We start from the raw sequence: 72,089 nt of genomic DNA, 5'->3' as shown, positions 1-72,089 counted from the left end.
GTGAGAGACCATGAAAATCGATTTTGTTTGTCTTAAATGCTGCTTCAACGCTATGAAAGAAGATCAGTTTTGCATCGAATCATACCTTGCGAAGAAAAATGGATCCATTACGATAACCCGAAGCGTAAGAAATCGTACGTAAATAAATTATAAAACGTGAAAAAATGATTAACCAAAAAACTGGAAAAAAAAAGGTCTAGCAGATATAAGGATATCGGTGCTCTATCAGAAAAGCAACTCGTAAAGTTAAATTGTCTGATTATTTTGTGCGCAGTGCCAAAGCTAATGCTAGGTTGATGTCGTATAAAGTTCAGAAAGTTCCTCATCGCCTGCAGTAAAGAACTTAAAAAAAGAACGAGCGAAAAAATTGAGGTCAAATTTTATAAAAAATACATCTGTTGTGTAATGGATAATGAAACTTATGTACTAGCAGACTTTTGGCAACTTCCGGGTCAAGTTGGCTGAAGGACGAGGTATTTAATAGTAATAACTAGGGGGCGGATTTTCATGCATTTGTTATTGGAAAATATGCGCCTAAAATATGCTTCAAAAAAATCAAAATATAACCCAAAAATTTAAAAAAATATGCACTTATATTTTAGTGCAGAAACATAAAATAATTAACTATGATTCGCGCAATGTCCTAAAAATACACAAAAGTGTTTCCAGCAGTTAGGACTCTTTAAATTATACCAGCAATTTAATAGCTAAACTTTTAAAATTATAATTGTTCTTCTGAGAAAACGATGAATAAATATATTAATTAATTTTGGTATAAATGAATGTCAATATATTGATCTTGATGTAAAGTAGCATCCAACCTTAATTTTGATCTCATAACAACGCAGCAGTTAAGCAAATAGTAAATGTTTCCCTTATAGACAGTAATTGTCACTTCACTTCTGATCACTTGGCTGACTCCAATTTATATATTTTGGGTTTCCTTTGTCTTACTACTTTAAAATAAATAAAGAAGATAAATATGCAAAAAATTTCGGTTATCACCCTAAAGAATAGGAAAATCATTAGTGCAGAACAGTCTCCTATTACTGCTGGGAAATGACTGTAAGGAGCGGTAACTGTGTATGTGTGGAATTGCAATGAAAACCATTATGAATGTTTTTGATACATTTAATAAATTTTTGATACTTAGACAAAAATCTAAACTTTTTTGAAGCAAAATGTTTGAAATGATAATTGTCAATTGTTGATAGAGAAATGGGCGGCATGAAATAACCCCCCACGAAATAACACACCAAAAATAAAATGAAATAACCCCCAAAAATTTGGGGCCTTATTTCATATGCAATAAAACCCCAGTTTTGAAAATGAAATAAGACCCCAACGAAATGAAATAATTCCCCAAACAGAAATGAAATAACACCCCATTATTGTGGTCTTAATTTCAAAATTAATTCTTCTTCTTTACAACTTTTTTTGCACTGCGAAATTATCACGATCTTAACTCTGCGAAATTATCACTTCAACTGATATCACAATTTTTATGTGAATGGTAAATACAAGTTGTTAATATATCGGGACATAATTTACAGATTTTTCGTTTTCTTTATAATTTAAAAAATGAATTATCCCCCAAAATTTATATTGGGGATTTATTACATATTGATTTTTTGGGGTATTATTTCATATGAAATAATCCCCCAATTAAAAAAATTAAATAATCCCCCAAAAATAAAATGAAATAACATCCCAAAAATCGATGTTATTGCTCTCTGTGCTAATTTTTGGTGGGTTATTTCATTTTATTTTTGGGGGATTATTTCGTGGGTGGTTATTTCATGCCGCCAGAGAAATAAAGAACTTAATGCCAGTTTCTCGATGTCGAAAGAAGTAAGTCTATAACATTTAATGCTATTTCTATAACAAATTCGACAAACTACTTTTTGTCCAGCCAATATATTGCCCATTGTGGACAAAAATTATATTTTTATTAAAAACTTGGATAATTTAGAAGTAAAATATAACGAAATATGCATTAACCAGAGATCGAAAAAAACTCGCCCATATACCAAAAAACCAAAATTGTTATTTATATTTTTGTGATAAAAATAAATCTCTGAAAATAACAGTTATAAAATGATTTTTATTTAAATGGTTTGGAATGACCTTTATTCGTTTTTGTTGTTTTTGAATGGTTTGGTGTGAGATAAACAATACATTTCTTCTTGTTCTTAATAACTGTTACTTTTTCTTTTATTTATTGTATGTAAAATAACATATCATTAGTAATTTTTAACAAATAATGAAAGTAATATGATAAGTAGGAAGTAATGAAGTCTGAGTAACAGAAATGAGAATTTTTTTTAATTTGTTATTAATCTTTTGATATATTTTATATATTTAAGCGTTGATTTGCATCAAATGCATTTTTGCGATTTATTTTTCATGTTCGCAAATAAAAGTGACAAGCTGACCTTTACGAACAAAATAAATTATAAATCACTCATCCAGATTATTACCTAAAATGTTCTCGAATAAATCACTCTCTCAGTGATATATCACAAAAAATTATTTTTAAATGGCTGCGAATGAGAATTTACCATTGAAATGACAGTGAACCCGTTATTTTCGGTCTCTGCCACTAACAAATTAATGCCATTTTACAGCAAAATGTGCGATTCGTATAGATGGTTGCTCTACAGTGTATTTGGACGTTCGAGAAAAATCATGCATTTGCATATAAATCCGCCCCCTAGTAATAACTTATTAAGGTCCCCATTTGTAAGCGAGCGTAGTAATGTCTTATTAAACTCCCTATTTGTAAGCGTTTGTGGTAAGTACTTACCTCCAATGACATCATCGTGATAAAATAATAAATTAAATAGAAAATTATTAGCATTATAACTAATTACTTCTGCTGGTATGTTAAAAATTGTGTATAAATGTGAGAATTTTTATATTTTAAGTTTCTAATTAGGGATTTTGGGTTAATTTTTTAAAAATTAAGGCGGGAATAACAAACATTAACGGTAATCCTGGGTAAAAAGATGCTTTAAATAGAAAATACTATTCACTAAAAGTGGGTGAGAACAAAATAAATATGTATGCTGCATTAGAGAGAGGGTGTGTGGAAAAGAAAACTTTCTTATGTATTTACATGGTCTACCGCAAACATTTCAACCGCAAAACAACAACAACAAAAACCACAAATATTTTTGCTGTTGTTGCCAATACAATAATACACCAAGTGCAATGGGTAGTGGTAAAGCAGCCAGCAACTGCAATAGGAGCAGCTAAATAACAAAACCAACAACAACGACAACTTCCACTTTAGTGACAATTTTAAGTGCGATGACTACAAGACAGCGAAAACATTACACTTCCCAGCAAATGCACACATATCCATACACATATATTCACACTTATACTTTTACAATGATTCACACTATTCCAGGCTCAGCATGTGCCATACAGTGAGTGACAACAACTAGAACAAAAAGAAGAAGGAAGAAAAATAAAACAAAATAAAAGCAACTGTATAAACGACGAGTACCAAACACGTCTACGAGCAGAGTCGTAGTGCATGTAAACGAATAGAGAATAAAAGCTGACTGACTTAGTTTCTCATAAATGTTGATTATATTTTAGTCAACATGTTGCATTATTACAACAACAGCAACAATGACAACTGCGGCATCAACAACAAAAACAGCTCCATGATACATAATAGTTGTGTTTTTTTTATTTTTTTTTTTTTTGTAAACGATGCCATTGCAAATAACACTGAAGTGATAGTGACTGTCAACAACAACAAAAACAAAATGGTCAATTTGTGTGTATTAGTGCGGAAGGGCTTTTGTATGTGTATTTTATGCTTTAAAAAACATTTGACAAGCAGCTTTTTTTTAAGGAAGGAAGCAAGAAAATATTCTTAAATATCGTATTATAGTTTCAATTAAAAATAATTGGAATTTTTATTAGTTTTATATTGTGAACTAAGATTGGTTTAATATATCAAGTGGGTTTAAATTAAATTTTTTTTATAAAAGGCCAGTTAAATTACTATTCAAATAAAAACTGTTTAAGTTCATACCAATTGTATCGAACAATAAGGGACTATTAGAGAACCATCACCGAAAATTATCTATGAATAATTCATGTATTCATTTTTAAAATCTTAACCATATAGACAGACCGTTCAAATTTAATAATGTTTCGTTTGAAAAAACTATTTTCACAAGAAGAAGAAATTCTACTTTTTTTAAGAAAAAATACAGAAATTGGTACTTGGTGGCAGTTAGATAGATGTCATATGCTTTTTTCCCAAACTACAAGCGTTTCATACTATGTATCGCATTGTCATTGATTAAGTACAATTATGTAGTTTAGTTTATATAGAGCGCTTTAATTGCTTTTAACGCTTTCAAAACCAATTACATCATATTAGCGCTTCTTCATATTAGCCATTCTTTAAGCTTTGCGAATTTCACCTACAAAACGAACGACCTAATTTTTTTATCTCCAATTAATGTTCGAAAAATCCTACAATATAACACTTTTCAAATCTTTCCCTGTCACATTATGTCTCAAATTGAACAAAATTTTTATACAATTTTACAAAAATATCAATTATCTAGGATTGTTTTAAAATTAAATTTGTTTTTAAATTTATTAATGAAAAAAATGTATGTTAAAAAAATGTTTTTGGTGAAAAAAAAATTCGGGTTAAAAAATTATTTTCCCGATTTTGAAACATTGTAGGTCCGACTTACTATGGCGTTATAAACGTCATGGCAAGGGCTCGATGAAGAGTTTTTCCCTTTCGGCTTATAGTGTTTTCAAAGTTAAAACCTGGTTTTAACGTTAAAACCTTAATCAGCTGATTTTGCGTTCACACTATAAGTTTTACGGCCATTTTCACAATGTACGATTAAAAGTTAACGTGAACTTTAACCGCAAGTTAGGCTAATTTGAATTTCACAATGTACGATTAATTCTTAATTGACACTATTTAACAACAAAGTTGCTGTTAAATATAACCGAACAAATTTCGCCGGTTAGCATCTTAATTGTAAGAAATATAATAAAAGAACATGGAAAAACATTTATATTTTGTAATATTTATGATTTTTAAAAGTGTAAAGCGAAGATAAGGAAATTTTACACGGGGTGGTCTAGATACCACCGGATATTTCACTTACAAACCAAACAACAAATGTGCACTTTTCCTTGTTGGTTTTCAGTAATTATTGTTCAGTTTGTTTCTTCCTAAAAATGCGCAATACCTATTGTATTGTAAATTTTACAGTTAGGTACCTTAATAGTTTTGAGTTTTATACGTTTTTTTTATTATACAACTAATAAAACACAAATTATTATTTATTATGCCGTCTTTTTAGAAAATTTTTTATATTTCAATCTTTCATCACACTATTTTTCGTAAACAAATGTATGCATTATTGCCATACTTTCTACTGAATGCTTTGGTTAAGTAATCAAATGATGGTGAAACGTAAATCGGTAACCGTTCTTTAAATGGTCCCCGTTAAACAAACCGACAGTTAGTTAATTTCCCGGTTAAAATGAAATAATCGTACATTGTGAAAACGGCCGTTAATAAAACAGGTTTTAACATTTATTGGACAAACTGTACAACAGCTGTTTTTGTTTTTTTTTTCTCCCACATTTCTGTCCAAAAGCCTCTTTTTCTTTTATATTTTTTTATTGTTCCTCTTTAGTTTATTATTTAATTTTTTTAATTTTTACACTTTGTCAACAGCTTTCTTCGTTTTTATATTTGTTTTGTTTTCTTTTATCAGCTGTTTTCAACATTTGAATGTTGACCAATTCAAAAAGGTTTTAAGATGGTTTTAACATAATAATTTTGTATGGTTAAACCAGGTTTTAATAATGGTTTTAACGATAAAACCAACTGTTGCATTAAAACCACTCAGTGTGGAAACACTATTAGATTTACACTGTTTAGTTATTTCAGGACCTTTTTCTTTGAAGCACAATAATTTATTTGATTTTGATAAAAATCAAAATCAAATTATAGGGGTAAATATTGAAAACTCTCCCTAGTGATTCTACCTTCTACAATTATTGTATTATGGTATCAATCAATATTTATTGTATTTTTGAATAAACAGAACGAAAAGTGCTAAACTAAAAATAATAAAAAATATGAAAAAAGTTTCAAAGCAACATAATTCAGTCTGAAAATAATCAATTTTAAATTGAGAAATGTTGAATTTCCCTTCCTTGAAAAAAGTTTCATAATGAACTTATAATGCTTATGAACTTAAGAATTTTTTCGAAAGATATTTAAATAAGGATAGTTAATTCTAAATCATTCATTTGATTCTTTTGCTAGCCCGGACCCTTATTAAAATAACGTAACGTAAACTTTCCTGGTTATTTACGTTAAACTCTTACTATAATTGAAAAAAACATTTTATAAAACTACATAACAAAAACAACCACTTACCAAATATTCTACGTTAATATACGTAATGCTTCTCTTGCCCGACTATTGATGAAAATTGATGAGAAGATTCCAATATATCAGGAAATGAGGCATTTGAAACTCATTTCATTCGGCATCTTTGCGTTAACAACAGCTGCAGGTTTCATCCTTTAAATATTTAAAAGTTAAAAACAATTTTCCAGAATTGTTTGCTATCACTTTTTAATATTTTCTTCTAAATGCGTGCTAAGTGAAATGTATCCTTTGTGAGTTACCTACATACATACAAACCTATGTATGTAGTTATATATAGAATATGTGTCTCTGCGTTATTGACACCATGTCATTTTATCTACGTGACATTTAAGACTTTTTTTAAACTTTTTTTATGTTTAAACCACCATTAATAGAAAAAACTTGTTTCAACTTAAAACTTTATTCTCACTTTAAACTGTGGCATAATGCTGAGTACGAGCATAAGCACAACCCAGTACTTTTGGATTATTCGATGTTTTTTAAAAAAAAAAAAAAAAAACTCATCTAAAGTTGATGCATCGTTTTTATCCCTGGAGTTAGGTTTGTTTGTTGCAGCTGTTTTGTTTTGTTCTGTGCAGTTGTTTTTGCTTGTTGCAATTGTTGTTTAGCACATGTTTTACACTTCTTATTGTTTATCTCTTCTTTTTTTTAGATTTTTTATTTTATTTTCACCTTGTGTCAGATAATTGCTGTTGTCTGGCACTTAACACTATTTTTTATATATAAAACAAAAGCAAAAACAACAGTAACAAAATATGTATCACAAACAGTTATTAATGTGTTTGTGTTAGTGCTGCAAGCTATATTTTTTAAGCTGCAATCCATTCTCCATTTCCTCTGGGTAAACGTAACTGTAGTCGAGTACATGTACTTTACTTACTACTTCATATTAGGTTGATATGTATGTACATATGTGCATATGTATTAGGACTGTCATTCGAATAAATATTATTCGATTAAACGAAGAAAAATTGTTTTTACTTGAATGAATAAATATTTTAAATTTAGAATAAAAATTTATTCGTTTAAAAATTGTCGAATAATCGAGGACTGGAATAAATTTATTTTCAACTAGTAGACCGCCCCGGCTTCGCCCGTTAGCTTTCTTTTACTAATGTTAGTTCTTCACCTGCCTGTTCTTACATATTTATTTGCAAATAAAGTATCTAAATTTGTACTGCATACTTTAGGGAGCTTTTTTATTACAGTTGACTGGACTCAAAAAAAAAAATCCGAGTTTTACCCGGAATTTTTTAATTTTTTTTCTTTATAAACCGTCTCCTGAAAATTTCGAATCGAATAAAAAAAATCAGCCAAATCGCTCTAGCCGTTCTCACGTGATGCCATTACATACATGGACCATTTCATTTTTATATATGTAGATTAAATTTTTAAAAATAAATACCATTATCAATGTTTTAAAATAATTAATTCTTAAATAACAATTCCAAAATCAAAATAAATTGTATCTCTTCACTATAAATAATTCATAAGCTTAATTCCTTAGTACTTCGAATGTACATATTTATTCCATTGTGAATTCATTCTTTACAGAATTAATTCCTTGTTGAAACATTAAAATTGTCATGAATTCAAATCCATTACAAAATAGCTTTAACAAGTAGAAGAGCTATATTTGGCTGTGCCGAAACTCATATATGTATACCCTTCACTAAATTATACTTTAAAATAAAACATTCAAATATTTTTATTAAACAAAATTAAAAAAAAAAATTATCAACATTTTTGTTTTAATTTTTTTTTAATTTAAAAAAGAATTTATATACATATTTTTTAATTTATTAGTGAAAAAATTTTATGGGAAATTTTTTTTTTTTTGTGAAAAAATATTTTTCCCGTTTTTGACCCATTATAGGACCGGCTTATTATGGCGTTATATTGCAAGGTATAGTATTCCAGATATAGATAAAAGTCAAAAATCGAGGTTTTCCTTCCTTTTCCTTTTCTAGCTCTATTTTCGTGTCTAATTAAAAACCACACCAGTCGCGGGTTCGGGATACAGAATTCACAATTTTATTGAAAAATTCCATGTCGACGCTTAAATTTCTTCAACCATCCTTCACTGGCATTGAAACACTTATAAAGAAATTTGTCTATTCATCCAAAAGACGGTAATTTCCCTTTTTTGAGAAATAAAATAAAAAAAAATGAACAAAATCATACAAAAGTCGTGAAAATAGAGCCCGTTTTTCGTAAACTGTCGCGATTATAGAACCTGCAATGTTTAAAATTAAGCCATCGCGATAACCGAGCTTCCATTGTATCTCAGTCATTTGTGGGCAGATTTTCTCGATTTTAAATAGCAACCGAACCGGGTCTATTTCAGATATTTTGATGTATGAATCATGTCTGTAAGTTATTTGACAGCTACGAAAAGTTGAATGCAACATACAGACGGACATGGCTATATCGACTCCGCTATCTACGCACATATAACGATCCAGAATATATATACTTTGTGGGGTCGCAAAGGGTATACAAATGTATTGAATGATTAAAATGTTTCTTCAATTTACAAATCATTTTGTAAATGAGTAAAAAAATCAAAAAAAAAATCAAAACAAAACTGCAGAGAACATATTTTACTTCAATTTGTATTTGATTTGAATTAACAAAAATTTAATCATTCAAAGCTTAGAAAAATACACATAGAGCGGAAGTTAGAAAAAATCTCAAACTCAAAATATGATGTTGTTTATGTTTTCACATAGGTTTTTTTACATACATTCTCACCACTTAGGTTTTTGACAACTGAGTTCGGTCTTTAACAGGAGAATTTCCGATCTATGCCTATTTACCTACACAGAGAAAACAGATTCGTGATAGCAACCGAATATGTTGCCAGTCGGTTACACACATAGAATTTTTCGGTTCTATCAACAGAAAGTCAGTTGATAAAGAAGAATTTCGGTTGAAGCAACCAAACTTTTGTTACCCTTTCTAAAATTTTGTAGCCACAACTGTAAAATTCGGTCACTAAGGTAGAAACATTCGATTGGCAACAAATTCAGTTACTATCACGAATCTGTTTCCTCTGTGTATGATTCAAAAGTTGAATGAATTATGTTAGGAATTAATTCCATTATGAAACAATTCTGTTTAAATAAAAGACTTTGAATGAAGCTAAAGAATAATATGTTGGAAATGGTTTTAAGTAATGAATGGCTGGCAAATTTAATAAATTAATTAGAAATTCTGTAATTTACATTACTATATATTATTTAGTTTTGTTTTCAGGTTTTAAATATATTTCATTCAATTATTCGAATACATAATATTTTTTACACATTATTCGTTCGAATAATTTCTTTGTTTGGTCAAATATAAACTCGAATAATTGACAACCCTAATAACTTTAAGTGTACTAGTTCAACGAATGTTTGAATGTTTGTTTTTATGTATCTGTGTGTGTAGTTGTTGCACGCTTGGCTTATCATACATCTGAAAAATATCAAACAAACAAAAAGACAACATTGTTGCATGTTGAAAACAACTACTTTATAGTTGGCAATCTACACTAAACTAAGTACATTCTACAAACAATTTCTGAAAGGATAAAGGAAAATGTATTGAATTACTGATATTAAATATAGTGAATAGAAAGAATTGTGGTAATTTTTTTTTTTGTTTAAATCATTTTTTATCTTTGCTTAATATACACTACACTAAACTGAGGCAACATGTTGCAAAGTTTTGCGCTGTATTTGAAAAACTATGTCTACGATTAGCCTTAGAGGCACATCAGCAAACACCGAAAAACATAGTAATCGATTTTGTTACTTTACCAACTACGAGTATTATTTTCGTTTATCAATCCAAGCCTCAATGATTTACCGCTTAATTTTGCATATTGTTATGAAATTGCATTATAAATTTGAAATTAACGGACCGAGTTATTAAAATTTTATTTGTGAATCTATATAGGATTTTAAAATCCCGAGATTTCAATACCAAAAATCCCGGATTGTTGCGATTTACATCACAAAATTTCCCGTTTGACACACCACTATTTCTAACCGTGTATTATTTTTAAGTGATAAATCCAAAGGTATGGTAAAAAACCATCGTTATTTGTAAATGTCCGTGTTTTTATTTATTATAATCCTTGCTTTGTGTGGGTAGTTGTAGATATTAAGGTGTTTAAATCTGTATGTATATTTGAATTTTATCTGACTGTTCTGTTGTAATTGTGTTTTATTCATCTGATTTATAACAAACTTTGCACGAGTTACAGACAAACTTGCTTAATGTTACTGAGAAGTTTCTCGAAAACAATCTGTGATATTTTTGTGGGTGTTTGTGTGCGTTTTGTTTTAATTACAGCCACCACCTGAACATGGACACACAGATACACTTATTCGTCCTTACACACATTTTTGAAACACGTGATTACATGTGTCATCAAATGATTTCCACAAACCATAATAATTGTATTAATAACAATTATCATTAAACAGACAGTCACTAAAGTAAAATTAATGCAAAATGTACAAACTCTCGATCTCGATGTTGGTGTAAGGATTACAAGTGGAATGTCCTTAATTGTACTTTGGGTTTTCTCTTTTTTGCTCCAACATATACTTTTTATTTTTGGCCAAAAATATGAAAAATATGCTGTGATTGTAACTTGAATAAATTCCTTCTAAATTGTGTGTGTGTTTGTGATGAAAACTAATGGAGTTGGTTTTATGTTGGCAAAAAAGTTTAGAAATTTTAAACATAAAAACTAAAATATACAGAGTTATGGAAGTTATATGCGGTTTTGTTTAAATATTTAAATAGGAAGAGCTATTAGTGTTAAATGCTGTCACGTCTATAACTGATAAAATTGTTGTCAAGATAAAAAAACGATCAGCTATAGTCGCGATTTATTAATATTATTGCTTCGTTATGACAAAATTGTTAGTGCTTTTGTGCCAACAAAGCGTCATATGCGGGAAGTTTTGCTTTACTTCATTAAATAGAAAAATCGCTGAAGTACACCGATTTCAATGTGCGAGAGACGTTCCAAGAATTGGAGGCATTATTTCATGAATATTGTTGTAAAACTCAAAAAGAGCATACAAAATCATTGGGAACTACTAGATTCATCCAACTTTTTTGAAAATAGTAGTATTTCTGCAATTTTTAAAAATACTACTTTTTTAAAAAAGGAGTAAAAATATTTTTTTTTAAAAAAAGGAGTAGAAATACAACTTTTTTTAAAAAAGGAGTAGAAATACTACGATTTTAAAAAAAAAGGAGTAGAAATACTACTAAAAGGAGTATAAATACTATTTAAAAAAAGTAGACATACTTTTTTAAAAAAAAAAAATTAGTAGTATGTACTTTTTTAAAAAAGAGTAGAAATACTACTTTTTTTTAAAAAGGAGTAGAAATACTGCTTTTTTAAAAAAAAGGAGTAAAAATACTACTTTAAAAAAAAGGATTAGAAATACTACTTTAAAAATAAAGGAGTAGAAATACTACTTTTTTAAAAAAGGAGTAAAAGTACTACTTTTTAAAAAAAGGAGTATAAATAGTACATTTTTTAAAAAAAGAGTAGTAGAAACAATACTCTTTTTTTAAAAAAAAGGAGTATAAATACTACTAAAAGGACTATTTAAAAAAAGGAGTAGACATACTATTTTTAACAAAAAATTAGTAGTACTTTTTAAAAAAAGTGTAGAAATACTACTTTTTTTAAAAAAAAGGAGTAGAAATACTACTTTTTTTGGAATATTATCAATGAAAAAAATTGTATAAAAATTTTTTTTGGGTAAAAAAATTCGGGTTTTTTCCCGATTTTAAACCATCTTATACGTCGTTGCAAAGGTCTTTGAAATATCTATCATTAGATATTAGGGTATTCATTCGACTAATGATCGTTCGATTAATCGAATAATTTCTTACGAATAATTATTCGAACAATTTAAAAATGGCCATTTTCGAATAACGAATAATTCGAACAATTTTATGTAGAATAATCGATTAAAACGAATAAATGTTCATATATATTTAAATTTATTAAATTAATTAAAATTTTTCATAATTTCAAATTTAAATAAGTAATAATGACTCACAAAAATTGTATTGTTTATGAAATTGGACAAATAACTAAAGACAAAGAGACAAAGTGTTCCGATAGCTCCATCTATAAATATATAAATATTACTGCAAGAAGTTACAATTCTAAAAACAAATCTTTCAAAATGTTTAACTTAGGATTTGAACCAATGAAAATAAAAGATACGGAATAAAATATTTGTTATTTCGCGGGCGAAATATTAGAATAATCGCTATTAATAATCAAAATTGTAACTTAGATTAAAGTGGAGATGAATGTGATGGAGAATGTGATTTTGAAACGGTCGTCGAAAGTGATATTGAGGATGATATTTATAATGATTACATTGAAATCGATGAAGGCCATGATCTTAAAATATATTTAAGTGATGTTATTAACCGCGTACGTAAGTGTTCCAAAATTTTTAATAAATCGAATGATAAACACAAATATTGCAAACTAATGTTTTGTTGCAAGAAAAGCATGGAGTTCGTCTTATACATGATTTTGAATATCTTTGTCTAACATGGAAATAAACTTTTTGCGTATTTGTAAATGCGTCAATCATGCACTGCCTGACTTCAAATTAGCCACGTTCACTGACAATGATATCAAACTTTGGACAGATTCCTTTTATTGTGTAATTCCCCAAGACCACTTTAAGCAAAGATTCGGCAATGTTGATAGAGCTTGATTTATAATACAATTTGTTATAAATAATTTAGAAATAGTGATAAATTAATTTACTAAAGAATTAGTTACTCAATTTAAAACCCGAATTAATGAACGACATAAAAAAGTTCTTAATACGTTTATATTGTATTTGAATTCAGGATTATGTCCAACTAGCTCAAATTTTTTAAAGCATAGCTCCAAAACGGAAAAAGTGGTTTGCTAGTCTATTGTTTTGTAGATTGTTCGGGAGTTAATCTGATGAGAATATTTCTGTTAAAAATTTAATGATGGACTTTGTTTTCGAATGTTTTTTAACATTATCAATACTTGAATTGTTAACTTTAACGTTATTTTTTGGTTTTCTTTAACAAACAAATATTAAAAATCCGACATCAAAACTACATTCTTTACTTTTTTTAAAATTAAATTATTCGAATAATTCGATTAATTTTAAACGTGTGATCGAATTATTCGAACAAGTTAAAATCTCTTATTCGAATTATTCGTTTTATTCGAACAAGAGAAAAATCGAATAATTCGAACACCCTATTAGATATCCATATTGTTTATATTAATGACTTAGTAATCCAGATATACAGACCGTAAAACACGGCGGTGGATTCATCATGATATGGGGGTGTTTCTCTTCTTCTGGTGACGGTCCAGTATATTGGATAAAGAACAAAATATGTGCTCCGGACTACGCAAATATTCTGGAAAACGCATACGCCCATGTTCTGGAAAACGCAGCTTTTCAAATCGCTTACGGTTTGAAAAACGCAAAACGCATTTCAGCATGTTCTGAAAACCACGCGATTTACTATTGGTTTCAGTATACACTAGTGGTTTGAAAACGCCAAATTTCAGGCGTTTTCGTTTGTCAGAACGTATGTTTGGCGTTTTCAAATCGAAAACGCAATAATGCTTCCATTTGCTGAGGAAGAGATGCCCTTCAAATGGGAGTTTCAGCAGGACAATGATGCGAAGAAACTCCTCAAAATGGGCAAAAGACTGGTTTGCAGTCTACAAAGTACCTCTTACGCAATGGCCTTCACAATCACCGGACCTTAATCCAATGGAACACCATTGGGGAGTGCTCAAGAGGAAGCTAGAGGGTTTCAGTCCGAAAAATAAGGACGAATTATGGGAAAAGATCCAGGAAGAGTGATTGGACATTGACAAGGACGTTTGCAAAGAAATTGCTTGTTTGCAAAGAGATGCAATGAAGCTGTGAAAAACAAAGGTAGAGCAACAAAATTATAAAATAAAATAATTTTTTAACAAAAAATATTTTAATCCTTTACGCGTTTCTATTATTTTTTCCAAACTCAACTTGACTAAATTAATTAAAAAATTTAAAAAAAAAATCATTTCTATTGTTTTTTCCGACACTGTAGATACAAAATAGGTCAAAATTCGAGGTTATCCTGGTTTTTTCTTTATATCTCAGCCATTTGTGGGCCGATATTCTCGATTTTAAATAGCAACCAAGACAGGATATTTTAATATATGAATCATGTATGGAAGTAATTTGTGGGCTACGGTATGTTGATTTCAACCGATGTTTAATTACAGTAGGAATATTAAGGTTTTAAAACTTTTAATATAAATGTATGCCTTAAAATAAATATTTTTTAAATTTCATGTTAGTGGTGTCAAAATAATTTAAACGCAAACAAACCTACTAGTATTCCCAGTATTTATAATGAAATGAGTTTTTTAGTACCACCTACTAAAAAAAAGCTCTTAAGAAGCAAAAGCTTTTATTCAACTAAACTAAAACAAGTTTGTCCAAATTTATTAATATACATACTCATGAATATTATTGTTTATTTCTGAAATAAGAGAATAATTTGGCTATTAGGGCTTTCGAATTGACTGTTAAATTATTGATCAAACAAACTTGAAACAAACATTCCTTGAGACCAAAAAACCAAACAATTTACGAGCAACATTCCTTCACATAAAAACTATTTGTTTAGTTGTTAATAAAAAATTTAAAGAGATGAGTGTAAATAAAATATTTTTGCGCTTTTATCCACCAGGTAATGTACATTTAGTGTAATATATTAAACTGCCAGCAATTAAATTAGCTTTTTTAAATAAAATGTTCCAAGGTATTGCCTTAAATTATCAAACAAATAATGGAGAATATTTACAACACATTGACTTATTGGATTTGAATATAAAGTAAGTAGACTTATAGATAACAAATGAAATTATAGGTGGAGGTGGGTGTGTTGAAAAATTGAATTCCCACATGCATCCTCACAGTTGATTTGAATAATGAGAAACATGTCTGTTTTTGCGTTTCATGTTTACTCCAGTTCCAAACCATCTGATGTGGCACGTAGCATTTTATCTGGAGACCATAATAAAAGTCAACAACCACAACAACTAGCTGAGATGTGTGAGGAATTAACTAAACGGAAAACATTAGAGGCAAACTCAACTTTATCATCATCATCAGCATCAGCATCGACAACATCTGACATCCCAGTTGAGGCAAAAAACGCCAGCATTGCTGTTAATAATAAAAATGGAAATAATGACAATGACAATGAGAATGAGAATGTCAACAACATCTTAAGAAAGGCAATAGCTAAGCTGCAACGTAAAATGCAGGAACCAACAAAAAAGAAATTCTATCTGCACACGCGCCTAGAGACACACATCCTGCCACTTACCAATGTTGCCTTCGATAGAAGTGGTGAACATTGTCTAACCGGAAGCTATGACAGAACGTGTCGCATCATCAACACGCACAATGGCACCGAAGAACATGTGCTTGGGGACCATGACAATGTTGTCTTCTCAGTCGCATACAATTTTCCTAAATGGTAAAGTATCAACCCACACAGTCAGTCACTCACTCACACGGTACATTATTGCAAATGTACCAAATGTATCGTAACAGATAATACACTCTACTCTACTCACGTTAGGAAATTTCTATATCAATCAGTCAGTCTGTTAATGGAGTAGGAGAGTGTATTTATTTGTCAGTCTATCGTTTCATTTTTCATTGTGATAGTGAAAGTATGTCATTGTGCGAGATAAATAAAATAAATAAGACAAAAACATAACTGTTTATTTTTAAAGTGACGTATGTACATTAATTTTTCTTTAAAACGAGATATTTATCATGTAAACAAATAAACATTTTTATGAAATTGTTAAAGATTTTATGTAAAAAATTTATAACGCAATTGAAAACAGCAATAAATTTGAGTAGTATCTTTTGTTGTTTTCCATACAAATTTAAGAATTTTTTTTGGCGTTTTACGTAAACTATTGACTTTTATTATGGTCTCCACATAAAATGAATACCCTCCATCACAAATATTGGTAAATCACTGTACATTATTTATCATTCCGAATATAACACTGAGTAATATCGGGCTAGAACCCAATAAAGTATTTTTGATCCTTATGAAATTTTAAGGGGATTTAGCTATGTTTGTCTGTCTGTCTGTGTAAACACTATCATGTCCAAAAATTTATCAATTTTCTAAGACCCTTGGTATTAAAAATTAGCAAAGTCGGTTCAATAACATATAAGTTATGGACCAACATGTGCGACATCAAACAAAATGTTTTGAGGCCAAGAACTAATCCAGCCAATATCGGATACTCTGTTCCGAAGTGAAGCGTATCCCAGAGAGAGCATTCTGCATCTATCTAATAAAAATATTAGTAGATATCCCACTCGCATCCCAATAAGCGACCAAATAGATCTTAAAGGAAAAGACCTAAGCTTTATGTTGAGCAAAATAAAAAAAGGCCCATTTTGGAAAAAAATTTAGATTTTGCAAAAAAAGTCAAAAATTGTGTCTTGAGTTACAAAATAATTATTTTGATAGATATCCCAGTCGCATCCTACTAAGCGACCAAAAGCCTCTTAAATGAATAAACATCAGCTTTCTTTTGAGCAAAAAAATTAAAAAAGTTAGATTTTGCAACAAAAAAAAGTCAAAAACTGTATGTCTTGAGTTACAAAATATTCACCCCTATCGTGAAAAAATGTGAAATTTGTGTTCCCATGAAATATCCATTTCCCTCGAAGGGAAAATTGCTATCGTGATATTCCCCTAAACTTTTCATTCACAATAGTTGATTTTGTTCGTAACAGCTGTTTAATGTTTACAAAATTCCATCTAAAAATTTCACAACATGGGAATTTTTTCCCGTGAACAAAGTTTATGAACGAAAAATGGGAAAAGGGAAAATATTTCATGTGAAATATTGATTCGCGATAGGGGTGATTTATTTTGATAGATATGCCACTCGCATCCCACTAAGCGACCAAAAAGGTCTTCAAGATAAATATCTAAACTTTCTTTTGAGCAAAAAAAAAAATTGAAAAAGGGTCCATTTTGAAAAAAAAAAAAATTTCAACAAAGTTTTTGATTTTGGAAAGAAAGTAAAAAATTGTATGTTTTGAGTTACAAAACATTTATTTTGATAGATATCCAACTCGCATACCACTAAGCGACCAACTAGGTCTTCAAGGAAAATATCTAAGCTTTCTTTGGAGTAAAAAAGGGCCCATTTGGGAAAAAAGTTAAAAACGTTTTTGATTTCGGGAAAAAAAATAAAAATTTTTTTGATTTCGGGAAAAAAATAAAAAATTTTTTTTTCAAAAATTGAATAAATAGCTATCTAGACTGTTTGGGTCTCATTTCGCCATGAACAATAGGTAATAGGTTATATGTATGACAAAAAACACCTGCTTGGCGAAAATGTAAAATTTTGACCCCCTCTAACTCAGAGAGTTCTTGACCGATCTTGTTGAAAAATTGTGTCTGAATTACTATCAAATAGGACTAACCTTGGTGTAAATTTCATAAATTGAAAGACATTGATTTCAAAAGTTGGTTCACTTGACAAGAAATCCTCCATATATGAAAGTGAATGTGTGTTTGGATGATTGTTTGAATTTTTGTACTTTATAGGAGGCTAAACTGCTAAGAATTACTTTAGTACACCACGACTTTGTAATGGCACTTGACTTTCAGTAAAGAAATTAATGAACAATCTAATCGAGGTGACCATTATAACTGGGAAGTACTTCTAAAGGGACAGATGCCAAAAAACTCTGGATTTACATTTATAAAATCTTGAATCCGGGAATTTAAAAATCCACTGCTGTTTAGCATACCTAATAGGGAATGAATTTAATTTAGATTATTTTCTACTTACTCCTAATCAGACAATTTCTATCAATTACAGTGATCGTGTTGTTACTGGTTCCTTTGATACAACCGTCAAAATTTGGTGTGCCTCGTCGGGTTTATGCCGCAGCACCCTCATTGGCCATACCGCTGAAGTAGTAACGGCACAATTTCAACCAATTAATGGTGAAACCATATGTACATCGTCAATGGATGGCACCGCTCGACTCTTTCACATCGAATCAGCCCAAGAATTGCAGACATTGAGACATCATGGTGCCGAAGTTATTAATTGTCAATTTAGCAGGGATGGCAATCTATTGCTAACGGGTTCATTTGATAGAACAGCCTCCATATGGGATATTCGATCGAAATGGTAAACTTACAATTGTTATAATTGCTAATATACTAGAACTAATACACTTCTTATTTTTACAGTTTAGTTGCCCAGCTGCGTGGTCATACTGCAGAACTTAGTAATTGTTTGTGGAATTTTTCATGCGATTTAATTGCTACTGGTTCTTTGGACAGTACGGCTCGAGTTTGGGATGTTAGGAAGCCAACTGAATCATTATTTATTATTAAAGATCACACTGATGAAGTATTAGATGTAACATTTGATAGCACAGGTCGACGCTTGGCCACTGGTAGTAATGATTGCACGGCGCGTGTTTGGAGTTTGAGAGGTGATTTGGAATTGTTGTCGGTAATGATGGGTCATACAGAGGAGGTGTCAAAGGTATGGTTTATAGTGTAATTGGTAACAAGATTTTACTAAAGAAATCTCTGATAAGGCAAGGGGGATAATGTGTAATTCGATTTGAAGGAATCGAATATATATATATGGGGGATTTCATGTCAAGTGAACCAATTTTTAAAATTTCCGAAATCAAAAACTTCTTTTGACTTTTTTTTTCAAAATGGGCCCTTTTTTTCTTAAAAGAAAGCTTAGATATTTTTCTTGAAGACCTATTTGGTCGCTTAGTGGGATGCGAGTTCTATATCTATCAAAATTAATGTTTTGTAACTCAAAACATAGAGAATAGACATAGAGCGGAAACTCTCCTGTCAAAGACCTAACTCAGTTGTCAGAAACCTAAGTGGTGAGAATGTATTAGTATAAAAAACTATGTGAAAACAAAAACAACACTCGTAGGTGTAACTTTTTTGAGTAATTTTTTTGTATGAGTTTTTTTCTAGTTTCCACTCTATGTTTCTCTATGACTCAAAACATGGAATTTTTGACTTTTTTTGCAATATCAAAAACTTTGTTGACATTTGTTTTTCAAAATTGAGTTACAAAACATTTATTTTCATATCTGTATATCCCACTCGCATCCCACTAAGCGACTAAAACTCTCATAAAAGAATGGACCTAAGATTTCTTTTGATCGAAAAAAAAGTTTTAAAAAAAGGGCACATTTTGGAAAAAAAGTTAGATTTTGCAAAAAAAAGTCAAAAATAGCTCGTTTTGAGTTACAAAACATTTATTTTGATAGATATCGAACTCTCATCCCAGTAAGCGTCCAAATAGGTTTTCATGGAAAATATATAAGCTTTTTGAAAAAAAAAGTTTTTGATTTCGGAAAAAATATTAAAATTTTTTTATTTTTTTTAAATATTTTTTTTTCGAAAGATTGAAGAAATAGCTATCTAAACTATTTGGGACACATTTTGCTAAGAACAATAGGTAATAAGATACATGAATGAAAAAATCACATGATTGCCCAAAATGTCAAATTTTGAACCCCCTATAACTCAGAGAGTTCTTGGCCGATCTTGTTGAAAAATTGTATCTAAAACACTATCCAATAGGTCTAAACTTGGTGTAAATCGGAAGACATCGATTTTAAAAATTGGTTCACTTGACATGAAATCTCCCATGTGTATATAAAAACATAAAAATTTGCATTACAAAATAATCCCACTGTTCAATGTGATGAGCAACAGTTAGTTTTTAGTTGTGGTAAATGTTGCAAAGTGGGGGAATTGAAAAAAAAAATTAGAAATAAATATGAACTTCTAAAAGGATAGTCCGATTTTAATAAAAAAAGCATGGAAATCATACGAATTGATGCTAAGATAACCCGAAACGTAACAGATCGTATATGAAGTGAAGCACGGCCAACCAGCCGAACCGACACCAAAGCCAAATATCCATAGCGATAAGGTAATTCTCTGTATTTGGTTGGAGCAAAATGGTCATATATGTATATTATGAGCTGCTGAAAGCTGACCAGAACATCACAGGGAACCTGTACCGAATGCAACAGATTCGTTTGAAGCGAGAATTAACGGAAAAACGCCGAGAATATGATCCCTTTCACACTAGGCAATTTAGTTGCCCAAGTCTCTTGCCCAACAACAAAACAGCATGTCAATTTTTCTTCTCCTTAACCCGACATTACCTCTGGCATCTACAAAGACAAGAGACTTGAGCAACTAAATTCCCTAGTGTGAAAGGGGTCTATGCGTCTTTAGGTACGTTGAACCACCACAATGAGTGAAAATTTACCAAAAAAAAGGACGCCATTATTTTTATTTACGCAAAAACCTTCAGAAAAATTATGATATCCGCAAATTAAATTTTTTAAATTAACTCTAATGTACATATATTGAAATGCAAAAGTAAAAGAAATTGAGAGTTAAAAAAAAAAAAACAAAAAATTTTGATAAGTTACCCGGCCTATTAGATTAACAATTTATTTAGATTAAGAATATATTGGGGGCTGCTTTTAATTTTTTGAAAGCAGCATGCGATTAGAGAAAATTTTGCCTAAAGATTGAATTTACATAAAAAATAGGTCCACTTCGGGAAATTTTTAAGTGTTTCCAAAAATGTTACCTTTCAGAAAAATACTAAAAAATACTTAATTAAAAAAAATCAAAAAAATGGTAACAATTTGGATCCGCAATTAGTAAAAAATACAGACAAATATAACGATTTTAACGGCTGATTTAAAAGTAGCCTAATGCTTTCAAATAACAGTGCTGTAATAACAAACTGTAACATATCTGTGGGCATTATTAACATCAAAAGCTTTCAGTTGACCATTGATCGTAAGTTGGCAACGCTGTTTGCTGCGACCGTATATTCGAATTCGAATATTCAGTTAAAGAACATTGTAGAAAGTACACCACAGATGGCGTATGTATAGAAACCTCTAGACCAGTGGTACGCAAAAAGAGGCATTTAATTTGTGTGCTCTTTTGGGTAAAAAATAAAATATCCACAACAACACAACAAGAAACTGAATGAATTGTGTGTATTTTTACGCTCTACTACGCTCTTTTGTTCACATTCGGGTTGTTTGACGAAAAACATCGTAACCTCAACAATATGAACGCCTACCATGGCTCTGACAGTTAAAGAGAAATCTAGAGTGCTGATGGCAGTGTTATAAATAGTGGCAGAGGTTGCAGTCGTGAGTGAGTTTATCAGAGACGTTTTTCGAATAAACATCAACTGAGTGTGCCGTGTTTTTCAAGTGAATTCGTGTACATTATAAAGTGTGTCTGTATTTCTGAGAATTTATAAACGTGTATAAAAAACATTCACCCCTATCGCGAATCAATATTTCACATGAAATAATTTCCCATTTTTCGTTCATAAACTTTGTTCACGGGAAAAAATTCCCCATGTTGTGAAATTTTTAGATGGAATTTTGTAAACATTAAACTGCTGTTACGAACAAAATCAACTATTGTGAATGAAAAGTTTATGGGAATATCACGATAGCAATTTTCCCTTCGAGGGAAATGGATATTTCATGGGAACACAAATTTCACATTTTTTCACGATAGGGGTGTTTGAGTGACTATTTAATTCTGTGGTTGTCGTACATTTAAAATAAATAAAGAGTTGTTACAATTTTCAAACTACTAAACGGCTTTTATTTGCAATCAAAAGTATCCGGTTTATTTAAAGGAAATAAACCAACGTTTTGAAAAGGTTAAAACGTAACAATATGTATAGCTATAGCGATGTTTTATAGATAGATTACATACATATAAAAATCTTGGGTTCTGCATGGTGTTTAAACTCAACACAATACCCATGGGAAATATAATTAAAATCTGAATATCCATTTAGAACTTACCGATTTATTTTAGTTTTTTTTTATTCAGTTCCCCCAACTGTGTTGTTGTGGTGCGTTATACATGTTACATTTATAAACTTTTGATAATTTCAGATGAATTGTTGAACATGTCAGATGAATTTCCGCACATACCTGAACTTTCCTGTTCGTATATTATTGAAAACAAAAATTATTTACTTTTTAGGTGTGTTTTAGTCCTCCTGGTGGTCTACTGATGACAGCATCGGCCGATCATACTGCACGTTTATGGCTGGTAGACTCTGGATTATGTTCGCAAGTCTTGGCTGGCCATGAAAGTGATGTATTCTCGTGTGCATTTAGCTATGCCGGAGATGTTGCATTAACAGCTTCCAAAGACAATACATGTCGTTTATGGAGATGATATGATTGGTATTTAGTTGACATGATAAATGACTAATGTAAAGATGAAATGAAAATGATCTACAATTAAGTAGTTAAGTAGTATTCTTACCTATTTTATTGTTATTATTAAATGGTGGATTTGTTATCTACGGGAAATTCAACAAAAAAAAAGAAGGATTTTCAACATTTACTACAAACTCGAGCATATATTTTTTTATAATCGATTTTTTACTTCTCCTTTTTTATAATTTACAAATAGGTTTTTTGTTTTTGTTTGTTTTTTTTTTGAATTTTTTTTCTTTAGCTTAGGTTTTGGAAAAAAGTGTAAAATTATTTTTCACCTTCAATTAAGTTTTTTCTCTTTCTATTTTGTAGGAATATAAGTTTGTGGTTTTAATAAGGCTTACAATTAATAGAAATCAATTAGAGTTGTTGAGGAAAACAGGAAAAGTTAAACCATTAAAAAGTGATAAAAAAAATAGTGGCGTATAAAAAAAAACATTTTTTTTTTAAATAATAAAAGTTGTATAGGTTTTACATATAAAACAAAAAACAATGAATTATTTTATTTAATACACAAAAAGAACTAGAGTCACGTTACAATAAAAAAGAAAAACAAAACATACATAAAATGAAAAAAAAAAACATAAAAATTATTTCAGATTTAAATAAAGAAAAGAAATAAATGGAACTCCTTTTTATGAACTAAAAATTAATTAATTTGTAATAATAATAATAATAATTAGTAGTAGTACGTTGATATTATAAAAATAAAAATAAAACTAACTCATACAAGACAAAAGTTTACTTTGGAAAAATAAACTGTGTCACTCATTTCAACAAGTTGCGGGTTGAGTTTGGAGCGTTAAAAAAATAGTTTTTAATGAAAATGTAAAGAAAAATAAAGTATAAAATTCAAGGAATCCCTGTGTGTGCTATAATATATAGTTGTTTTTAGTTCTTAGGTTTTTTTCTTTTTGTTTTTAAATATTGTGTTTGTTTCCCTTTTTTTAAATGTATGAATCCTAGATTTAACTTACAAGTACAGATTATAAATTGTGTTTTAGTTTTACTTTTTTTTATGTTTTTTAACTGTGTTTGTGTGAGTGTTTGGTGTTTTGGGGCGGGAAGGGGTATTTCTGCAATACACTCAACATTGTAGTAATGAGAACTTTTAAAAAACTTATAAAATTCCAAAGCTACCGAATTGAAAAATTACAATTATTTGTTAAATTGTTTTCTTTTCAAGAATAAAATTTTAATAAAATTTGGCATTCTCATACAATTGCCTTTGGTGTATTGCAATCAATGATGGTTGGGTTGGTTGGTAATTTGGTGTGTTTAATGTATTGATTGGTATTTTTTGTTTGTTTTTTTAAATATAAAAATAAAAAAAGAAGATTTAATTACTTGTAAAATAAAGAACGAAACTTAAAAACTTATTGTATTAAATAATTAATTAAGTTTAAGTATTGGTTTTTTCTTTTTGTTTAACTCCTTAACGTTAACAGCTGGCTGGCTAAAAAATAAAAACACAAAAATTATAATTAAAACTTAAACGACGATGACGAATTGTAAAAAAAATTTATAGTTTAGTTTAAATTATTAATTTGTATAGATTTTGTTTAGACTTTTTTGTTGTTGTTGTTGAGTGAATTTGTTGCTGATGAAGTTTAGAAACAGTTTTTTTTGTTGTTTTATGTAAAATATTGTAGGTTTTTGTTATGTTGTTGTTGTGGTATTTGGTTGTTGTTGACATTAGTTTTTTGTTTTTTTTTTTTGTTTGTATTTTTCTTATTTTTGTTTTGTTTTTTGTTTTAATTAAATTTGAACTTTATCAATTAAAATATTTAACCGGATTTCAATGTGATGCAGTCTGTAAATATAGAAAACACATACAATTGTTAAAACATTTCATAAGGATAGAAGTTAGTTAGTCTCATACATATTGTAGTTAAAACAGCAACTAATAAATAATAAGCCATATATTGTTTTTTTTTTTAAAATAGTTTAAGCAAATAATAATAATAAAGAGATTTTTATATTCAATTTCTTTGTATATTTCTTATTTTTTTTTTTTCAAAAACATGCCCACACCTCTATTTTTAAATTATTATAAAGTATATGGTTTTGTTTTAATAATTTCTTGTACAATTGAAAACAATTCATAAATAGAACTTAAAATAAAAAAATAATAATTTTCATATGTAATAAATAATATAAATACAGTTCAAATCACAAATTTTAATAAATAATCAAATTTGTTTAAACTTAAAACCGACATCTGGTAGTATGTATTAACAAATTCTGCACGAAATGATGATAGAAGAACAAACAAAATATGTTCTTTCATATTCTCTAGAGTATATTTTAAAAAAATTTTCTTCCAAATTTTTTAAAAACATTTTTTTTTAAATTTTTTTTTGAGAAAAAAATGTATGACAAAAAAAATTCGGGTTAAAAAATATTTTTCCCGATTTTGACCCATCGTTGCAATGGACTTTGAAATATCTATCATTAGATATCCATATTGTCTATATTAATGACTTAGTAATCCAGATATAGGTCAAAAATTGGTCAAAAATCGAGGTTGTCCCGGTTTTTTGCTCATATCTCCGTTATTTATGGACCGATTTTAAATAGCAAACTTCTCGAAAGCATGTCTGTCAGAATTATTGAAGATTTGGATCCCGAAGATATCTGGGGTCTTCAGAAAATTGATTTCAACAGACAGACGGACATGGCTTAATCGACTCCGCTATCTATAAGGATCCAGAATATATATATTTTATAGGGTCGGAAATGAAAAATGTAGAAATTACAAACGGAATGACAAACTTATATATACCCTTCTCACGAAGGTGAAGGGTATAAAAACAGAATTGTTGAATGCTAATGAAATCAAGTGTAGTTGTATCTCAACCCTTGAAGTTTGAATGTATGACTGGAATTCAACTTGTTTTACACTTGAATTTCAGCAAAAATGCTTACTGGGTACGATTTTTGTAAACTCTGCCCAATAACCATTTTTACTGGAACTAAAGTTGAAAGCAATTGTAATTCAAGCCTTGACTTATAGTCAAGCAATTGAATTACAGTTGTATTACACTTTATTTCAATAGCATTCTCCAGTAAAAAGGAAACATAAATTCAAGCTTTTTTTTTGTGTTTGAAAAATATTTAATTTTTTCAAATATTTTTTAAGTTTAAAATATAATTACATTTGCATTCAAGTCAAATTCCAAAGTGCTGAGTTTTTGGGACTGGTGCTATTTTCAATTTAAGAGTTGTATTATTATTTTCCCAGTGGCACACAATATTTGGGATAAGTTGTAATTTTTTTTTAGACTCAATTTCGAAAAATAGCAAATTTTGATTTAGAATTAAAAAATTCTAAAATTTATACAAATAGCGGAAAAATTAAAAGGCCAACAAACGGTTGTATTTAATCAACACCAAGATAAAGTAACGCACACAAATTCGACAGCCAAAAAGGGAATCAGTTTTATCTCAGAAACGGAAGTTGAGCTACAAAATTTAGTACAATTTTTTAGTTTTTTTAAAAAAAAAAGAGAAGTAACACTCAGACAATTAATATGCCTATATACGTTTGTATTACTTTCTTAGGAAAGGGGATAGAGTGTAGAAGAAAAGGTGGTGAAAGGAGGAGAAAAGCTTTTAATTGACAACTCTGCAATTGCGCGTTATGTTTGTTATTAGTGCAGGTTGAAGCGCCTCTGGTGGTGAGATGGCGCATTAATCAAGCCAACAACATTTATTTAGTTATTTTACTTCGGTAGCGTTTTAGTGTTATACCACCGAAGGAGGGCGCTGTAATAAATATTAGTTATTAGTAAACTAATAATTATTATAAACTGATGTTGTTGATTGGCAGTGGCTGGGAATCGAACCCAATTAAGCCACAGCACCCTCTAAACGGAATTTGAGCTACAAATTTAGTACAATTTTTTAGTTTAATATTTAGGGATATTTGTAGGATTATGCAGTTTGATCGGAATATAAGGACACGATCAATCAAACGATTTAAAGTACATCTACTACTTCCATGATTTATGAATCCATAAAGGACATAACGACAGACACCTGCAGCTTAAAATCTTTAGAACCTATTGTTGTCAAAAGTTCTTGCCCGCTTAAAAGAACTTTTGAATTTTCTTTGTGCTAAACTGATTATCTTCCGATCAGATATATATTCGTTTAAAATTTAACAAATTTAATTCATTCTTGTAGAGATTCGAACTGTAAATTTAAAAAAATAAGAATAAATAAACTTTTAACAAACTTTAAATGTACTAATTTTATGGTGTTTAATTGGAAACTGAAATGATGCGCATACAACAATAATATTTGTGACAGAAAACGATTTTGTAGAATTCTTGTTGATTAAACTTCTATAATGTGAAAATGCTCCACTCGTTTTGTAATTACTTTTGAACACCTAAGATAATAAATGATAAATAAATGATTTTTGCGACCTATAACCTTCAATATAGCGGAGACATTATGACGAAGTAGCTCCATGACAATTATCTACTCGCAAACATAATATCCGTTACATGGCTAAGTTTTCCTCAATTCTTTCGAGCTGTTTTGCTGGATGGTTTTACAATATTTCACATTCATATATGTATTGGTGTTCGGTAAATAAAAACAACATGATTTACTACGGTGTAAAATAGCAATTTCGCTAAAAGGTAATTTGACATTAATTTCAAATATTGCAGCTATTATTTAAAAAAAGATTGCTTAAACATTTTAAGAAAGTTACAATGATTTTTGTAACTTTCTTAAAAAAGTACCTTTTTAATAAGGTAACTTTTTTAAAAGTACTTTCTCAAAAACAGTAGTTTATTTAAAAAAGTATTTAGTTTATTTTAAAAAGTATTTAAAGAAAACTTTTGAAAATAATTTTAAAAAAAAGAAAAAAGTATATTTTTATAAATAAAAAAGTACTTTATAAAAAAGGGAAATTTATTAGTCCTTTTTGAAAAACTTTTGTAAACTATAATTTACAAAAGTGTTCTTTAAAAAATATATTTTTTTAATAAAAGGTTAGACCTATTGGATAGTAATTCAGACACAATTTTTCAACAAGATCGGTCAAACATGACATTTTGGCAATTAAACAATTTGACATTTTGGCCAAACATGTGATTTTTCTCATCCATGTAACTTATTACCTATTGTTCTTAGCAAAATGTGTCCCAAATAGTTTAGATAGCTATTTCTTCAATCTTTCGAAAAAATATTAAAAAAAAAATAAAAAATTTTAATATTTTTTTTTCCAAAATCAAAAACTTTTTTGACTTTTTTTTCAAAATGGGCCCTTTTTTAAAAAAAAAATTAAAGCTAAGATATTTCCTTGAGGACCACCTATTTGGTCGCTTAGTGGGATGCGAGTTTTGTCTATCAAAATAAATGTTTTGTAACTCAAAATATGAAATTTTTGATTTTTTTTGCAAAATCTAAAATTTTTTCCAAAATGGGACCCCTTTTTAAATTTTTTTTTTTACTCAAATGAAAGTTTAGGTCCATTCCTTTAAGAGCTTTTTGGTTTCTTAGTGGGATTACACAAATATTATGCCATAAATCATTTTCAGTTTCCATTAACAAAACAGCGGTAAATTATAACAACAAACCAAGCTAAAGCATTATTAATCTAAAATCTAAAAAGCAATAATAATAAATAATCAAATAATCAATTAAATAAATAAATATGTATGTATGTAAGTAAATAAAATTCAACAATTATAAAAATAATTGCGTACTTCACAGTTTTTTTCGGGGAAAATTTCTTTAAATATTCGCTCTATTAAATGATACCTAAAAGGAAATGGGAAATATTCAAAAATTAAAGTCATATTGAAAATGTAACAATGTTGGCAAAAAATAAATAAAACTTACTTTGACTGTAAACCGCCACCAGGTGGAAGACCCTCAATATTTCTATCTCTTAAAGCTACCAGTAATTCACAATAATTTAGGATCTCAAAACCTTCAATTTCCTCTGTAAGAAGAAAATAAAAAAGAAAATAAACGTAAAGATTAGTAAAAACATAAAACAAATATGTGTATAAAATAAACTATTGTATAATAATTTAACTACCTAAAAATAATTATTTTACACTTGTTGTTTGAATATTTAGAGCTCAAGCATTCATTATTTTATAAAAAAAAAACTATTCAAAACTATTTTAGTTTTTTTTTTAACATTACAAAAAAGAAATTGTGGTGTAGAAGAGAATATGTTGATTGGTTGCTTGTAAATGTTTTGGTGTGTTTACATTTGCACATGCTGATGGGTCTAATTGATAAATTATGTTTGAAAATAAAACTAATAAAATTAAAACAATTTATTACAATTGAATTATTGTTCAAGTGATTTGACAAAAAACAAAAATATTCAAAATTCATTTTAGTAAGTTCAGATTGATATAAAATAAATAGCCATAATTATTTAGATATAAAAATTATATAAACATACCTTATGCTCACACTTTTCATTTTAATTAATACGATTTTTTTATTTGGTCTGTTTTTTTTTTTTGGTTTTTTTTTACTGCCTGTTCCACTATGTCGAAAGAAAAATGAGTCCATAAAATTCTTTCCAATAGTTTTTATAAAAAAAAATTTCTTTCATTTTTCTTTCGACATCGTGAAACAGGTCATTAAGTAATTGTTGTGGTTTTCAAAACAGCTAAACAACTTTGAACATTAAAACGTAAAGAAAAATATGAATTTGAAAATACATTTGTTGAATAATGGAAAGAAAAACAAATGAAAATAATGCAAATGTATAAACATAATTCTGTTTTTTGAAATGTTTGATAATTGAAATGAGCTGAATAGAATATTTGAAAAATATTTATACAAAATTTGTATATTATTATTATAAATTGTTTTATTTACTAAATTAAATATTACAATTTAGATTTTGATTTAATCATTTCGAGTATTAAAACTAATGAGGAGACAGTTAAAGTAATTATCATCAATCATTATTATTTATTTTGCACTAAATTATTTTCTTTTTTTTGAATTTATGTTTAAATATACACATTTCATTACTGTGAGCATAAGGTTTTACAAAACTTTACATTTATTTATGTTTTATTATACAAAAAATAATGCACAAACTATGTAAGTTTTCAATTCATTATTATTATATTTTATAATAATTGTATAAAACTTATTATTATTATCTCTTGTTAATGGTAATGTTTTATTTATATTCATTTCATAAGTTCATTCTTTGGTTACTTTTTGATAATCATGGGTTTCTTTTAGTAGTCATTTTTCATAATGTCAATTATCATAATGTTTTATTTTTAATACATATTTTGTTTGTTTTAATTTCATTAATTTTTTATATCAATTCCATATTAAATTTAAGTTCTTAGCTAATTTGTTTTATGGTTGTATTGTAATTATATGTGAATGTACAAATGAATGTATGTATGTAAAGTTAAATGGTGTTATTAAATATTAGATTTTTGCGATTGCTTTTGTTTACGCTTATCTTTAAATTAGCCTTTATCTGTAACAATAATAATAGACAAACGTAATGTGTATATTTTTATTTAAAGTTGATTATAGCTAATATTTGTTTAGGTTGTTTTCTTTTTTTAGTTGATGAAGTCAAAAAAAAACATGATTATATTTATTAATTTGAAATTACTTCAAATGAATGAACTTTTTAAAACAATTAAACTGTTTGTTAATTAAAAACAATTATTCTACTAACTATTTTATCTACTCTATATTACTACATACTATTATTTATTTTATGGAAGTATTTTATCATTGTATATTCAGAAAAAATCTAGTTTTTAGAAAAATATTAAGGTAAATTTTGTACTAAATCTAATCTAATAAAATAAACGGAATGAACACCAATTAATTTGTGTTAACGGTTTTTGTTGTGTGAATTTTTTTTTCAAAATTAATATTAAATGAATTTTTAGAATTAAGATGAGTTCACATCTTAGTTTGTTGAAACATTTGACGAAAAAAGGGTTACCACGTAAAAATCTATATTTTTATCAATTTAACCAATATTTATTTCAATAAACAACGTAGTCTCCTTTGAGCTCTATGCCAAAGTTTCTCCAATTTTTTTATCCTTTCAAAAAAAAAAATAGAGTTTGGTCGAGGTCATCAAAATAGGTATTTAGTTGTGAGATGATTTAATTGTTGAAGTCAAATCTCTTCCCGCTGAGACAAACAATAAATAGTCACTCGGGTCTAAATCCGGAAAATAGGACAGAAGAGGGAGCATTTCGTAGCCTAATTTTGCCATGGAAACTGCACATGTGTGTACACTTTTGTGCACCCGATTGTGAGCAAACGCGGCAGCCATCTTGCAGAAAGCTTTCTCATACCCAAGTGATCATTCAAAATTGAAACCACAGAGTCATGTGAGATGCCTATGACTTCCATAATCTCTCGCACATTCAATATCCAATCGGTCAACACCAACTCAATTGGTTCCGGTAAACCACTTTTTTATACCCTTCACCATGAGTGCCAAGTTTGTCATTCCGTTTGTAATTTCTACATTTTTCATTTGCGACCCCACAAAGTATATATGTATATTCTGGATCGTTATATATAGCGGAATCGATATAGCCATGTCCATCTGTATGTTGAAATCAACTTTCCGTAGCCCCCAAATAACTCACATACATATGTACATAATTCATACACCAATATAACGGGAATTCTTCCGGCTCGGTTGCTATTTAAAATCGACTAAATCGGACCACAAATGGCTGAGATATAAGGAAAAAACAACCTCGATTTTTGGCCTATTTTTGATCTATATCTGGATTACTAAATCATTAATATAGACAATATGGATATCTAATGATAGATATTTGAAAGTCCATTGCAACGATGTATATAAGGCTATAGTAAGTTGGACCTACAATGGGTCAAAATCGGGAAAAATATTTTTTAACCCTATTTTTTTTTCACCAAAACTTTTTTTGTCAAATTCTTTTTCCAAAATATTTTTTTTAAAAATTAAATAAAAAAAATTTTATAAAAATGGAAAAAAATGTTTACCTATAAATGTATTTAAATTTTTTTAAAGTATAATTTGGTGAAGGATATATAAGATTCGGCACTGCCGAATATACATAGCTCTCTTACTTGTTACCATTGAAATTGATGGTGAAGAGTTCCCATAGTAATTATGTAGCTTATTAACCTTGATATGAGTGATGGTTTTTTTCCGAAAAAATAATGCTTAATGAGCAAATTCAATTTTTTTTTTCAATTTCTCCTCAAATCACGAGATGGTCTGATATTAATGGCTGTCAAACACAAACTAAATGACGCAGTTTGTTCAAATTTTGACAGGAGTCAACTGACAGATGCCTGTTGATAGGGGCAGTGTTGCCCTTTCAGTTATCCACCGCTTAATTGTCGATTAATTTTGTATTCTTTGTTGCAAGAATAAATCATAATATAGAAATTCCTTCCAGAACATTTTTCATTTGCGATCCCATAAAATATATATATATTCTGGATCGTTATAGATAGCGGAGTTAATATAGCAATATCCGCCTGTCTGTTGAAATCGACTTTCCGAAGCCTTACACACATGAGTATATCAGCTGTAGTCCAGCTCAGTTCGCTATTTAAAATCGAGAATATCGGCCCACAAATTTTTTTTAATATTTATCTTGCAAGTATACTATGGTGAAGGATATATAAGATTCGGCACAGTCGAATATAGCACGCACTCTTGTGTTTTTTTAATTAGTAATATTAGTCGTATTTTGTACAACAAAAACATAAACACTATTTTCAATTCTTTCATATTTGATAATAGATGACATTTATAAGAGCAAATTATCAAAAATGTTTATTGAATTACATGGAGATATCTCGTGTGTTTTAGTGTTTTTTAAAATATTATATTGAATATATACAGTGACTCACAGCTTATTTGATGCAGGTAAAATTATTTTAGAAAATCGAAAATTTGTCAATGTTCATTGAATTTATCTTACACATTTTTTATAAAATGTAATGATGTATGTCCTGTTATTTTGGTATTGGTATTTGGTATTTTAAGCAGAAAATTTTTTTTTCATTAATATTTTCTTCCTCAGCATTTTAACAGGGCATATATCATTACATTTTATAAAAAATTTGTTAGATAAATTGAACGAACATTGACAAATATTCGATTTTCTAAAATAATTTTACCTGCATCAAATAAGCTGTAAGTCACTGTATGTATATTGCACCTCTAGTACTAATATTCAGCTAATGTATATGGTTTTGTGCATTAGCAGTATTACTAGGTTAAAGATTCTTTTGAATGCCAGTCACATTAAGTTCCACACATTTTTTATAAAATTTAAATGGCTTTAAAAAAAATCTATTTTTCGAATATGAAAATCAGAAAATTATAAAAATGTTGTCTACTTAACTCGATTGATAATATCAGTTTAAACTTTAAGGCTGTCATATCTACTTAGCTAATAATTTTAAAATCTATTATTGTTTTTAACAACATTGGTTTCAGTTTTTCTACAATTCACATAAGTTTATCTATCTAATAGTAGTAAATTATTATTGTATTATTGTAATAAATTTGTTCCAACATGCACTAAACATTGAGTAATTTACTTGTAAGCCATGTTCTAATTAGTTTCACTAATATGATTAAAATCTCTAAGGAAATTAAGCTCTTAATTATAACAAAATGATATGAGTATTTTTTATTTTTTCAAAAATAGAAAAATAACAACTAAAAATAGTTTAACAAAAACAATTAATTCAATATTTCAATAACAATGATTTAGATCAATCTATCAATCAATCATGTTTAATAATATTATCTTTGGCAGTCATTTTACAAACAAAATTTACTTTCGCTTTCACTTTCTTATTTCCGTTTGAATAAACATTTAATATATGGCAAAAGTATAAAATTTGTGAGATAATAATACTGTATCGGGAGCTTCCTTATGTTTTTAAAGATAATTTTTTTGGTTTTAGTACTAACATTATGTTCGAATCGGAAGCTTATTATTTCGGTTATTCAGATTTGAGATTCTAAGTGGGAAAAAATTATATGATTTAAATTGAAAAACATTTTAGATCCATTATGTGGAGTCTGTCGATTTGGAATAAACCCTCGAGTTTTCAGACTAGCACAGAGGAATATAAGGAATTGTCTTTTAATTTCAGAAAACAACATATTTGACTAACGACCTATTTAACCTAAATAGTGTAGGATTAATGAGTTTTATATGAGCAAAATATAAGAGCAAACTGTTTGCCTGTCTGTTTGCATTGGCTATATCAAATATTAATGTTAAAAATGTATGTAATTCAATAACAAAATATACTTTTTAAACAACCTCTTGTAATTTTTTCAATTTCTTCCTCCAGCCGTATATCGGCTTCTAACGCTTCTTCGGTAGGTTTAGGTGCTCCAGGGAAAGCTATTATAATGATGCTCATATTATCTCGGCTGCCCTGTAAAACAAAACAAAAATATGCATGTATGTAGAAAGAAACAAATTAACTTTAAAATTATTTAATTTTTATGAAAACTTACCTTATGCAAACATGTGTCTACGACTTGGTTTGCTATGGTCACCAAATCATCGGTGATTTTCAGCCTCGAGTGTATAAAACTGCAGACGTCTTCGTTACTCATAACATCCCAGATGCCATCACAAGCTAAAACGAGAAACTCATCAGTGTCCTGACGACCTTGACAGAATATTTCCGGCTCTGGCGAAACCAATTGTTCACATTGTCCCTTTTCTTTGACATTTTTAAAATCGTAATCGCCCAAAGCTCTCGAAACCGCCAGAGTGCCATTGACACGTTTGATCATGACACTGCCGCCGGCATTACAAATACGTTCCTTTTCCACGGGCAACACGGGCTTGTGATCTTGAGTGGCAAAGACCGGGGTGCCTTGGCGACACAAAACTGCACGCGAATCACCACAATTTGCTATATACATCTGGGTGGGAGAAACGAATGCACAGACGGCTGTGGTGCCACCGCATTTCCCAGCATTTAAGTTGAGCTCGGGCAGCCTGCGCATCTCTTCGTCAATATGCAGGAAACCGGTGCGTATGCCTTTTACATGATCGCCGCTCTGGAACTCTGGTGTGTTGACAATACTATTTAACAGATGCTTGGCACAATGCTCTGATACTTTACAGCCGGCATGACCATCGAAGACAGCAAAAAATGACCAGTCATTTAGACTTTCGCCGAGACCAGTGCATGCATAGTAAGCATCTTCCATTTCACACCGCCAGCCCTGCATGGAGCTGACGCCGAAGTGTAATTTATTACCTTCGCCGCTGTCATTGTGTTTAGCAGTTTTAGGCTTATCCAGGAACCCGCCCATCACTTTTGTTCATGCTGTGTTTAGCAAGAGCGGGAATCAAATTATTTTCTTTCTTTTCTTGTTGTTGTGCTGTCGTTTTCCTGTATTATGTTTTGTTTAATATGAAATAACGTCGTGTTAATTTATGTGATAATGATGTTTAAGTTTAATTGTAATTTATCTTTATTTTTATTTGTTTGGAAATCCAATAAGAGGTAGATTGCGTAGAGATCAATAAAGTCGTTAAATATCTGAAATTAAATGAAATATAGGTGTTTAATATCAGGGTTGCAATTTTCTTGTCAATGCTTGATTATTAGCAGTAACCCACAATCATTCTTGAACCAATACATATTTTATTATGAGCTGCTGAACGCAACTGATTCGTTTGAAGCGACCATTGGCCGAAAAGCGCACACAATATGTGGCCAGACATGAAATTGTAATATTCCATCATGACAACACTCGGCCACATGTAACAATGACTGTTATAAAGTATTTAAAATAAAGTGGTTGAGAAGTTTTGCCTCACCCACTTTTTAGTTCAGACCTTGCCACCCTTGACTACTATTTGTTTCGATCGAAGCCGAACACTGTCTCTAGTATACGCTTTATGTTGACAAAAAGATGGGAAAAAGGTCATAGCTAACAATGGGCAATGCCACTTTTAGAACCATGTCTTTTTTCAAAATATTACCTCTAGCAAAAAATGGGGCAAGAACGGGCAGCTGGACATTTTTGCATTAGGTAAAGGAATAATCAAAGATCTTATTTTGAAATTATGTCAAATAAAGAAATTGATAGTTTTTTATTTTCCATCAAAGTTGGTAAATATCGATTTACCTGGACAAATACAAAGCAAACAATAAATAGATATATCAACGAATCAAAAATGATGACGATCCGTTATATAGTTTTCGATATATTGTATCTGAAAGCGGTCCAAATTACCTAAAACTGGTCTGTTTTTTGACAGCTGAAAATCAGTCAACTTTGAAGGGTTATATCTTCTGAACCAAAAATCTGATTGTAATAATAGTGGCATATTTGAAATCGTTGGACAATTTACTGTAATATTCACTTTTTCTATGGGCGCCACTTTGCGACGGTCCTACAAATGTTCTCCCATTTATACGAGTAGGACGGTTTTTTAGGAATAAGATGATAATTTCAGTTCACATAATTACCTACATTTTTATATATTATTTTGTGCAAATAAACACTGTTCTTTTTTAACAATATAAATATAAACAAAAACTAAAAGATTTCGGTCTAATTTTTTTTAGTTACAGGAAGAAAATACGTTAAGAATTGGAACATTCAATTATTTCCTCTTTTGTACAAATTCTGTGACAGACCTGAATAATTTAAAGTGGATGCGATAAATTTTCATTTTATTATTAATAATAAATGATTGTGAAATAACTTTGAAGATTCGAAAAACTGATTTCTTCAAATAGGTACCTACTTGAATCTTTCAAAAATTTCATTAACACATATTTATTAAAGAAAATAAGATGGTATGTAGTAACACTTGCTTGTTTTAGAAGCTATTAGTTCAATATTAATGTTTTGATTTGTCGTCTACATTTTATGAATGAATTTTCCATAATAAAAACACCAGTTGCGACTACAGCGAATAATAAAAACAACAATGAATTTGAAAAATCAATAATATTGACTCCGACGCAGACGCAAAATTCCAATACAACAAAAACATTAAATGCAAGCAATGATTATGAAGAGTTAAATAAATCTTTGAACATGACCAAAATATAAAATTAATAAACATTTGTAAAACAAACAACAGCAAATATGACTCAAACATTTTTCAAGTGTGAATAATAATAAAAATAAATTACATATTTTGATGTAATTACATTAACAAAAGAAGAAAATAATGAATATATCAAGGAACGTTCAATAACAAAAAAAAAAAAAAACTCACAACAATCAGCTGCTGCTGCCATAGAACAAAAATTTATGTGTAGACACCTTGGGCCACAAGGTTTATTTGGATATACATATATGAATACACTCAACCAGCATACATACAATAATTATCAAAATTCCAATTTTTCACAGCAATTGCTACTAAAGATTTCAAAACTACCTATAAACTTTTCACCTATTAACTAACAAAAGTTTAATAGGTACGAATTTAAAATAGGAGAACAAACACTCCGATTTGCAAAGAAAAACAAACACTCGGCAGACAGGCAGTCAGACACACTGAATGAGAGGAAGGATTATATCACAGGTTCCATCACATACACACACCGCATTGGTTAACAAATTTAAATTATCTTAATTTTAAATAATCACAAAAAAAATGTATTTATTTAGCCACAATCATCTACCTTTTCTACACTATTATTTACTAATTATTTCTTATAACTTTCTTTTAAAAACACTTAAATATTCTACATAAAATTCTTTATTTAAAAAGTAGTTTCTTCGATTTTGTTCTTGTTTCTTTTGATTTGCAAAAAAAAATAATAAAAATTCGAAAATCAAATTATTTGTACACAAGAAAAAACAGCGCAAAAATTTGGAAAGAGAGAGAGAGAAATTATTTATCTTACGTTTTTTTTTTTTTTCTTTTGCATTTTCCTCTTTTGATAATGTCAGTCACTGACTGTTGCCAGATGTGGGGATTTGTACCCAAATTGGTGATTTAAAGTTTAATTTGGTGACATTTCGTGGGGAGGAATTTGTGGGTTTTACCAAAATTTATTTTAATTAAATTCAAAATTTTAATTAATTCAAAACCGCAAGGAGCTTGGACATATAGTGGAATGAACCCTTTGAAATGTAAAGTAATGATTTTATTGAGAAATTTGGACGTGAAATTAAGAATAGTAGTCGATAAATAAAATTACACAATGTCTTGTGTAATTTTTGAGTCTAGGGCCAATTTTGGACTTCGTAATTAAGAATTATATTTAAGTTCAATTTAAATACGAACTTTCTCAGTGCTTTTATAAATGATATTTAAATATGGTAGTTTTTTAAGTTTCATAAACTACCATATGTTTTTAACTTTTGTTGTCTGTTTTTTACTATATTGTAGCGCTGTATTTTTTATGGCATCTAACAAAAACTTCACTTCTGATGCGGGGAAATTGGGTCTTCTTTTGTGCTTTTTCCTTTTTTTTATTGATTAATTATCTTTTTTTTGTTATTGGACAAAATTGATCAATTTTTGTTTTGGTTGAACAGCTATTTTATGCAAAACTATCGATAATTTTTTGATATTTAGTAGTGTTACCATACTTTTATCTTATTTAAATAAGAAAAATTATATAGCACTGAAAAACGCATCCTGTATTTAAATACCACTTAATTGTTTTTTCGGGTAAATGTTTCGGAATACTCATTATGAGATGTAAATTTCTATAAGACAGTTGAATATGGAAATCTTCATACGTTTTGCCTAGACATTTAAATACAGAGATGAGAATTTGTTTGAAGGACATAAACCTATGTATTATTGAAAATAATTTTGACTTTCATGATTTGACCGTTAATTCAAATTAATATACATATTATGAAATGTGTATATTTAGAACCAACTTTTCCAGATTTTAGTGTTTTTCAATACACTTTTTAAATTTAAAGCATTTCTAAAATAAAAAAAATTCCCAATGTTTTTAAATTGAAAGGAATTAAGGATTTTTGTATTTTTTTAAATATGAGAGAGTTTGTAGAAAATTTACAAGTAAAACCCGAGGAAAATAAGACCATCAAACTCAGGTCAGAGCTCAAAAAAGGGCGAACATCGGTATAATAAACACCTATAGATGTAACGATGTGATCCATTTGTTGCTTACTGTTCGATTTTATAAAGGTTTTATGTATTTTTTGGTTTGACGTTAGAAAAAAAAGATTGGAATTTTTTCCGAATACAATTTCATAGGATAGTTCAAACGCCGAAATTTTAAAAAACTCTTAATAATGTAAAGTGTTTGGTTTCAAAGTATATATAATACAATTTTTGTTTAGACGATGAAATTGTATTATGATACATAATATTCAGTGGTATTGATAGTATTTTTATTCGTAAGGATAACTTTAAACGAATAATAATAGTATATTAACATGCTATAATTATAAACTTCTGGCAGCTCATTTCTACATGTTTACGTTATATAAAAATTAAAAACAATCAATCAAAATTAATTGTACAGTTATTTCTGCATCCTTATATAGAGTTTTTTTGTGAATCACACCTTTTTGTTAGTCATGAAAATAAACTATACATATTTCAAAATTATATGCAATTTTTAAGCATTAGATTTTATCAGTGTTGCGTCATTGTTTTATTAAAGTGTTTGTTGTTTGAAATGATACTTGAAATTAGCGCCATCAATAAAATCGTCATTGTATGAAAATGCAACAGAGCAAAACAAATAAACCGCCAAAGTTTCATTTGTAAAGAGAGATAGAGAGAGATATATTAAATAAGAGTTGCCAGAAGACTTAAATACACCATTTCACATAAAAAAGGTAGAACGTATCTGGGTATAGCGCATTTACACCGATGCGAAATCTAGTACATTTGAATTGAAATCTTTGTCAAAATCTATACCGTTTACACCGCTGTTTTCTGACATTTAGCAAGATTTCATATAATAACGAAAACATCTGACTAACAAAACCCGCAGTAATTAAGTAAATTTTTAGTATTATAATTTATATTTTCATATGTTTCATAACCGGTGTATATGTATCACTTAACTTTTATTCATATTTGCATTCATTGAAAATATTTATCAAATACTCAAATTTTACCGCACTTTTTATATTATTTTATTTGTATCTGTCAAATTTTACTTCTACAGTGCTACATTTTTTAGTCCATTATTAAGAAATTCACGATTGCATCACTTGCTACTGAGTAGATTTGAGGAGATTTCCCTAAAATCTAGTCACAAGTAGATTTCATTTTGTATGGGAAATCTCGTCAAAATAACTAGATCTGGCTCGAAATCTCACATGTTCTAGATTTCGCTTCGGTGTAAATGCACTATTATTCTGAATTTCTGTTGTTTTAATACTATTTTGTGAATTTTTGTAATGGCAACTAGTTACCACATGCATTATTTTGTAATGAACGGTTTATTTTATTTACTAGAATAGGTACATACTTATTTTTATACAGGTCGGTAATGAACTTTTGCATTTAGAAAACGGGAGGTTAGTGGTTCGCCACCAGGCAAAGCCATTGAACTTTTATTCATATCACATTCATTTATATGTGGACTAAAAGCAACTTCAAAAGGGAATTAAGAAAAAACGACGTATTAAAAGTCATGGTGTAAATCGGCACTAAGTAAGTAAAGTTTTTTACCCCCAGTAGAATTCCCCACTAGGGATAAGTGGGCTGGATCCGATCAACTGTTTGATGGGTGCGCAGTTTTCACAGACGGTTCCAAAATGGATTCTGGTACGGGGGCCGGGGTATATTTGGTCGACCAAGACATCAAGCGCTCATATAGACTCTCTAACGAGTGTAGCGTCTTCCAGGCAGAGATCTTCGCGATCTGGAAAGCCACAGAGTTGATAGGGACACACATCAATAGGGGGTCTGCAGTGACAATATATGTAGACAGTCAGGCGGCACTGAAGGCCTTGGAATGTCATTTAGTACACTCCAACCTAGTAGAGGACTGTAGGAGAGCTCTGGAGGAGCTATTGACACACTACTCAGTGAGATTGTGTTGGGTGCCAGGGCACTGTGATATACAGGGTAACGAGGTAGCAGATGAACTTGCTAGACATGGTTCTAATTTGGACCATGACACTATGGAACGGGCTGTTAGACCACCCATTTGTCACTACTACAGGGTAATCTACGAAAGATTCCGGGACTGCACGAATCGATCCTGGTGCAGTAGACCAGATTGCAAAGTGTCCAGGGCCTTATGGCCAAGACTGAATGCGAACGCGACTGGGACACTGTTAGAGTTGGATAGGTACAATCTCAGGATTCTAGTAGGAGTGATAACCGGTCATTGCTCAATTGGAGCCTTTAAGGGAAAATGGGATACTGACACACAGGACTTCTGTAGAGTATGTGAGGATGCAGAGGAGATAGAGACAGTAGAGCACATTATGTGCAACTGCCCTATGCTACAGGGTCACAGACTTAAGTGGCTAGCAAATAGATTTCTGGATGAACTTGGTAATGTTGCTGGCTGCAAACTAAGCAACATACTAGGTTTCATTAAGGGAATAGGGTGGCTATTTAAGGGACGTTCTACGGCAGGTCCAAATCCGTAAAAAGACAAATCTTTCCTTTCTTTCTTCTTCTTTTTATCAGACGGAATTTTGGACTTCTTTTTTGCTTATTCTAATGCTATCATATTTATCTTTATCTATCTCTACCGAAGGGAATCACAATGGACCTCAAGGTCTCTGGGTGGAAGTACACTTAGTGTACACCCTTCTAAACCTAATCTAACCTAAGTAAAGTTTTTGATGGGTAATTTCATAAAACGTCTCCATATACGAATAACTTTGATAATTACGAGGTGAAACCGACAGAACAACGGAACTAATATGTTCATGGTTATATATATTAATCTTAAAAAAGGGGAATGAATACCTATTTATATTATTATAACACTTCACAAGGCATACATCAAGATCGACGAAATAGCTTGCATGTGGCGCATCCGAAAGGTCCATTTTCCATGACTTTAGCTAATAAATCAGAACGAATTTGACCGATAAGCATACCATGCATTCAATTCGCTCGGGGCCGTAGCACCCTCCTGATAAAAACTTATGTCGTTTGTATCATCCAATTCAGACCAAAAGAATTAGCTGATTGATGGTGATAGCCTGGCCAACGATGTTCTTAATATAATATGGACCGATGACGCCGACAGTCCAAAGTTCACACCAAATAGTGACTTTTTCATTGTATATATGCTCTTGAATGTGAATTGGTATCGTACGAAATAAGACAAATTTGTTTTTTGACGTACCCATTCATCCAGAAATGGACCACACCGCCATTATTATTATATTGTACCATTTGTACTCGCTTTTGTTCGCAATATCCTTCTATGGTGATTAGGCAAAATAAACAGAATTAATGACAGCCAATTCGTCAGATGTACATTCGCACAATATGGCCGCTATAAACTTTCGGAAGTCCCCATTTAAATAAAGCTCGTGTTTATACATATTATGTACATTTATACGTTTTGAGGTTGATATGAAATTCATTGATTAAGAATTAAGTTGGATCTTATTCAGTAAATGAAGAAATTGGAAATTTTAAATACCGTAATCAGTATAATAAATGGTAAGCTGGCAACACTAATGTTTTGTTATTTTGTGTAAGTGATGTAAATATATACAAACAATAAAAGTTACATGTAATAACAATATATTAATTTAATTGAACAATTTCTTAGAACGCATAAGATTAGAGATAGATACATATTTATTTGTTTAATACGAATGCTAATTTACTGAAAAGATTTTAAAACTTAATTACTTTTAAGTTACATGACTGACCCACATATAATATAAAACGCTCTATGGATAACACTGTTTTATAAGATTCTAAAATTAGAAAACAATATGACAACATCGTTGGCCAATAATTTGCATTGTTTTGCAAGGAATTTTCGTGTGGTCGGAAATTTTTCATATTTGAAACCAATGGAAATCGAAACGAAACAGCACAACAATCATGTACCCCAATAACAAAATGAAATGTTCACAACATAAACAAAATTTAAGAATGTGCCATAAAATTCCTTACGTCTGTCTGTCTGCTGCCTCTTTTTTCTATAAGCAAAACACAAAAAAAATACAGCGAAATTTTGTTTGGTTATGTTCAACTTTTGAAATGAAGGCAGACTTTTTCACACACACACAAAACAAATTAGAAACATCTTACCACACAACTATTTTTATTTTTTTTTAACAATTCTGATTTATATTATAAACAAATTCAATTACTTTAATGCTTGATCTTGTAGATTTTAGTTTTTTCTACTCCGGAGGAAAAATAAACTTGCCTTTTTTCAACAATAACTTTTTCTTCGCCCGTGTTTATTTATCGTTGTCGGTCGTCGGACACTTTGTAATTTTCATTTACACCCCGATAAACACTTGTTATTTTTCACATAAACACTGAATTTAACATTTGAGTAATACAATATTTCTATTGGCGTATGAATTTCCTTTAGAATTAACAATAATTGCTAATTTTTTCACACTTCTTTTTGTATTACAAAATAAATTAAAATGAATATTTTCTCGTCGTTGCCAACACGGTTGCTTAAAGAACGGACTAAATTTTAGTACTAATGCATCAGTGATAGCAACACTACATAATTTGTTAAAAAAAAACCGCTAGACTAAATTGTTGAATTCAGTGTTGCTAAAATTCTTATTAAATATTGCAAATTTTTATTGGAAAATACATAAATTAAGAGTGTAGAAACAGCTTGCATTTTAATATTTTTTTTGGTGTTGAAATATCACATAATTATTAGCACAACAAATTTAAAATTCTTGCTCTCTCTTAGTTAAGGAGTTATAGGAATTTAAAGTCGATATACATATGCACTAATACCCCGGTTTGCGTCGCTAATTGGGCCTAGAGAAACGCGACGCAAACCGAAACGAAGCACGATCTTCCATACATTTGTATTGATTTTCATTTAATTGGTTCCGAAATTCATAATTTTAGCTGAAAAAATTGATTTTTCAATACAAAATATTTAATTTCTTTTAAAAAATATAACAATTCATGGGAATAATTAAAAAAAAACATAAAAATGTTAAAATTAATAAAAAGGAATTCTTAGAAAGTCTGTTCGAAGTCACAGAAATTTTAAAAATACACAACTTCGAGTTTGCACTAAACTTAAACGGGAAATTCCCTTTTTCTGTTTTAGCTTTGTATAAACATTTGCGACGCAAACTGAAACAAAAACGACGCAACTTCGAAATCACAGAAATTTTAAAAAGACGCAGAACGAAGCGACGCAAACCGTGTATAATACATATGTATTAGAAGCTTTAGTTTCATTATTGGCCCATAATCATAGTCTAACATTAAAGTCGGTTCTTTTTAAAAATAAAAACACTCTTTTCATTACTAGAGATACGATGGAACAAAACTTGGAAAACGACCTAGCGTGGGTTAAAGTGGCAAACAATTGAAGTAACCGGGAAACTAAAGAAAAAATGTTGTTTATGGTGGGAAAAATGGAAAAGTTAAGATTTATATCATATTTCGGCTATTTTGAAACTAATTTTATAGATAACTGTTCAATAATTGCAGAAAAATGTAATCAGCTGTTTTCTTAACTGAAAAATTGAACACCAACTTGAATGCAAGTTCGTTTCAATTCTTAAAAGTGTGAGTGTATTAGTAAAAAAGTGTGAGTGTACTAAAACTTGAAAGGCAAAACTTGATCGTGTAACCCCCAAGTAAAGACGACTTGATTTCTCTAATAATTATTTTAGAAAATTTCTAATTTTTTTATATTTGTCAAATTTGTGTGAAATAAAATTTGCTAGCAACATTTCATGATGAAAATAAAAGACCAATATTAATGAAATTTTTGAAAATATTTCACATCAATTTGGTTGTGTATAATGTTAATTTATACTCATATTTTGCATAGCTTCAATTATTTAAAACAATATATGCTCAGAAAAAAAATGTTCTAATATTTTCTATTTAGAGTTAGGTTTTGTTGTCAAAGAGTCGGAATATTTTCACATTACATTCATATAATCAAGTTACTTTCTCAAAAACTAAATTTTCTACTAAATCTTGAGTATAGAATTTGAAAATTCAATACATAATTTTCGTTATTGATTAAACTTTAATAAAACATGTTATTGAAATACAGTTTTTGCAATTGAAATCACAATTTAGTTTTCTTTATCTGTTTTCAACAACTTTTTTTTTATTAAAATTAAATGAATAACGAAAATTATGTATTGAATTTTCAAATTCTATACTCAAGATTTAGTAGAAAATTTAGTTTTTGAGTACATGAGAAAGTAACTTGATTATATGTAATGTGAAAATATTCCGACTCTTTGACAACAAAACCTAACTCTAAATAAATATAAGTATGTAACTAAAATGTGTCGGTACATTTTTCATGTTCACCAGACACAAAGACATTTTTATAAAACATTTTATAAAAATGTTTTTAATTTTCATTTGTTTGAATTTTATTTGATTTTTAATACCAAAAATAGAAACTCTGTTTTATTGTTTAAATTCAACAAATAAAATGTCAAAATAACAACCAAGAGAGCTATAGTCGGCTGTGCCGAATCTTATATACCCTTTACCAAATTATACTTCAAAACAAACATTTTGGTAAACATAATTTTTTTTCCAAAGTAGTTTTTTTATTTTTTGGAAAAAACATTTTGGTTTTTTTTTTTAATTTTTTAAAATTTTAAAAATAGTTTTTTTAATTTTTTTTTTAATATTTAGCAAAAAAAACTTTTGGTTAAAAATATGTTTTCTGAAGGTGAAGGATATAAAAATAAATAAAATTTGTGCAAATTGGACGTATTCTGAAAATGCAAATGTGTTGAAAGAGTTGAAAAAAATTTTAAAATTATGTATGTATCATATTTAGTTAGCATCACTGTGCAAATTTTAAAAATATAGTTGTTGCGCTTGATAAATATAAAAATGGCAACACCGTTCAGTACTAAATTCAAAGGTTTTTGTCCACACTAGAAAATAGGCTGCGACAAGTCGCGATTGTGGTAAGACAGTTCCAAAATAAGGACAACGTAATGATGGGTAGGTAATACCGTGTATTTTTCAAGTAACGGTTTTTGGAGATATTCATCACATTTGGAGACTCTCCACATCCGGACTGAAAATCACCACACATTATTGACTTTCTTGTGGTAAACAATTAAATTTCGATATCCTACAATCAGTGCTGCCAACTTTTTTTTGGAGAAATCGTCAATTTACAAAAAAAAAATCGTCAAGACATTTTTTTATTAACTTTTTAAATATTTTTTTTTTTATTTACAGGCAAATAAATTTATTATTTAATAAAAAAAAATAATTTAATTTTGGTATTATGTGACTTTACTCTGGTAGATTTCTGTGTGACATTTTTTTAATAAGTCATTTTTAATTGCTATATTAAAACATTGAGAATTATTTAACTTAAGATAATCTTTTGAAAACAATATTCCTTGTAATGTTGAAGAATCCAAAGCATTTCTGATTTTTGTTTTATTTAAATTTACAGTATTAAAAATTCTTTCAACGTTGTTCATATTACGTAATTCTAGAACTTCATTATCAAGTTCTTGATATTCTTTTCCATTTAATAAATTTGGAATAAGTTTGGCCAATTGTAAAATTGAATCATTTTTTTTGTTCATAAACCTTTATAAGGATTAACTCCATTCTAAAGGTTTATCGCCAAAATCAAAATGTTTTAAAATTTGTGAAACCAATTCAATATAAAACTGGACGCTGTCTGCCTTTCAATTTGTACATTGCAAAAGGGGACTTACAAAATTTGAATTTTAGAAAAAAAGGTTACCATATGTTTTGCTTTTAAAAAATCGTCATTTTTGTTCGCGGGAAAAATGAAAAATCGCCAATCGTCATTTTAATAAATTTGACTAAAAAAATCGTCAAAATGACGATAAATCGTCAAAGTTGGCAGCGCTGCCTACAATTACAAATCGTTCACCTCGATAACCAACACAAGATGCAACTATTAAAATTTGGATTTTTAATTCCCATTTAATGGTTATAAGAAACGAAAACCATATTTTTTTGAAATTTCGTTTTAAAGTTGCATGATATTATTGTATGGTATCCAAAATATAGTGGGTTATGGATGTCAGAATTTTTTTATATTTTCTATGGGTAAAATGGAATTCAATAAATATTTTCTGAAATGTTGAAACATTGTTTGAAAATATTGCCTTTGACCCAGAACCATAGATCGGAATCTCTCCTGTCAAAGACCTAACTCAATTGTTAAAATCATTAGTGGTGAGAATGTATTACATATTAAGAAAAAACTACATACATATGTGACAACAACACTCGCATATGTGAGTAATTTTTTTGTATGAGTTTTTCTAGTTTTCATACAAAGTTTTAGAATACATCTAATATATTTGTTAATTTTATGGGAATTTTAAAACACTCTCATGCGTTCGAAGGAACGGTTTAATTTTGTGTTAAACGCCGACTACTTACCTTTTTAACTGGCGAAATGACATAATCTTACGATCAGTCATCCTTTTAATTTCACACTTATTAACACGTAACGATCGCCAAAGACGTTCTTTATTGTTTTCATATTTCTAAGAACAACTTATTAAGACAAATCATTTAAATTCAATTTTAAATACAAAACAATTTGGTGTTTTTTTTATACATACATACATTGAAAGAAAGTTCTTCAAATAAAATTGAAAAACTCTTGACCTAAACAATAAATTAAAAGGTACTTTAGAATACTTACTTAATTTTCTATAACAATGGCATTACAATAACCTGTACACGATTCGGAACAATACAGATAAATGTGACTTTTTTTATTGGCCCTTTAAGATGGACCTGCCTGCCATTCATTCAACACTAGCATTCATTGAAGATTTATTTAAAGACCTTAATGAAATTCACAAACAATGGATGGAATGCAACAGAGTTAGTTACGGATTTTTGCACTTGAAAGAAGAATTCATTCAATACTTTACGTTTCAATTAAGTCATTGTTTTTAATTCTATCAATGAATTTGTTTCATTCATAACAATTATTAATAGAACAAAGGATAAAGTGTGATAGTAAAAGAGAGTGAGAGAGAGTGGTATTGTTTTCAGACAATTGTCAAAATAATGATCGCACAAAAAATATTCAATTTCATTGTTTTAAATTGAAACAATTAAAAACAGTCATGTGTAAATGTGTAAAATTCCTGAGAAATCAAAGGACTATATTCCAATATTTATTATAAATTGTTTAAGAAAAATTCCCATAGTAGATCTAGTGGATAGTAACATAATTTCATGAATAGAAAATTTATAGTTTTGTTTTTATTACATGGAACATACATACAAATCTATTTGAACCTGCTCTCTGGCCATATCTTAAATGTTTTTTGAGTGTGACACAAAGAAAAAAACATAAGACTTAAACGTTATGCGTGCCAAAGATGTCTTTGAAAATGTTAAATAATTGATTTACAACCAACCCTACGATATTCTTTCTAGCAACTGACCCAAAATTGAATTGTACATACGAGTAGCTGAAATAAATAAAACAATGACGACACTTTTTTATTAAACTGAAAAAAAAATAAAAAAAACGTTTAAATGTCAGGCCTAATAATTAACTTGTTCGTAGCTCATAAAAATGTCTTTCTAATATATAGCAAACATGAAAGAGACATGTTCAGAGTTCATAAGGAATCAACTCATTATTTTCATTTTCAGTTTTAATAAAACAATCAATAACATAGCTATTTAAATCAACATGATCGGTCCGTAATTTCATCTAGGGCTGATCTAAACTTGTAGCTGTTTGTCACTCGATATTCATATGTAAAAGCTTATTTACATAAGCAAAAGTCCACGTATTTTTGAATTTCCCGACTCTTAACAGAAAGGGCAACACTGCACATGTCATCACTCATCTGTCAGTTGACTCCTGTCAAAATTTGAACCAGCTGTGTTATTTAGTTTGTGTTTGACCAAGGCGAATTCATACAAGGTGGTGTCAGTTCTACAAAAACACCGATTGGTCTTAACAAATGTCAAAAAACCAAAATGAAAAATTAAACAAATAAGTATTTAAACTTAATAAAGTGTAGATACTTGAATAGTGAGGGCTTTACTTATTTATGTAGTCAATAAATATTTTGTTAATAAGCTTAGAATATGTAGATATTTATATATAAAAACAAGCTTTGACAGTTGTTAGAACCAAAAAGCGAAAAAAAAAAATTTATCAGCTGTTTGACTTACTCCACCTTGTATAAATTTCGTCTGCTCATAAGCATTATTTTTTGCGGAAAAAACCATCACTCAAATAAAGAAAAAGCTTGATAAATACTAGGGAACTTTTCACCATCAACTTCAATGGTAAAAAAGTGGTTTCGTGAATTTCGTTGTGGCCGTACAAGCACGGAAGATGGCGAACGTTCTCGACGCTCGGTTGAGGTCTCAACACCGGAATCAATTGCAAAAAATCAGGATATGGTGTGAACCGATTGGATATTGAAAGTGCGAGAGATTGTGGAAGTCATATGCACCTCACATGGCTCAGTGGTTTCAATTTTGAATGATCACTTGGGTATGAGAAAGCTTTCCGCAAGATGGCTGCCGCGTTTGTTCACAATCGGGTGCCCAAAAGGATACACATACATATGTACAGCTTCCATGGCTAAAATCCATGAATTAGGCTACGAAATGCTCCCTCTTCCACTCTATTAACCGGATTTAGCTCCGAGTGACTATTTCTTGTTTATATACCTAAAGAAATGTCTCGGGGGAAAGAGATTTGACTCCAACGATGAAATCATCTCTCAAACAAATACATATTTTGATGACCTTGAAAAATGTTATTTTTGGAAGGGATAACAAATTTGGAGAAACGTTGGACAAAGTGCATAGTGCTCAAAGGAGGCTATGTTGAAAAATACAATTATTTTTTATCCAAAAACGAACTTTTTGACCCACCCACAAACATATTAATACTTAATAACTGCAATCATATATATGTATATATGATTGCTGCAATCAAGTTAATCATAACTGTAACATATTATGTTTGCCGCAATCAATTGTTACGTTTTTACCTTTTAATAACGGTGGGTTATTTCCTTTTAATGAACCGTATTCTTTTGATTGCAAATAAAAGCAGTTTAGCAGTTTAAAATTGTAACAAATCTTTATCTATTTACCCCCATTTTCTCAATATCTGGTTATTTTTTATCGTGACGATAAACTGACAGTTCTCATACAAAAAAAATGTTAATTGGAGGTTTATCGTTACGAAAAACGATAACCAGATATTGAGAAAATGGGGGTTAAACTTACACAACAGTCCAAATAGTCACTCTGTGTTTTAATAAACACACAGTCACATTACAAACTTTATAATATTCAGTAATACATTGGCAATGCAGTTGGTATTAATTCCAACAGCGCCTATGATCTGACTCCGACTGCAACCGCTGCCACTATTTATATACAGCGCAATCTTCCTTCCAGTAGCTTCATGAAAGTTCTATTTCTACAATCAACTCAAAGCTTTTATTCAATGTTGTATATTCCACAGTTATGTTAACTGCTGTTAATCGGCCGATCAACAACATTGTTCACAATTAGAAGTCTCCAGAAATAGAAACATGATGTAACTTGAAATCAGCCATTAGAAACCGTTGTATTTGAATTCAAATACAATTTCGTAACAATATAAAATTACAGAGAGACATTGTTGAATATCCTGTAATCATGTTAAAATGATTGCTGTGACCATACCCATATACTTTTCTCTGGGAAATCTTGTTCTACTGGAAAAAGTCTTGCATGCTTCTAAGTTTGTTTAAGAATGCTAACCACATGGAATTCGTATATCAAATTTGAGTGGAGATTGGATGTATTAGGGGACATTTCCCTTAATATAATTGAATTATGAATACATTCCTTTGCATACTGCTGGTCAATCTAAACGTCTACAATATAATAATAAGCAGCACTTGTATTTAATTTTCTTGTAGTTTGTATCGTTACAATTTTTATCTAAATTTGACATCTTGGGTTTACATAAGATTTTTCTGTAAGATCTTAGCGACTCCAAGCAAATAATATTCAGAATCAAACGATCGTTCGTTCTAGCCACTGCTGGTAGTCACAATCATTCACATGATAAAAAATCTTTCTTCTTTTTTAATTTTTTTTTATTGGTTACAAAAATTTAACGCACAATTAATAGAAAATCACATAAAGACATGATATAATTTTAAGATAAGACACAGTTAGCAGCGACCAACAATGGAAATCTACACAAAAAAGAGGTGTAAATTCAAGGGTGTACAGGTAGTCCAGACACAGTACCACCTACAATGTCATCAAACGGTTTATTTTACATGCGAACACAAGCAAGTGTTTAAGTCGGTCAATCATAATAGGGGTGGTTAAACGTTGTGATAACAACCGTATAATGTTTCAATCTACAATATGTTTTCTTTTGTCTACAACCTAATAAAGTCAGAGATTTAAGCAATTATATTGCAAGATTTCGTTCATTGATAGTAAGAACTCAGTTTTGTATGTCTGGGATAATTTTTGTATTGAAAATGTTAATTAAATGTTGAATTTGGAGACACTTGTTAAAAAACAAGAACCACCCATATAGGTTGTTTGAGGGGTTGTTTCTGTTTGAAAACCGTTAGTATTAATAATTTTAGAAAATCTAGAAATTTTAGTTTAATATTCAAATGAAACAAATAACTGGCAACAACTGACCCTAAGAGAAACTGAACTAATTTGCTAAACGTTTGTAAATCGAAAATTTACAAAATATTTTGTATAGTTTTGTGTAAAAATTGTTCATCATTGTATAACTAATTCCTCTTGATAAATAAAAGAATTTCAAGAGAAATGTAATCGAAATTTTAGTTTTCTATTGTAATATGTGGTCCTTCGATCCTCAATGATAAACAGCATTATCACTACTTCTTCCTTTGTTCTACTCTCTTTAGTAATATAGTTATGAATGAAACCATTCCATTGAACAAAATGAATTGCTGCATCAATTGTTTGGATATTTCATTAAGGTTTTAAAATAAATCTTCCATAAATGTCACCTTTGAAAGGCCCGTCATAAAGGACCAATAAAACAAACATGTACAATTCGTATTGTATCGAATCGTGTACAGGTTGTTGTAATGCCATTGTCAATTTAAATTAGATACTCTTCATTGTTTTGATCAATGGTTTTTCATTAAAAAATTAGGTTTTGTTACACATTTAATTTAAATTACTTTTCAGAAAAACGGACATCTCTGGATAAAGTTACATTTAATAAGTGTGAACTACAGTGAGCCTCATAAGTGAGTATACACCAAAAATTATTAGATTTTTTTTAAGGTCACGAAAATCATTATAGTCCGACTTAAATCTTTTTTTTTCACAACCGAATCTATTTTTCAGCCCATTCTCCAACAACCCGAAACTTTTAAATTTTAATCTACAGATAAATTTTACGATTTTTATTATCTTAAAAAAATCAAATAGTTTTTGGTGTATACTCACTTTTGAGGCTCACTGTATATGGATAACAGCCGTTGATGGTTTTATATTTATGTCGATTTATAAACGATCTTTTATACCACATTCAATTCATTTAATGTGATTTAAAAGATGTCCTTCAATTCTCAACAGAATGTGTTTAACGAAGAGCTAAAAGTCTTTATATTCCTTATGAATTTCATTCACTGGAGATTGATACTAAAATTTATTGATATTAAAAGTTGGTGCAAACATGCTAAGTGGACTTAAATTTTACAAAGTTTCTAAAATCGTTTGCTAATCGTTATTTGTTTTTATTTGGTACACTTTAATGACAATTTCTTATTTAAAAAAAGTCTAAATTTTTTATGAAGCATCATGTATTGAAATATTTATTTTCAATTCCTGATAGAGAAATTAATAACACTTAAGGTATTTATAGACGACAATACTGAGTATTAACACTTTTCAAATTTAAAATATTATTGAAATCAGTCGGTATTTCAAAAAATCGTTTCGAAAAAACATCTATTGTTTACACGATAGTATTACAAATATTTTATTTCTTTGTTGATTGATATTTTTCTGAAAATTTTATTTTTATTTTATATTTTCTTGACATTTTTATTTGCCTTATTTGTTTTTATAAATCATACCCGAAACATATGAAAATAATAAGTTTTTGAATTGTTTTAAACAAATTTTCAATACCGACCGTAAATCAAAAAAATCATTTGTATTTTTTGAAAATCTAATACAAATTTTGTTTAGACGATGAAATTGTATTATGATACTTGAGTTTTTGACAAATATTAATACTCAGTATTGCCGTCTATAAATACCATTACTGTTACTTTCTCGATGTCGAAAGAAGTTAGATGACCAAATTATAATGGAAAGCGCACATATTATAATATATAAATCATTAATACTCATTTTTCGGATGATATTTCTGCGATAAAGCAATAAATCTGAACAATTTATGCCGTTTTAGATTTTTCATGATTTTTTTAAAACAAAAAATTTGTTATTTTCGCATAGAAAAAATATTTTTATACCTTATATATAGGGTTTTCAAACGATTAAATGTTAATCGGTTAACCGATTAATTTTGGACGGTTAACTGTTCGAATAATTTAAAATTGCCGATTTTCAAATAACAAATAAACCGATTAATTTGTGTCGATTAACCGAAATCCTTTTTAACATATTTTTTTGTATTTATTTTTCCGTTTCAATTCAAATACAAATTAAAATTACATATTTCTTCGAACATCCAACAAAAATGTTTAGTGAGTCATATTTAATTTACATGTATTTGAAACTTTGTTTGTATTTTGAAATGAGTCTTTTATCAGAACTTAACAAAACTATTAAAATTATTCACAATCTAAAACAATCCAAAAAGGACTCGAATGAATTTTTGATGCATAGAAAAAACTAAAAAAAGAACTGAGATGTTGGATATTCTTTATCATGCTTTCGATTTCTCCAATATCTATAATCAGCAAGAGAGTTTTTTCCAACTCAAGTTTTTTTAAATCTAAAGAAAAAAATTATTTAAATTATATTATTTTTAAAAAAAAAAAAATTATTTCAGAAGATCTCACTATAATCCTAAAAAACTCACATGTGTGTTTTGGATCTCAAATACCATATTTGCTATTATTTTTTGGTAGAATTATTGGTTGTATTTTCAATTTAAAATTAAAATAGAAATTATTCGGTTAATCGAATAATTTTAAATTAACCGATTATTAACCGAATAAATCTAAACCCCGATTAATTATTTGCTCGATTAACCGATTAAACCAGTAACCAGATTAATAGAATACCCTACTTATATATAAGTTTGTCATTCCGTTTGTAATTTCCACAATATAATTTTCCGACCCTATAAAGTAAATATATTCTGGATCCTTATAGATAGCGGAGTCGATTAAGCCATGTCCGTCTGTTTGTCTGTTGAAATAAACTTTCCGAAGCCACCAAATAACTTACATACACGATTCATACATCAATATCTCCGGAATTCTTCCGGGTCGGTTGATATTTAATAAGGAAAAAACCAGGACAACTTAGATTTATTACCTATTGTTGACCTACATATATCTGGATTACTAAGTCATTAATATAGACAATATGGATATCTAACGATAGATATTTCAAAGGCTTTTGCAACGACGTATATAAGACCATAGTAAGTTGGACCTACAATTGGTCAAAATCGGAAAAAATATTTTTTAACTCGAATTTTTTTTTTACCAAAAGTTTTTTTTCGCTAAATATAAAAAAAATTAAAAAAATTTAAATTTAAAAAAAAACTTTTTTTTAAAAAAAATGGAAAAAAATAAATTTTGTTTCCCTAAAAATATTTAAAATTTTTATTTTAAAGTATAATTTGGTGAAGGGCACAGCCGAATATAGCTCTCTTACTTGTATTGCTCCAATTATGTGGAGAAACGTCTAAAAAAAATAACAGTTTTACTTAAACATTTTTTTTAAAAAAACCTCTCCATAGAATTTAAAATTTGGATCATATTTGTACTACTGGAACCAAAATACATGTAGTGGTTTAAAAAGCCACTAAAATTTGTTCGAATTTGTTGCCCTGTGTAATTATTCTACATAATGTTTGCACGATCGCACCCTAGTTATCCCTACATTTTTCAAAATTTAATAAAAATCAGTTTTTAAATAATATACTTTGAATTTCATACGCCAATGATTTAATAAATACAATAAATGATGTAAGTTTCGCTGATTTCGGTGATAAGAAATGGATGGATTCCCAAATATCCAGGAATATTCGGTTTTCGAAACAGCTGAATAACGAATTTTTTTACAAATTGATTTGTTGGTATTTTTATAATATTTGGGTTGAAATCTTCTAGAAAAAATCAATTTTCCAAAATTTTTAAATTTTCAAAAAAGTACCTTTCGTTCTGCGGCTCCTCAAATATTAATTACTGTGCCAAATCTTATATACCCTTAACCAAATCTTACACAGAGAAAACCGAATTTGTTGCCAATCGAATGATTCTGCCTTAGTGACCGAATTTTACAGTTGTGGGAACAAAACTTTAGAAGTGGTAACAAAATTTTGATTGCTTCAACCGAAATTCTTCTTTATCCACTGATATTCTGTTGCTAGAACCGAAAAAATCTATCTTTGCAACCGAATTATTCGATTGACAACAAATTCGGTTCTGTTTTCTCTGTGTATATATAAATAGGCCACATGTTTTTTTGTGGTACACTTTTAACTATCCCAGCAGTTAAGCAAGTAGTCAATGTATCCCTTAAAAACAGTAATTGTCACAAATGTCTTATCACTGACATTTTATGTATTTTGGTCATTTGACACGTGTGTGCACTTTGTAGTGCAGAGAGAAGACAATTGGTTACTTTATGCATCCCAAGTAATCTAGCGTGAAGACAATTGTAACTTAAGTGTCTCTAAGTAATCTAGAGTGTAGTCACTTTAAACGTTTTGTAAGTAATTCGTACAAACTGGTTTCTTAAAAATTGTATTAATATAATTCTCATACAGTTTATTTTTATTTTTGCTTAAGTATACTGATATCAAATGTAACATAGCATGAAGTCAATAGTCACTTTAGTGTCTCTTGGTAACTTTCGATCAGCTATCCGATATTCACGTTATAATCAAAAGCTTAGGACATGCACGTGTTAAAATAACTAGTCTAGTAGCTGATCAAGTAACTAGTTACAAAGCTAGCAAGGTAACTGACGCTATGTAAGCAGTATGTGAATCCAATGCGTTGCCTACTTTGGACTAGCTATTAGACATTCCCATTGTAATCAAAAAGAGACAATTGACCCCCTGCCTAGGACATGCCCGTGTTAAAATGGCTAGTCACGTGGCTATTGAAGTAACTAGCCCCCACCCTAAATGATGGGTAAAATCACTAGTTCGGTACTGTCTCCTAGAACTGCTGGGATGTTATTGTCCACCAATATTGATGAAACATATATGGATGTTTTTTCTCTAGATTTGCACAATATAAAAAAATATTTAAAAATTCTTTTCATAAAAAGTGGTAAAAAGCGTTTTAAAAGTGGTCGAATTTCGGCCAACAGGCGATTCTAGTTTAAAATAAAAATGTTAAATAATTCTAGGTAAACAAAATTAAAAAAATTATTAGCGAACAAATATTTTTATATTCTTCTTTAAATTGATATTAAGTGTCTATTAGGTAATGTTTTTGTTACTTCAATCAACTGCTCGTTTATAGTAATTTGTAGTTTAATAGAAAAGTATTACACAATAAAAAATAAAATTATCCTCCACCAAGTCTATATAACTAATTAAGCAGTTTGTAATTTATTGTGATCTCTATTATACAAAAAAACTAAAATTAAAGCAGATGCCAAATAATAAATACAAAAAATACACATTTATAGTCGTATCAATAAAAAAAAATCAGTTAAAATAACGAGACTTAACCCCGATACATCTGCTTTAATGATGATGATGATCAGTCGTTGTGTCTACAACTCTGCTCTATTTAAAAGTCAGTGTAGATTTACACTGCAGTGTAAAAGTAAAGCAATGTTGGCACATATAAATATATTTATGGCTCTTCGACGAATTTGAGACTATTGAACTATGTCAAATAATGTTTAACATGATATTAAACCAATGAAAAAAAATTTATGCCATTTCTGGGTCGATTTCCTTGATTTTAAATAGCAACATTTGTTGCGGATATATTGATGTATCAATTATGAATTTCAACATCCAGACAGACATTGATATATCGATCGCAAATGAAAAATGTCGAAATATGCACAAAATTCGAAAATTTATTAACAATTTTCTAAAACTTTTATAAACATTACCTCACTTTTGCATCACAGTGTATATTCTAATCTACAGTAGTTTAAAATTGGTGGAAAAAACCATAAGTAGTCAGTCCAAAGAAAAAAAAAAAAAATAATAAAAAGAAATTGATCTTTATTGTGACACTATTGATAGATAAACTGAAATGAAGGGGGAAGAGAGAGGAAAACTCAATAAGTATAGAGGTAATTAAGTAATGATCTGCTTCAAGAGAAATTTTAAATTTATACATTGCTGTCTGCAGCCTTCGCCTTAGATAAAGTCGTTTACTTTTTGTGGAATCTTTCTTTGTTAGTGTTTATGGTTTTGGTTTAATCTTTGAAATCAATAATAATGATGAAACACAATCACTGATACAGTTTGTATGACAGTCATTATTTTTAAGAAAAATTCAAATTTTAGGAATTTGTTTTTTTTTTCTTTATCAAGATGATGACTATGATGATGATGGGTGAGAATAATGTTTGAAAATACAGCAACTAGCAATATAAATTAATTGAATTTGTAATAAAATTGTAGTACAACAATAATGCCACTTCATTATTTATTATGCGACGAGTACGAATGAGTACACGCATACATAAGTTTTAATTTAATATTAACCTTTTTTTTCATTTTCTGCTCAATATAAATGTAACCAATTTGTGTATTTAGCTGTCGAGTGACCTTTTTTTTGATCAGATGTACCTGTTTATGTCTCCTTTTTTATTATTCTCGATCATAATGATGATTTTTAGTTGTTGTTTTCTCATTGTCTCTCTAAACCTCCCCATCAAAACAGTTCTTATCTCAACGAATGGGTGTTTCTTGAATGTTTGTTTGTCGTAAACGGAATGATGACATTGTACAACAACACCGGCTCTATAGTGTTTACGAATATGACAATATAAACAGCAACAACAACAAAATGTTTAAGACAAGGATTCACTTGTGTACCCGGTAGCGTTTGTGTAAAATTCTGTTTGACATTTTTAATGATCTGATAATCTGATGTAATGAGCGAGATAAGATTTTTGGAAAAGAAAACGAAAGAGGAAAACACATAAAAAATAAACTAAATGTTGCTTTAAAAGGTAAACGCAACTAATGAAGTTATTAATTTTCCAAATAAAAATACGAAGAAGAAGAAGGTCTTGTGCTCGCTCGATATGCTTGGACATGGACATAAAAAAAACGTACGAATGGCGTCACCAAGCTACTGTTTCTGTGCAAGTATTTTGTTTTTATTATGATTATATCAGTCAAGATCAATTTATGATGTAATTCATTATAATTTTTTGGTTTTTAATTTTATCTACATCTTTTCCTTTCTTTCACTCTCTATATGCTTATACGAGTGACATCTCATTTAGAGGGGTGTGTTTTTTGAAAGCGTTTTATTATTTTCCAGCAAATGTTTATTATGCATTTATTTGTATGTATTTTCATGGTAAAACTGTTTTTCTGAAGTTTCATTAATTGTTTTCATTTATTTTTTAAAATTATTTGTTAGGAATGGGAGCTAAGTCCAACAGCATATAGATCAATGAAATCTACATGAAGTTGTATATCACATTGAAAGATCATTTGATCTATGATTATTTGGTATTTTAGCTTGGTCATTGAGAATAAATCAAACATATATGTTCTTAATATAGAAATGTTTGATAAAAATTCAAAAGTGAGTAAGAAATTTGTGAAATATTATTGAAAATTTCACAATTCCCAAAAAAAAATTCAAAAATCCCAAAAATAGTATATTTCGAGGGCTATAAATTCCATACAAGAGTGTTTTTAATTTTTTAAAAGTAGCTATCAAGGCGAATTTACTGTACAGGTGGCGTTAACAGCACAGCTGATCTACTTTTTTTTGTTCGCCTTGGGGGCAAACTTGTCAAAAATTGTTTACAAAACGAATTTATTTTATGTCAGAACTTGTTTTGTTTACCTTTTTAGCTTTAAAAAACTTTATAAGATCTGTTAAAAGTGCAAAAAGCGTCTAGCTCCGGAGTGCATTCGATCAATCACGACCATTTGCCATGTGAATACATTTGGGGCATTAGCGCTATCATTTTCACCGCAAACTGTTGCACCATTAAAGGAGCTTCCAGGAGGCACCCGTATTTTATCAGTTTTTTCATTTGCTTTACTATATTTGGATGTTTTCTCTGGACTACCCAATTGCTGATCGATGTCTTCACAAATAAATTTAGCGTTGATGTAAAATTAACGATATTTTTATTGTCTTTATTACTTTTTTATTTTATTTTTTATTAAATTGATTATTATTTTAGTTTTTTTCACAAATTTTTGTTTTGTTTTTTTTGACACATTTGTCCCTCAAGCAACAATAAAACACAATGTTGTTATTGCAATGTTGTACTTGTTGTAATATCAACGCCACCTGAACAGTAAATTCGCCTTGGTAGCTATGCTATTAGAGAAAATGGGTCTAATTCGGAAGGCTCTGGAACTCGAAGTTATACAAATTTTGAAATTATTTGTCTTCTATAGTACTTCCCAAAATGTTAACTTTGAGAAAAATATAAAAACATTTGCGCAATTCACAATTGGTGTCGTAGCGTTGTATCGTTGTATGTCGTAATTTTTTTTATTAACGTTTTGTTTTTGTTTCGAAAAATTTGTTTGAAAAATATTCATGACATACAATGCTACAACACTACGACATCAATTGTGAATTGGGCAATTATTTATCGATTTTAAAATCTGTAATTCAAAAATACATACTATATATTTGAACAAAGTCTGGAGAGATTTGTATTAGGTATTAGCAAAAATCAAGACAAAGGTAGATAAAAAAAGACATTTTAATTTTCAAAACTGAACATCTCGTTGAAGAGGAAACCTGAAAACACTGTGAAACTTTATTGAGGGGACTAAGCTCTTAACCTAGCCAACTTTTATATTTATTGGCTTATTAATATACAGAACCCAACCCTCTACTCAACCCAACCAAAGTTAAATTTTTATGAAAATTTAGATTTGAATAGAGAACTCTCATTTATTCTCATTTAGATATTGAACATTATAGTGTAAACAAATAAGTTTTTTTGCATCGAAAATGTCGAACAAAGCGTCATATGCGGGAAATTTTGCTTGACTTCCTTAATATGAAACAAAGTGCCGCTGAAGCACACCGATTGCTCACCAAAGCTTATGGTTCCATAAAGATCGTCCAGGCCAGCCAAAAAAGTTTCAAGACCAAGAATCGGAATCATTACTACATGAAGATTGTTGTCAAACTCAACAAAAGCTTGCAGAATCATTGGGAGCTACTGAAGCACATGAAAAATGGGTAACATACGAATTGAAGCCGATAGACCTTGAAAGACGATTTTGCATGTGCGAATTGAGGCTTGAAAATACTACAAAAGAAAATCATTTTAGCACCGAATCATTACTTGCGATGAAAAATGGATCCATTACGATAATCGTAAACATAAGAGATCATATGTGAAGCTCGGTCATCCAGCCAAATCGACACCAAAGCCAAATATCCATGGCGATAAGGCAAATATTTCGTGAGAGCAAAAGTGTACTATCTATTATGAGCTGCTGAATTCTGACCAGACCATCACAGGGAACCTGTACCGAATGCAACTAATTCGGTTGAAGCGAGCATTGGCCGAAAAACGCCGAGAATATGCTACCAGAAACCGTAATATTACATCATGACAACGCTCGACCATATGTTGCAATACTTGTTAAAAAGTATTTAAAAATATGTGGTTAAGAAGTTTTGCCTAAACCGCTTTATAGTCCAGACCGTGCCGCGCAGAAAGCTCTCTCTGGGTACTCTTCACTTTGGAACAGAGTATCCGATATTTGCTTGATTCATTCTTGGCCTCAAAAGATGAGCAGTATATTGGCTTGGAATTAGAGTTTTTCTTTTCCGGCACTTTTTCATTTCCTGGAAATCGGGATTTCATATGAAATTTCCCGGGATCCCGGGAATTCCCGTCTAGAGCAAATTATTAAATTTTAGGAATGTAGACTTCATTAAAAATTTAAAAAAATGTCTAATGTTTTAAAATGTAATTGCATACAAATAAAAAAATCCAATAAAAATGTAATATTAAGAGATAAACTGACTCGATTTCTAATTTTGGTTATATAAAAACCTGTCAGCATTTGTCATTTGTATCGGAATGGCTTCAATTTCCATTAGATTTTGTTCTAATGGAAATATATATATATTTTATTAATTTTGCATTGGCACTGTTTTGCTTATTAAATAAAAAATTAAGAAGATAATTAAAACTTGAATAAAACCCAATAATATTAAACAAAATTCAATTCCACGAAATTTGGAATTATTCCCAAAAATTTTCTTTTTACTCTTTGTGAAAAAGCAAAATACTATAATAATTCACTTTCGATCGGAATAGAATTCTGTGATAGCACTAGTTTTTGTAATAATTTGAATAATGAACTTTTTATTGGTCTATTTGGGTTAAATCTTTTTTATTGTATGAATCTTCTGCATTTGTTTTGGAGCTTTAAGCATCTTTTCGAGAAAGTCATGTTCAAAAAACATCACATAAAACTAAGGAGAATGATTCCCGGGAATTCTAGCACAATTTCCCGGGATCCCGGGAATTCTCGTGAAAAACTCTTCTTGGAATAAATATGTTGCTAGAAAGATGGGAAAATATCATAAATTTAATTTTGATTTAAATTTATTTTAAGATTGTAACATTGAAAAGTAACAGATTAAATTAAATACACTGATAATATGGATAAATATGAAATATCCTTTGAAAATCCATATTGATTTAAATCAGTTAAATCGATTTAATTTTCTTCATCCGATAAAAAATTTCCCGCCAATTGATCATTTGCTTATTGTAACTAAATGTCTTAATAAATATTAAGTTGATCTTTTTTTAACAATTCATGTACAAAAACAACAGCAGAAACCAACAATTCGTAGTTGCACAACGAAATGTAGTCGTATTCGTAATCGTATCGCACAGATAAATTAAAATCAATATTTGTCTTTATGGTCGGTCATATACACCTTTAAAGTCAATTCAAGTCAAGTCTACACTCACTTAACTATCCATCCACCTTATTTTGAACAGCAACAGCAAAACAACAAAAAAACCTCATGCTAAATAATGCCTCTCCTTTTACTGCTGCTCGGTGTGCCATCATCTCCTTCCTCATCAACCTCTTTGGCCAAACTTGAAGTTGTAGTGTTCCTCCGGCCAGGCTTAAATAAATAAAATAAAATGTATAGTTTTGTACTATTTGGTATTAAATTGTTGCTGTTGTTGCAGTTATTGAGTCCGTTCTTTACATCTTTACCGACAAAACGTTACGTTTTCTCCAAATTGAATCGTTTACAAATTTTGTTACTCGTTGTACATAACGACTTGCAACAAAACAGTGTTTGTTGTTGTTGTTGCTTGTTGATTGTTGCTGTTGCACTGTATGTAAGCTTGACTAGATTATGACCATGTTGTTTGTAATTTTTCGATTTTTTTTCATGGTTTGTTTGTATTGCAACTTGCAAGCAACAAATGTACATACATTGAGTTGTAATCGTACACAGGCAACAACTACAACTACAACAAAACCGAGAGAGATAAAGTTTAATGTTGTTGTGCTGGACACTGAAAGAAAGAAAGAACTTTTAACAGAAACACACACTGACACACTCAAGCTCAAGCATTAATATTGGTCAGACTATAAAAGTTTTGACCCAGCAGTCAATCTATTTTACAGTGATTATGATCTGAAATCAGTGTTTGCCCAGAAAAACTAAAGAAATCATATAAAATAATACTCAACTCTTGTTTTTTAAGTTCAAATTTAAGTTACTTGAAGTTTCAGTTGGTTTGACTTTTGGCTGCAGATACAAACTGACTGACTGAATCGTATGCAAATGGTTGTTGCTATTTTTGTTCTTATTACTATTTTGTATTGTTGTTTTTGTTGTTGTACTAGCCAGTTTGTTGCAGTCTATGTTCAGCGGCATTTCATTCATATTATTTTTTTGCTATTTATTATTTTCTGCAGTCGTATGAGTATTTAATTCCTTTTCACTACTTTTTTTTTTGCTTTGAATGGCTCATTGATGTCTCATTTTAAATGTGTTTGTATGCAGTGGGGAGCTTTTAATATAAAACTTGAATATTGTTCACTTATTTAGTTTTAAACGATCTGTTTTTATTTTTCACAATTAACCCATTGTTAGGGTTTAAGGAAAAATCAAATCTTAACAGAATTTCATAGTAAAACTTATTGCTAGAATTTTAAACATTCATTTCAACATCACAATATTGAAGAAGTTAAAGTAGCTATGGATCAAAACATATTGAACAAAATTCGAGTTATAACTTATTTTCCAATTCCGAAGAAAGTAAAGATTTAAGCAACAATATAAAATAAAACAGGTAATAAAGTATGGTCGGGCTTGACCCTACACTAAGTGAAAGAGCAAAAACATTTTTCTTTTAAAATTTTAATAATTTATATTTTTGAGTGATTTTCGGAAGTGGGGTTATATGGGAGCTATGACTAATTATGGACCGATCACCATGAAATTAGGTCGTGTGATCTGTGTCTATATGAAAGTTAACTATGTTGAATTTTGTGTGTATACTAGGGTATTCAATTAATCGGTTTTCTGGTTTAATCGGTTAATCGAGCAAATAATTAATCGAGGTTTAGATTTAATCGATTAATTCAAAATTATTCGATTAACCGAATAATTTATATTTTCATTTCAAATTGAAAATACACTTATAAGTTTTTGAAATAAAGAAGAAATACCGGCATTTGACTGTTCTTGTCACACTCGTAATTTTAAGTGTTTTTCAAACCAAAAAGTATATAAACAAATTTAAGCCATTATTTTCTGTTGAATATGAGTATCCATAGAATTTCTAATTCTTAATGACAGAATTTTTCTGCTGTGGCTAAAAAATGTTAGATGGGTGACAAAAATTCGATAATTTAAACTACGATGCTTCATTATCAACTGAATATCTGTTGATATAACCAAAATAATGAATGGATGTAATGGAATCGATCTAAATTTATTCATTACAACTGTTCATTTGTTCATTGTAACTTTAAATAAATTCCGAAATTTCACAGGAATTTAAAAAAAAAAATAAATATTTCCGGGAAAATTTTTCCGTGGAGGAACCTTAGTTTTGGTAAAATTACAGTCGAAAAAGTACAATTTCTGATGCTGATTGGTACAATTTTTAAATTCCATTTGCCATTCCTGATGTGTAATATTATTGGGTTTTCTTCAAGTTTAAATTAATTTTTGATTTAATAAGCAAAAGTTTCATGTTGAAATGGCCATGCAATGTATTGGATGTATGACTTAAACATGAGGGATTTATAATAAATGTTCTATCTTTTCAACGCGGTTTTTGTTCTTATTCTGAGAATGATTTGTTTTCTTTTGCTTCGAAAATGTCGAATTTAGTGCCAACAAAGCGTCATATGCGGAAAGTTTTGCTTTACTCCTTTAATTTGAAAAAAGTGCCACTAAAGCACACCGATGCTCACCATAGTTGAATGTATTCCCTCAGTTTTAATGTGAGAGAAATGGTTTGTGCGGTTCAGGAGAGTCTCAGGCCAGGCAAAAAAAAATTTGACAACCAAGAATTAAAGGCATTACTCCATAAAGATTGCTGTAAAACTCAACAAGAGCTTACGAAATCATTGGGAGCTACTCAATCAGATGAAAGCAGCAGGATTCATCCAAAAACAGGGAAACTTACGAATTGAAGCCGAGAGACATTTAAAGAAGATTTTGCATGTCCGAAATGATGCTTGAACGATATAAAAGAAAATCATTTTTGCACCGAGTCATTACTTGCGATGAAAAATGGATCTATTACGATAACGTGAAGCATAAGAGATCATATATGAAGACCGGTCAAGCAGCCGAGTCGACTCCAAAGCCAAATATCCATGGCGCTAATGAAGTTCTGTCTATTTGGTGGGACCAAAAGGGTCCTACCTATTATGAGCTACAGAAATATGACCATATCATCACAGGGAACCTATACCAAACGCAAATGATTCGTTTGAAGCGAGCATTTTCCGAAAAACGCCCAGGAATGAAACAGTATTATTCCATCATGACAACGCTTGGCCACATGTCGAAATACCTGTTAAAAACTATTTTGAATGAAGTGGTTGCAAAGTTTTGTCTCACTACGATGCAGAACGCTCTCTCTGAGATACGCTTCACTTTGGGACAGAATATTTACCTCAAAAGATTTGCAGTTCTTTTGGCTTTTGGCTTTTGGCTAAAAAAACCTAAGAAATTGAAAAAAATTCGCATTTTTAAGTCAATACAAAATATTTTGTATAGTTTTGTGTAAAAATCATCGATGTATAACTAATTCCTCTTGAGAAATAAATGAATTTCAAGAGAAATATTCGAAGTTTGAATTTTCTATCTTCGATCTCTCTGAGTTTCCTATATTGGATCCTCAAAGATAAAGATCATTATCACTTTTTCTTCCTATGTAATACTCTCTTTAGTAATATAGTTATGAATAAAACCAATTCATTGAACAGTATCCATTATTTGGATATTTCATTAAGATCTTAAAATAAAACTTCCATAAATGTCATCAAACAAACATATATTCGTATTGTATCGAATCATGTACAGGTTGTTGTAATGCTATTGAAAAGTATATTTTTATTTCATTGTTTTGATCAAGGGTTTTTCATTGAAAAATAGGGTTTAAATGTCTTTACGGAAAAACTGACATTTCTGGATAGAGTTACGTTTAATAAGTGTGAATTATATGGATAAAAGCCCTTATGTCGCCGAATCTTTTCAGAGTCCACTTCTAAAAATCTGTTGGAAATATTACAGCCACAAAAGGATTAATTTTGGCTTAATCAAGTCATTTGCATGTTTTGATTTCTTTGACAAAAACAAGCGCCAATCGTAATGATTTTTGTCAGAGTTGGATTGTTGGTTTGGTTGTATAAATTTTCTATGCCTCATGTTCGTTTAAAGTGATAAATTATAATTTATAAAAAAAAAAATAATTTAACGGGTGGGTAGTACGAGCGAGAATGGAACCTGTTTTCAATTTCAGTCACTGATTAACGGGCTGTGGATAGAAATGACAGTTACTAAAATGAAAAGAAAAAAAAAAACGAATTCAAACCAAAATAAAACTGACAAACTAAAGAGAAATTAAAATAAATTGTCTAAGAATCTGTTAACTAGAAGTACAAGCTTTATTTGTATAACAAACTGGCATATTTAAATAAGGCTTTTAAAACAATAACGAAACCGAAACCGAGTATTATTGAATTTAATGATTTTTATATTAAAATATACCCTGAATATTAACTATGAATGTATTTCATAAATATCAAGCATAGAATAGAAAGAATTAAATCAGGCATAATCAGCGGGAGTAAATTCGAAAAAAAAATTTGAAACCATTAGAGACAGACAACAATGTGGACAGCAAGCAAAAGGCAAACTAAAAAAAAAAAAAAAAACAAACTTCAAATAAGGGTCTCATGTGGTGTAGGCCAGTGACTTAAAGGGTTTTTTGCCGCCACTGTTGGCTTGTTATACATATTTCAGAAAAATACAAATTCTTCCGAATACAAAAATCCAAAAGGTGTATTGAAATAAATGACACAATAAACGATTATAATAATGAAATAAATATTTTGTGCTGAAAGATCATCTTGTTTTCTTAATGTTTGTGCGAAATGTTCATCGTTTTCATCTCTTCCTCTCAACATAAACATGCGTAATATTAAAGATTTATGAATTGAAATAAAACTAAAAAATAAAAAGAAACGAAATACAAAATATTAACATTTGTTTATTCTTCATACGTACAGCAGAACAGCAGAAAGTTTGTGAAATTTAAATGGTTCTTTTTGTGCTGAAAACTTAAATACAGAAAATTCAACCATTTATTGGTTAATATTCAAAAGTGGTGTTGAAGGAGACAAGGTGCAAGAATTGGGAATTATTGGCAGACTGCCAGGATACCCTAATTGTTGGGTATTTTTAACAAAAGATGGAAGTCCTTCTCAATTTAGCGATTGTTTCTGAGAAACTGTAATATTTATTTTTATAATATAAAAATTATAAATAAAATCAGTAACTCTAGATGAGGAACATCAGTGAAATAATTGGGAATACCGTAAATGTTGAAACAATTATCTGTAGTTTCTACTACTCCTTACACGATTTTGATTCTAAATATCATGTCACTACCAAATATCTTTATATATTTAACAATTTTACGATCAATTCTGGATAAATGCTGTACCTCATCTATGGAGAGCATTTCGTTTGTACTTTTCTAAATTTCTTCACTGTGTTTTTGTAAGCTATCATAGAAGCAAAGAAGTAAGCTGTCTTAAACTAACACAAATCATAAATACAAACTTCAAAATAAGTTTGTCAACTTTGTACTCTTCTTTTAATATTCCAAGTTGCTTATAAATCCAATCTGTTGTCATTATTTGCGAGTCTGCATGTTCTCCACGCTCCATAGGCTCTTGTGCAGCCCTAGACCCCAAAGTGGTAAGGTTTCGTATGAAGCCAATTATCCTGTTTAATGAGTGACAGAAAATGTTTACCCTGGCCAGAGACGCACTCCTGAGCCATATCGCTCAGCACGATCCCCTCATTGGACAGTCACAAATCAAGTGCTTATTGTGTATCTCAAAATATCTACACTATTTGGGTCCAGTAGTTCCCATTTCCTATATAAGTTACTCCATTATCGGGTGAAGTCTAATTCTAACCCAAGAGCGAATTATTTTCCTATGAAAGCGGGTCGGAACCCCCAATCGTACATGACCAGGTATCCAGCATAATGTGAACACATACACAGAGAATACATATTCGTGATAGCAACCGAATTCGTTGCCAACCGAATGATTCGGTTGCACACATGGAATTTTTCAGATATATCAACAGAAGGTCAATTTATAAAGAAGAATTTCGGTTGAAGCAACCAAACTTTTGTTAACCTTTCCAAAATTATGTAGCAACAACTGTAAAATTTGTTCACTAAGGTAGAATCATTCGATTGGCAACAAATTCGGTTGCTATCACGAATCTGTTTTCTCTGTGTAGGTTCTCAAGCAGCCTCATAGTAGAAACAGGAAATAGAGCAGCCCACTTGGGTCCAGGCAATAGTTCCCTTTGTGTTACCTGAAAATAAAGATAGAAATGAAAAGAGAAGGGGACAGCCAGATGGAATGAAGAAGTAGAAAAAGTGATGAGGAAAGAGGTCTGAAAAAGAGAGGTTAGGAGAAGACTATTGTGTGCACCAAGTTCGTTTACAATTCACAAAAATCATACATGTCCTTCTCAAAAATTCAACTGTGATTAAAGTGCTCAGTATCACCATTGTTGGACCTGCTTAGATCCATCGGTGAGCTACACCCTATAATTCGCATGCTCATAATCGAACAGCGTCATATTATGATTGGTTTTTTTTTTTTTGCTGTCAAATTATTTTATAATAGTAACTAGCTGAATCTGTTTGATATTGCATCTCGATGTCGATTTTAATATACAGTGTCGGACAAAGTCGGTGATCCAACCTTCAATGTTAATACATGTGGTGGCAGTTCGGCAGGTTCCAATGAATTCAAATTGAATTTGGTCATTCAGCTTGTTAACATCATAATTTGTTTGTGACAAAATTGCACGTTCCCACAGCCAATCCGAATTTTTGTAGTTGGTTGTAATACTTGGGAATACCTTATCGACAACGGCTTGAAAATTCATTTGCATTTGGCAGAAGTTCTAGAACGAAATATCATTTGTGACGACATCAATTGGAATTTCCATTTCCGATGTCCAACAATTATTTTGAGAATGTTTCGGCTGAAGGGTATTGCAGCAAATGCACATGCATGTTCGTTGACAGCGTTCGGTTTTGTAGTATAAATTACAGTGAAATAAATTTAAGGGAACTTCGCATTATCATTGAGAAGCGGGAGCAATGATCCAATTCTGTGGTATATTGGCCTTGAACATTAAAAATGGGCATGAAGCCGACGTCATTTGAAAGCATGAGTTGCAGTTTTAGATATTTTGAAACAAGTTATTGGAAATAGGATTGTCGCCGGAACTGTAACAGAATAACTTTACCGTTCGAACAGCACATTCCAATGGATTCCTTAGAGATTTCGAGACCGGTTCTGTAAAAACCCAACATTTAGCCGGAAGACCTCGTAAGACTACTCCTAGACAAGATAATTTAATAGCGAGAGAGTTCAAGAAATTTCCAAAAATAACTCCTCGAGAGGTTGTTAATAGCCTAAAATTAGAAATAAGTATCAGAACAGTTAGTCGCAGGGCAAATGAGGCTGGTCTTGATTGCTATCGTCCTGTGAAAAAACCACTCAGTTCTGCTCGTCTACAATTTGCCAGGGATCATTTAAACTGGTCGATACAGAAATGCAATACTGTCCTCTTTTCCGACGAATACAAATACAATTTAAGAGGCAGTGATGGGAGAACATTTGTAAGACCACCAAAGGGAAAAAGATTAGATCCAAAGTACACAAATAAGACAGTAAAGTTTGCCGGTGGCAATATTATGGTATGGGGATGTTTTTCAGGACAAGGTATGGGCTCAATTCATATTATAAAAGATACCATGACAGGTATAGGATACAGAACCATATTAAACGATGTTATGTATCCATACGCTGAGGAAAATATGTCCCTAGTTTGGTGATTCCAATACAACAACGACCCGAAACACACCTCTATGGTTGTAACCGAGTGGTTCCAATCCAACGAGGTACGTGTTTTGAAGTGGCCTGCCCAATCGCCAGATCTCAATCCCATAGAAAATCTATGGGAAATTTTAGATCGTAAAATAATGACCCAAAATTACACCAGGAAAATATAAAATGGAGTCCTACTAACAAATTTTACTAAGGTTCAGTTTAAGCAATTTATTAATGTAGTAAACCCCTTTGTAACTCTAAAATATTATAACAAATATCTTTGGATCCCTATAACAAAAATCTCTGTAGAGCATTAATAAAGTTTGCCATTACCAAAAAATGCATCCAAGAAAAAAATAAAGAAAGAAAACAGATTCTTATCACAAGCGTAAGCGTATTTTGGCGGCTTTTTGTGTGAAATGATCATCATCACACAAGAATACTCGTACTTACCAGTAGATACAAAAGCCAACAACTAGCAAATGTGAATGAGCATTTGTATATTGAGCAAATTCAACAAATCATTAGTAAGATCAGCAAGATCAACATAAACGATACATTTCCAAAACATTTCAAAAATACACAGATTTATTAAGATAGTCAGTCTCAAGTCGCCGTCTTATACACGACTGTATGTATGTATTCTTGTATATCGGCCCCGTTTGTCTGTCTGTCTGTTAGTCCGTTCTACCAACAAAATCAAAGAACAAAGTTTAGATCAAAGATAAAGTAAAACAAAATATATTTTGTTTAATACCGAAAACAATACATTTCTGATCAAGTAGTTGCCATAAATTTTCAACAAGAATCTTTTGCTTTTCGCTTACAAAAATTCCGCAATTAGTCAAAAATAAGTTGAGTTTAGTTTAGATTTTCTTTAAGTTTCTTTTTTTTGGCGCAAAAATCAAGAAATTTAAAAATATATTGATTTTTTATTTAATTTACACCTTTTTATGAGTATTGAAACTTAAAGAAAGGTGTAGCTGTTGGTTTCGATTATTAAAAGTGAAATTAATTAGTAACTATCTTTATACAATTAAGAGTCTATTGAATATTAACATAAATTTGCTTAACAAAGTGACCCACTTTTAGTTTTTCTGCTGCTATACATTTCATGTGAATCTTGGTATTCAGTGAAAAAATCAAAAAATCTTTGCCGCCAATTAGAGTTGAAGTTGCAAGTGTTTTAATCGCCAACACACTGACACCAACACCAACAGACACTCATATTCACATTCATTCATATTAGGAGGTACATGGAGGATGGAGTTAATTTGTTTAAAATAGTCAGTTAGTGAATATTGTTTAAACTTTTTTTCTAAACAAAAGATACAAAAATAAAAAATAAAATACATCAAACATTTGCCGAATTTTGTTGTTTCTGTTTGTTGCTGTTGAGAGATTTAATAATGTGGTTAAATAAAATGTTTAACACCTTGTTCGAACTTCGCCTGAACACAACTCTATTAACAATTGAATTTGCTTTAACGAATTTAATGTGATCATTGTATGGGCACAGTGATTTATGGTGAATATTTTCTACTTGAAAGAGGAAAAAGTTACATATCGTTGCTGCGCATATAAAAGCAGCTATGAGTTTTTCAAGAAAAGGAAAATATTTGTAGAGCATAAATTCACAACATTAACTTTAAGTTTATTTTAGCAAACCCTTAGCCATTTTCGAGATTTTCTTTCAATTTATAGTCCCCGCAATATATTGAGATATAATCATGTAATTAATGCAATAATTATACGTCCCATTACTAACCAATTATTTCGTACACCGTTCATGCCAAAATCACTTTCTGGTCCATATTTAAATTTTGTAATAAGATTACAAGGTGTAAAATTAAGTTGTTGGGTATGACTTCAAAATGCGGGATTTACAATAGATGGAGTATCTTTTGGGTATATGTAATTTTGAAGGATACATACATATCTATTCTCACTTAGTTATTGAACATTAT

General features: G+C 29.8%; 2 protein-coding genes across 2 annotated transcripts; one reads left to right on the top strand and one right to left on the bottom strand.

Moving 5' to 3' along the window:
• The first annotated feature begins 15,315 nt into the window (after nt 1-15,315).
• On the top strand, nt 15,316-22,864 carry LOC135954063 (dynein assembly factor with WD repeat domains 1). The gene is made up of 5 exons (XM_065504120.1): nt 15,316-15,398; nt 15,536-16,048; nt 18,441-18,758; nt 18,821-19,121; nt 22,667-22,864. The coding sequence occupies exons 1-5, from the start codon at nt 15,316-15,318 to the stop codon at nt 22,862-22,864; spliced, it is 1,413 nt and encodes a 470-aa protein (XP_065360192.1).
• A 158-nt stretch (nt 22,865-23,022) lies between these two features.
• Nucleotides 23,023-43,544, bottom strand: alph (alphabet). The gene is made up of 6 exons (XM_065498115.1): nt 43,282-43,544; nt 34,448-35,490; nt 34,248-34,365; nt 28,771-28,873; nt 28,635-28,689; nt 23,023-24,721 (listed from the first exon to the last, which is right to left on the bottom strand). The coding sequence occupies exons 2-6, from the start codon at nt 35,258-35,260 to the stop codon at nt 24,707-24,709; spliced, it is 1,104 nt and encodes a 367-aa protein (XP_065354187.1). The 5' UTR covers nt 35,261-35,490; nt 43,282-43,544; the 3' UTR covers nt 23,023-24,706.
• Between the last annotated feature and the right edge of the window lie 28,545 nt (nt 43,545-72,089).

The sequence above is a fragment of the Calliphora vicina genome, chromosome 1 (genome assembly GCF_958450345.1).
Source record: "Calliphora vicina chromosome 1, idCalVici1.1, whole genome shotgun sequence".
Lineage (NCBI taxonomy): Eukaryota > Metazoa > Arthropoda > Insecta > Diptera > Calliphoridae > Calliphora > Calliphora vicina.
Note: the sequence above shows the minus strand (reverse complement) of the source record. Positions and strands in the feature narration are given on the sequence as shown.

Bases quoted from the DNA above. Each gene is read 5' to 3' on its own strand.
- LOC135954063 (XM_065504120.1), top strand. From the start codon at position 15,316: ATGTTCCAAGGTATTGCCTTAAATTATCAAACAAATAATGGAGAATAT. The intron at 18,759-18,820 runs GTAAACTTACAA...TTATTTTTACAG, and splicing joins TGGGATATTCGATCGAAATG to TTTAGTTGCCCAGCTGCGTG. The intron at 19,122-22,666 runs GTATGGTTTATA...TTTACTTTTTAG, and splicing joins ATACAGAGGAGGTGTCAAAG to GTGTGTTTTAGTCCTCCTGG.
- alph (XM_065498115.1), bottom strand. From the start codon at position 35,260: ATGGGCGGGTTCCTGGATAAGCCTAAAACTGCTAAACACAATGACAGC. The intron at 34,366-34,447 runs GTAAGTTTTCAT...TTTGTTTTACAG, and splicing joins TAGACACATGTTTGCATAAG to GGCAGCCGAGATAATATGAG. The intron at 28,874-34,247 runs GTTGTTTAAAAA...TTCTTCTTACAG, and splicing joins AATTGAAAAAATTACAAGAG to AGGAAATTGAAGGTTTTGAG.